The sequence below is a fragment of the Hemitrygon akajei genome, unplaced genomic scaffold (genome assembly GCF_048418815.1).
Source record: "Hemitrygon akajei unplaced genomic scaffold, sHemAka1.3 Scf000127, whole genome shotgun sequence".
In the NCBI taxonomy this organism is placed as follows: Eukaryota; Metazoa; Chordata; class Chondrichthyes; order Myliobatiformes; family Dasyatidae; genus Hemitrygon; species Hemitrygon akajei.
The window spans coordinates 266,641-338,729 of record NW_027332013.1 but is presented as its reverse complement, the minus strand read 5'-3'; the positions used below and the strand labels follow the sequence as shown (position 1 = coordinate 338,729).

The 72,089-nt window shown below is 46.6% G+C and overlaps 1 protein-coding gene across 1 annotated transcript; it reads left to right on the top strand.

Annotated features, from left to right (window-relative positions):
* The first annotated feature begins 30,165 nt into the window (after positions 1-30,165).
* LOC140723700 (zinc-binding protein A33-like) lies at positions 30,166-49,712 on the top strand. Its single transcript, XM_073038256.1, has 7 exons — positions 30,166-30,280; positions 30,422-30,576; positions 31,245-31,340; positions 32,773-33,006; positions 37,274-37,296; positions 37,384-37,502; positions 46,224-49,712. The coding sequence occupies exons 1-7, from the start codon at positions 30,166-30,168 to the stop codon at positions 46,775-46,777; spliced, it is 1,296 nt and encodes a 431-aa protein (XP_072894357.1). The 3' UTR covers positions 46,778-49,712.
* The last annotated feature ends 22,377 nt before the right edge of the window (positions 49,713-72,089 follow it).

Genomic DNA, 72,089 nt, shown 5'->3' with positions numbered 1-72,089 from the left:
AGAGTGGCATTAACGGAAGTTAGAGAAGTCAATGTTCATGCCAACAGGTTGGAGGCTACCCAGCCGGTATATAAGGTGTTGTTCCTCCAACCAGAGTGTGGATTCATTTTGACAGTAGAGGAGGCCATGGATAGACATATCGGAATGGGAATGGGAAGTGGAATTAAAATGTGTGGCCACTGGGAGATCCTGCTTTCTCTGGCGGACCGAGCGTAGGTGTTCAGCGAAACGGTCTCCCAGTCTGCGTCGGGTCTCACCAATATATAAAAGGCCACATCGGGAGCACCGGATGCAGTATACCACACCAGCCGACTCACAGGTGAAGTGTCGCCTCACCTGGAAGGACTGTCTGGGGCCCTGAATGGTGGTGAGGGAGGAAGTGTAAGGGCAGGTGTAGCAATTGTTCCACTTACAGGGATAAGTGCCAGGAGGGAGATCGGTGGGAAGGGATGGGCGGGGGAGGTGACGAGTGGACCAGGGAGCCGTGTAGGGAGCGATCCCTGCGGAAAGCAGAAAGAGGTGGGGGAGGGAAAGATGTGCTTGGTAGTGGGATCCCGTTGGAGGTGGCGGAAGTTACGGAGAATTATATGTTGGACCTGGAGGCTGGTGGGCTGGTAGGTGAGGACAAGGGGAACCCTATCCCGTGGGGTGGCGGGCGGATGGGGTGAGGGCAGAAGTACGGGAAATGGGAGAGATGCGTTTGAGAGCAGACTTGATGGTGGAATAAGGGAGGTCCCTTTGTTTAAAAAAGGAAGACATCTCCTTCGTCCTGGAATGAAAAGTCTCATCCTGAGAGCAGATGCGGCGGGGACGGAGGAATTGTGAGAAGGGGATAGCAGGCTGGGAAGAGTAATAGTCCAGATAGCTGTGAGAGTCTGTAGGCTTATAGTAGATATCAGTAGATAGGCCGTCTCCAGAGATGGAGACAGAAAGATCAAGAAAGAGGAGGGAGGTGTCGGAAATGGACCAGATAAATTTGAGGGAAGGGTGAAAGTTGGAGGCAAAGTTAATGAAGTCAACGAGCTCAGCATGCGTGCAGGAGGCAGCGCCAATGCAGTCGTCGATGTAGCGAAGGAAAAGAGGGGGACGGATACCCGTATAGACTTGGAACGTGGACTGTCCCACAAAGCCAACATATAGGCAGGCATAACTGGGACCCATGCGGGTGGCCATGGCTACACCCTTGGTTTGGAGGAAGTTGGAGGAACCAAAGGAGAAATTATTGAGAGTAAGAACTAATTCCGCTGGACGGAGGAGAGTGGTGGCAGAGGGGAATTGGTTAGGTCTGGAATCCAAAAAGACACGAAGAGCTCTGAGACCGTCCGGGTGGAGGATGGAGGTATATAGGGACTGGACGTCCATGGTGAAAATAAGGCGGTGGGGTCCAGGGAACTTAAAATCATTGAAAAAATTCAAAGCGTGAGAAGTGTCACGAACATAGGCGGGAAGAGATTGAACAAGGGGGGGAATAAGGCAATGTCTATGTATGCAGAGATGATTTCGATGGGGCAGGAACAAACTAAGACAATAGGTCTACCTGGACAGGCAGGTTTGTGGATCTTGGGTAGGAGGTAAAAACAGGAAGTGCGGGGTGTGGGAACTATGAGGTTGGTGGCAGTGGATGGCAGATCCCCAGAGCTGATAAGGTTGGTGATGGTATAGGAGACAGTAGCCTGGTGCTCGTTAGTGGGGTCATGATCAAGGGGTAAATAAGAGGAGGTATCAGAGAGTTGTCGCTGTACCTCGGCCAGGTAGAGGTCAGTACGCCAGACAACAGTGGCTCCCCCCTTATCAGAGGGTTTTATAGTGAGGTTGGGATTGGTGTGGAGGGAGCGGAGAGCAGAGCGTTCGGAAGGAGTGAGGTTGCAATTGGAACAGGGTGTGGTGAAGTCGAAACGGTTGATGTCCCTTCGGCAATTAGCAGTAAAGAGATCCAGAGCAGGCAGAAGACCAGAGCGGGGTGTCCATGAAGAGGAGGAGGGTTGAAGACGGGAGAAGGGTTCATCGGTGGGGGTAGGAGAGTCCTTGCCAAAGAAGTAAGCTCGGTGACGGAGCAGGCGGAAGATGAGTTCAGCGTCATGGCGTACACGGAACTCGCTGAGGTGTGGGCGAAGAGGGATAAAGCTGAGGCCCTTACTGAGGACCTCAGAGAGATGAAGGTCGGAGGGCAACGGTAAAGACCCGGCACGGATGAGAGATGGGATCAGAGGCGGGGGGAGGGAGGCTGGTAGTGTCAGTAGAGAGAGAAGGGTTGGAGTGAGAGGAAGATGGAGCCTCTGAGGGCCCAGGAGCTGACGATGGGATCTGAGAGAGAGGGGATTGCAGAGTGGTGGTGGGGGAAGGGGCGAACGGCCTTTAATAAAGCCCGTTTGATTCATAGAGATGATATTAGTTAAAATATTTTCAGGATAAAGTGATCGAAATGGCGGAGATGAACAACATTAAAGATAATCCGGGATTCCATAACGGGGGTAAAAAAAGAGAAAATAAAAACACCCAGATTACAAAGCCCAGAAAAAAAATGTCGATATCTATCGACGCAAGCCCACAGCATCGATGCTGTTATAGCTCCGCCTACGTGGATATAAAAAAGTAATCTCTGTCCCCCTCTACCGGACATAAATCTCATTACAGTCGACATATATGTCAGTATAGTTAACTTGAAAGGATAGTGTTTTTCCTATAAAACAAAACGACCTTCAATTTGAAAGTAACCTTCATAGTATTAGATAAGGGAAGAAAAACACATCCAAAACAATTCTTGAAATATTTGCACAAAAGAAAAACAATCGCCATCATTAAATTATCCAATGTCTTTAAAACACAAGAAAAGCCAAATAATTACTTAAAAGATCATCAATAAAGCATACAGAATAAAACAAAACAATTAATTCATTTAAATGCTGAAAAAGAAAAAAAGAGTTCTCGATAGTACAAACTTAGCTACAGCCTATCAACAGTTCTCCCACTATATCTTCTGAGGTTAAAACCGTCCAAACCAGTCTTTTTCAAAAGTAAAAATGAATTTTAAGCTAAAAACTTTCTGTGACCACCAGATCTTCCAGTGCTATCAATCTTTACACCGCGAGACACTCAAGCCAGTATAAATCATTAAAACTTCAGGCTTCAGACTCGTCGTGGGTGAAATATTTGCACAAAAAGAAATTCGATCACCATCTTAGAATTATCCAATCATTCTTTAAAACGTAAAGAAATCCAAACAATTACTTAACAAAAAAACTTTAAAAAAGCATACAGAACAAAAAAAAAGTTGGTTCATTTAAATGCTGCAGAGAAAAAAAACTAGATAGTTCAGAATTATCTAGAGTCTTTCAACAGTTCTCCCGATATATCTTCGAAGGTGAAAACCATCCGAACCAGTCTTTTTCGAAGCTAAGAATGCATTTTAAGGTAAAAACTTTCTATAACCATCAAATCTTCCAATTTCATCGCTTTACGCCACGGACAGTCAAATTATTATAAATTATTCAAACTTCAGATTCGACATCGGACTCGTCAGAGAAAGAGTTAATAAAACGCAATGCTTCGGATGGATCATCAAAAATACGAGCTCCAGAATTTTTAACAAAAAGCCTTAATTTGGCTGTCTATTGTAATAATTGAAAGAGCTTTTTTTGAAAAGCTAATTTCATAGAAGAGACAAATGCAGCACGTTTCTTAACAATTTCACGTGGAAAATCTTGAAAAAAACGAACTTCTGAACCTTGAAATTGAAATAATCTTTGTTTTCTTGCAAGCTTAATAATGCGGTCCTTGTCTCTAAGACGGAGAAAACGCATAACAACATGCCTGTTTTTACCTTCATCCAAAGATTTTAAAGCACCAGTTCTGTGAGCCGATTCAAGCTCCGGGGGTTGCGAACAAACCTCCGGAAAGAAAGACTGAAACATTTTAGCAAAATAATCCAGTGTGTCGGCAGATTTTGACTTCTCTTTATATCCAACAATTCGAATATTATTCCGACGCGTTCGAGCTTCCTAATCCACGATCCGTTGTTGAGCCTTTTCCAAACGAGAAGAAAGGTCAGCCGCATTTCGATTCACTTCTTTAAGATCGAGGCTCAGAGAGTCAATTTCTTCTTCAAATTTCTCTTTTAGTTGAGTTATTTCAGTGCAGATACCGGCGATTCGAGATTCCAATCTCTTGTCCCAAGGGGCTTCTTCCGAGAACTCGTCAGCTTTGTTTAGATTTTCCATTAGAGGGGTCGGGATTTCGTCTGGTGTTCTTCGAAGTAGCCATAATTATTACTATTGTGATGCAAATTTGACATAATACAGTTAAAATTTCGAAGGTTAAATCGGAAAAGGGAGATTAAAGGCGGACAATAAGCAACTGGGTCTTACATGTCCGTAGCGGGAGGCGGAGTCCGGAAGGGCTTTGGATTGAATTATGGAAAGGATGTTTCCCATGGTGGGAGAGTTTAGGATAAGAGGGCATAGCCTCAGGAGAGAGGGGCGCCGTTTCAAAACAGATATGTGGAGAAATTCTTTCAGACAAAGGGTGGTGAATTTGTGGAATTTCTTACCACATGCCGCTGCAGACCCCACGGCGTTGGGTGCATTTAAGGCAGACATTGATAGTTTCTTGATTGGACATGGCATCAAAGGTTCAGGGGAGAAGGCCGGTAGCTGGGGTTGAGGAGGACGGAAAGAAAGGATCAACCATGAGTGAATGGTGGAGCAGACTCGATGGGCCGGATGGCCTAACTCTGCTTCCATGTCTTATGGCTTTATGGAAATGAGGATCGAGCAGGAGACTGAGAGACTTTGTCTAAGTTTTATATTTGGACGGTCGGTGCTGGTACGGGTGGAAACCCACAACGCCGTATTTGTCACCCTTTATTATCTAATGTTATGATTAATGATATTCTCTCTGAGACAGGCACTGAGGTGTTTAAATCTCAATATGCAGATGATGGAGGTCTATGGTTTAGAGGCATAAATTGCAATTATACTGTATATTGGATCCAATTAGCAGCTAATAATTTTGAACAGTCGGCAAATATATGAGAATTTAAGCTTTCAGTCGCTAATGAACAAGTTCTGTGTTTTATAAATGTGATTAATATGCATGCAGTTGATTTGAAATTATATGATCAAACTCTTCAAGACGTGACAGCGGGAAGATTTCCAGGCATGTGGATGGATAATCAGCTGGCATGGAAGCGCCATATCAGAAAATAATAACATTAAATATTCTCAATTGTCTATATGGGTGTTCTGGGGAGCTACATGAATATCGTTGTGGACCATGTTCATTTGTTTCATTGGATGTGTTCTTGATTATGGCTGTGTGACTTGTAGATCAGCGTCATCTTCAATTTTAAAGTGTTCGGAAGTGTTCTGGAGCAATAAGGTAGTCCCCTGTTTCAGCTTTACTGGTTGAAATGAGCCAAGTTTATTTGCAGAGATTGCAAACTGGATTCATTAGACGGGACAAACAAATTATCATCCTGTTGAAGTTGTGTTCGAGGACGGTTGGTAACATCACATGAAGAGTGTTTTCAAGTTTAAGTGGCTGGGATCTTATCGCGATGGGAAGATGGGATTGTGGGATTACACAATGTTCCCCAATGTCACATTCTCTGAAACCCCATCTTGTTCTGCCTCTGACTAGCTGATTTTAGGTCACACAGTTTAATAAGTCTGAGAATTTTGCAATGTCCGAGAGTCTGTTGGTTCATCGGTATATTTTGGAAAACTATTATGATATATTAACTGTTGCAGAAGAATCAAAAGATAACAACTGAGATGTTCCTCTGGCTATTTCTGTGCCTTAATTACAGGTAACGACAAAGAAACAACTTACTAACCATTATATCAGTACATACAGAAGAATTTGTTGCCATCATTTTAAGCTTACACTGGGTGGAGGAAATTTGTCCGTGTAAAGCTCTGATTTATTCACATGCCTTTTCGGTTTTGATGATACTTAAAACAGTCTATTCTAGCGGTCGGTCAGATTTACTGTTGGAAACTCATTGGCCCACTTCTTATGAGTTTTATGGGTCATCTTATGGGTCTCACCCTGCACGGAGAGGTTGAGTTACAAAAGCTGATACAATTCCAGCGGTGGATAAAGACCTTCCACCCGGCAAAACAGAAGCTAGGGGGTTGGTGGAATTGAGAATTATTGAGATTGGGATTGTCCTGACGAAGGGTCTCGGCCCGAAACGTCGACAGCACTTCTCCCTATTGATGCTGCCTGGCATGCTGCGTTCCGCCAGCATTTTGTGTGTGTTGCTTATAGTAAGACTGTTGGGATAATGGGCATAAAGTAAACACCACTGCAAAATGCATAATTGAGAGCTTTATGGGGGAACTGGAGAAAAACAAGAAGGGAAATAATTTTATTCAAAAAAAGAAGCAGTGAAGGTTTTATTTTCTAATTACCTGCACCACACTCCAGTCCAGTTAGTGGCGGGTATCCGACTTTAATTTGATCTTTCAAACACCTTTTAACCAAACCCCGCCCCATTTCGTTACGTTAGCAAATCATTCAAGAGGAAGTCGGAGAGTAGTGTGATTAACATTGGATTAGACAACCAGCATTCGTCAAGATCCCCGCCGTTTTGTGTGCTGTAGGATTGATGGGCCGCAAAAGGAACAGACGGACATATGTACAGACCAATAGCTGGACAGCGTTCCGGTGTATGTCTTTGACTGACCTCTGGCAGGTGTAATGCGGTACTGAGTCTCCAGGACGGCGCTTTGCCCCTCACAAAACATACACTATCCTAATATCCCGGAACTGCCAGTCGATGCGACAACCTGCCGGGAATAACACCTGGGTGATCAGGGGGTGAATGTGAGGAGATGGAACCCTCACTGCAACCGCCTTTGGCTTGTGCTCAGGTCGCGGCTTTATTGATGAACTGAAGCATCGAAGTGACCGGATATTTCACCGCGCCAATAAGCTGCTCCCTGAATTTCGACTGAGTCACCGCGTAAATAAATGTGTTCGTGCAGCAGCTGAAATCCCTCAGAAAAACTCCGACGTAGTGAAAGATCCATTCGGAATAATTGAAATCATATCCTTTTCCTGCGACCTGATAATATATGACATTTACAACCATTGTCATCCACAGGAGGATGAAGCTGCCGGAGAGGGTGAAGAGTAAAACCACAGACCTCCTCCTGCTCTCCATCTCCGGGTCACTGCCGTTCTCTCCCTTGCTCTGACCCTTCAGCCCCTTACGGACCCGACTGGCCACTAAAATGTGCCTGACTGTCAGAGCGTTGAGCAGCAGTATCCCAGCGAAAGGGAGGAACGGAGTTAAAACCGTATCCAGCCAGTCATACCCTCTCCATCCAGGGTCAGTGAAATAACTGTCCATGGTTCTACAAAACCACGGTACATTGTCGATGATCACGCAGTGTTCAAACGTGAAGTATCGGGGAACGTTTTTCAGACAGAACAGTACGCCGGTTGTTGTCAGAACCACAGCCGCAGTTTTCCCGGTGCAATATTTTGTTTTCAGCTTCTGGCAACAAATGGCGACAAACCGATCAAAGGTGAAAGTGACGGTAAACCAGACAGAACAGTCTGAGGCTATGTACGCTAGTGATTCACGGACACTGCACACAGGGGTGATGTCCAGAAAATTCCACGGAAAGTAATACCAATTGATTTTAGACAAAATGACCACGGTGACAATTGTCAGTAGATCGGCCGCTGCCATGGCCACCAGGTAGCGAGTGGTGCAGGTAGAGAGGCCGCACTTTCCCCGGGACAGGATCACAATCGCTACTAAATTCACTGGAGAGAGAGAGAGAGAGAGAGAGAGAGAGAGAGAGAGAGAGAGAGAGAGAGAGAGAGAGAGAGAGAGAGAGAGAGAGAGAGAGAGAGAGAGAGAGAGAGACAGAGAGAGAGAGAGAGAGAGAGAGAGAGAGAGAGAGAGAGTGAGAGAGAGAGGTGGGGTGGGGTGGGGTGGAGAGAGGACAGACACTGGCATTACTGAACACATTCACTAAACACAGGACCGCGCTTCAGCTAAAAATCAGGAGAGCTAGAGCCTGTGAACGGCTGCTAATCTAACATCAGACACGGGTCACTCTGCCTTTGACCTGCCTTCTCCTCTGACGGATATCGGTGCAAAGATCATCAACTTGGAAGCTTGTCGGTTTAATCATAAACAGGTTCCCACCGGTTATCACACGGAAATACCAAACAAGAATCGCTCTGCTCACTCACCAGGAACTCCAATGACGGCAATGAACACGTACAATATTTTCTCCACACTGACATACCTATCTAACATTGCAGACATATTCTCTGCGCAGCAATGTGCCCCCCTGTGCCACAGGCGGTCTACTAGAATGAAATGTTGAAGCACCACATTCCTCGAGTTTATAAATACCATCTAGCGACTCCACAGGGACAGATTTCAACATGTTTTAAAAGAAAACTGCTTAACTTATATAGAAACCTATTACATCAAACAGGTGACATCCCCGCGGTCACAGATTGTGTTTACTTTAGTGAATTAATTTTTAGATCAGTTGTGTGAGTTGTTTTGTCCCAATAACCGTACCAGAACCTTCGAGGTGTCTTCTCAATAACATTTGCTTCCACTGTAAATATCTACTTCAGAGGAATCATTTATCAAATACAGAATATTGAAATAAAGTCTGTGAAATTGTATTGAATTGCCTATTGTTGCCATTCTCCTCAATGGTATCAACTCTTGATGTAGTTGGTGTTTTGCAGACTCTACCAAGAGGGCCCTTTGTAAGATGCTTGTGTGTGGCGACATGAATGAACACTTTCAAATACATGAAGCCCACCAACTTCTTCAGCGAATTAGTCACTGTGTGTGTGTGTGTGTGTGTGTGTGTGTGTGTGTGTGTGTGTGTGTGTGTGTGTGTGTGTGTGTGTGTGTGTGCTTTCAAGCGCTTTCAAATCTTGTGCATCCCCAAATCTGTACGTACCCAAAACGCTGCAACCCCCACATTCAAATTAGATTCTACAAGTAAGAGTAATGTCAAACCCTTCAAAAAATGGCTGCCTGACCCATAAAATATCAACAAAGGTCAAAATTCAAATCGCATTTATTGTTAATGATTGTACCAATGAAAGAAACCTTGAGATTCGTCACGGCTCCAAATCAGCAGGCACCCCCACACGCACATTGGATTATCCCAGATCTTCACGCACCCCAAATTCAGTGTGCACATCATATTCGCGGACATACTCCTGAATGTGGAGATCCTCAAATCTGTGGCACCCCTAAATTAACAGACACCCCAAAACGCCGACACCAAATCTGACACACCCCAAATTGGTGCACATCTCCAAGTCCTCCGGCAAAACCAAATGTGTGTGCAGCCTTCAATTTGCCAAAACCTGCAAATCTGCGCAATCTCGAGATTCGTGTACACTCCCATACTCGCCGACACACCACTAAATCAGTACACTTCAAAAAATCCGTGTTTATCTCCAAATCCACAGACACTGCCCAATCGGCTGGCATCACCAAATTAGGCTGTACCCCCAAATACTCCTAAACTTCACCAAATCTGCATGTACCGCTGAATTCATTTTCATTGGCATACTCTTAACATCCCCCTACATCAGAGCGCATCCCCAAATCCGTACGGACTGCTAAATCCGTGTGCACCCACAAATCAGTGCATGATCCCAAATCATTGTGAACCCCAATTCCGTGCGCAACCTAAATCCGATGACGCCAAAACATGCCCATCAATATCCCAGAGGAAGAATAATATCAAACAGCTAACAAAATAAATGTTTTTTCCTTAAAACAAATAGGAAGAAAAAAGTTCAAATTCAATGACATCCTAAATCTGTCGACACACCAAAATCTCACACAATCCTGAACTCCGTGTGTAATCCCATATTCTTTGACTCTGCCCTAATCAGTGCACATCACCAAATCCATGCGCAGTCCCTTAAAGTGCAAGACTCAGTTCAAAGTTAGGGACGCCCAAACCCAAGTGCACCCACGAATCTACCAATACACGCAAAACTGTGCACAACTGCAAATCGATGTGTACACCAAAATACCTATGCACTTGCATGGAACACCTAAAAGGATAAGACGTGAAAGAATAAGACCTATCAAGTGTGACGGTGGGAAAGTATGTATGGAACCAGAGGGATGTTAGGGATAAATTTGTTCCGATGAGGAAGATAAAGAATGGTAGGGTGAAGGAACCATGGGTGACAAGTAAGGTGGAAAATCTAGTCAGGTGGAAGAAAGCAGCATACATGATGTTTAGGAAACAAAGATCAGATGGGTCTATTAAGTAATATAGGGTAGCAAGAAAAGAGCTTAAGAAGGGTCTGATAAAAGCACAAAGGGGGCATGAGAAGGCCTTGGCGAGTAGGATAAAGGAAAACCCCCAAGGCATTCTTCAATTATGCGGAGAACAAAAGCATGACGGGAGTGAAGGTAGGACCGATTAGAGATAAAGGTGGGAAGATGTGCCTGGATGCTTTGAAAGTGAGCGACGTCCTCAGTGAATACTTCTCTTCGGTATTCACTGATGAGAGGGAACTTGATGACGGTGAGGACAATATGAGTGAGGTTGATGTTCTGGAGCATGTTGATATTAAGGGAGGAGAGGTGTTAGAGTTTTCAAAATGCATTAGGACGGATAAGTCCCCGGGGCCTGATGGAATATTCCTCAGACTGCTTCACAAGGCGAGAGAAAAGATTGCTGAGCCTCTGCCTAGGATCTTTACGTCCTCGTTGTCCAGGGGAATGGTACCGGAGGATTGGAGGAGGGCGAATGTTGTCCCCTTCTTCATAAAAGGTAGTAGGAATAGTCCAGGTAATTATAGATCAGTGAGCCTTACGTCTGTGGTGAGAAAGCTGTTGAAAAAGATTCTTAGAGTTAGAATTTATTGGCACTTAGAGAATTGGGGTCTGATCAGGGACAATCAGCATGGCTTTGTGAAGGGCAGATCGTGTCTAAAAAGCCTGATAGAGTTCTTTGAGGAGGTGACCAGGCATCTATATGAAGATAGTGCAGTGGATGTAATCTACATGGATTTTAGTAACGCATTTGACAAGGTAACACTTGGTAGGCTTATTCAGAAAGTCAGGAAGCATGGGATACAGGAAGGTTTGGCCAAGTGGATTCAGAATTGGCTTGCCTGCAGAACGCAGAGGGTCGTGGTGGAGAGAGTACATTCGGATTGAAAGGTTGTGACTAGTGGTGTCCCACAAGGATCGGTTCTGTGACCTCCTGTTTTCGTGATTTTTCTTAAAGACCTGGATGTGGGGGTAAGTTTGCAGACGACACAAAGGTTGGTGGTGTTGTAGATAGTGTAGAGGATTGTCAAAGATTTCAGAGAGACATTGATAGAATGCAGAAGTGGGCTGAGCAGTAGCAGATGGAGTTCAACCCAGAGAAGTGTGAGGTGGTACACTTTGGAAGGACAAACTCCAAGGCAGAGTACAAAGTAAATTACAGGATACTTGGAAGTTTGGAGGAGCAGAGGGATCTGTGGGTACATGTCCACAGATCCCTGAAAATTGCCTCACGGGTAGAAGGTTAGTTAAGAAAGCTTATGGAGTGTTAGCTTTCATAAGTCGAGGGACAGAGTTTGAGAGTCGCAGGGTAATGATGCAGCTCTATAAAACTCTGGTTGGGCCACACTTGGAGTACTGTGTCCAGGTCTGGTCGCCTCACTATAGGAAGGATGTGGAAGCATTGGAAAGGGTACAGAGGAGATTTACCAGGATGCTGCCTGGTTTTGACAGTATGCATTATGATCGGAGATTAAGGGAGCTCGGGCTTTACTCTTTGGAAAGAAGGAGGATGAGAGGAGACATGATAGAGGTATACAAGATATTAAGAGGAATAGATAGAGTGGACAGCCAGCGCCCCTTCCCCAGGGCACCACTGCTCAATACAAGTGGACATGGCTATAAGGTAATGGGTTTAAAGTTCAAGCGGGATATTAGAGGAAGGTTTTGTTTTACTCAGTGTGGTTGGTGCGTGGAATACACTGCCTGAGTCAGTGGTGGAGGCAGATACACTAGTGAAGTTTAAGAGACTACTAGACAGGTATATGGAAGAATTTAGGTTGGAGGGTTACATGGGAGGCAGGGTTTAGAGTCGGCACACATTGTGGGCCGAAGGGCCTGTACTGTGCTGTATTGTTCTATGTTTTATGTTAATACTCATGGTGAAGGGTGTCTGGAATAAATGCTGGGGTGGTGGTGGAGGCAGATGCAAAAGAGGCTGTTGGATACCACATGAATGTGTGGGGAGTGCAGGGATGTGGTCTTTGGGGAGGCAGAAGTGACTGGTCCAGTAAGGCCTGAAGTGACAAGTTCAATTGCATCAGAACAACAGAGTGAGCAGAAGTACCTGTTCCCTTGCTGTTCGATGTTGGTTAGAGCACAGCCGGAGTACTGTGGGTCTCTCTGGTCAGCCGCCTCTGGAAGGATTTACCTGAAAATGTGCAGCAAGGATTCAGGACTTCTTTTTTTAACCGGGACTGGAGGACACGAGTCAGAAGGAGACTGGATAGTAACTGTGTACTGATCCCAAAACTCAACGTGAGCAACACTGATTCTCCCCACCGCCACCACAGCTTCCGGCGGGTACCGCGCTCAAGGCAATTGCGGAACGGACGATCCGCCGGGCCTTCTGGGCGTTGTTATATATATATATATATATATATATATATCTTCCTCCATAGCTCACTTCCTGCAAAAACACTTTTTCTCAGCCACCACAAATATATCCGGAACGGACTCAACCAGGTGTCGGAGAACCACGCCTTTCCCAGCCGGAGACCACAGACAGCAGCAACGCACTGAACTCCGCCATGCCGATGGAGCGAAGAGGAGGGGCTCGGACTGATTTCCATCCGGCCTATTGTAGCTCAGACCCACCTCTGTCCCACGTTGTCATTGGCTGAAATGCCTGTTGGTCAAATAAAAACACACACTACGATTGGCTAGCATAGAAACACAGAAACATGGAAAGCCTACGGAACAATACAGGCCCCTCGGCGCACAATGCTCTCCGAACATGCCCTTACCATAGAAATTACGTATTGCCCATAGCGCTCAATTTTTCTAAGCTCCATGAACCTATCCAGGAGTCTTTTAAACGACCCTATCGTATCTGCCTCCACCACCGACCCCGGCAGCCCATTTCACGCACTCACCACTCTCCACGTAAAAGAAAACATACCCCTGAAATCTCCTGGGTTCCTATTTCCAAGCACCTTAAGACTGTGCCCTCTCATGTTAGCTATTTCTGCTGTGGGGAAAAGCCTCTAACTATCCACACGATCAATGCCTGCCATGATCTTATGCACCTCTATCAGGTCACCTGCCATCCTCTGTTGCTCCAAGGAGAAAAGGCCAAGTTCACTCAACCTATTCTCATTAGGCGTGCTCCCCAATCCACACAACATCCTTGTAAATCTCTTCTGCACCCTTTCTATGATTTCCACATCCTCCCTGCAGCGAGGCGACTGGAAGGCCGATGCACCGTATGCATTTTTAACCACAGAGTCAACCTGCACAGTTGCTTTGTGCTTACTATGGACTCCAACCCGAAGATCCCTCTGATCCTCCACACTGCCAGGAGCCTGACTATATTCTCCCCATCATATTTTGACCTACCAAAATGAAACACCTGACAGTTATCTGGGCTGAGCTCCATCTGCTACTTGCAGGCCAGTTTTCCATCCTATCACTGTCCCGTTATAACCTCTGACAGCCCTCCACATGATCCACAACACCCCAAACATTTGTGTCATCAGCAAATTTACTAACCTATCCCTCCATCTCCTCATCCAGGCCGTTTATAATAATGAGGAAGAGTAGGGGTCCCAGAACAGATCCCTGAGGCACACCACTGGTCACCGGCCTTCATGAAGAATATGGCCCGTGCACAACCACACATTGCCTTCTGTGGACAAGCCAATTCTGGATCCACAAAGCATTGTCCCTTTGGATCCCATCCCTCCTTAATTTCTCAAAAAGCCTGGGATAAATTATCAAATGGGGTACCTTATCAAGTGCCTTGCCTAAATCCATCTACATTACATCTGCTTCTCTACCTTCAACAGTGTGTTTAGTCACATCCAGAAAAAAAGAAGTTCTATCATTCTCAAAAGGCATGATCTGCCCTTAACAAAGCTATGCTGTCTATTCCTAATCATACTATGCCTCTCCAAATGTTCATAAGTCCTGCCTGTCAGGATCTTTTCCATGAACTTACCAAACACTGAAGCAAGACTCACTGGTCTATAATTTCCCGTGCTATCTCTACTCACTTTCTTGAATAAGGGAACAACATCCGCAACCTTCCAATCCTCCGGAACCTCTCACGTCCCCATTGATGATGCAAAGATCATTGCCAGAGGCTCAGCAATCTCTTCCCTTGTCTCCCAGAGTAGCCTGGGTTCCATCTCCTCCAGTCCCGGTGACTTATCTAAGTTGATGATTTCCAAAATCTCCAACACATGCTCTTTCTTAATGTCTATATGCTCAAACTTATCATTCCGCTGCAAGATCCCTTTCCGTAGTGAATACTGAAACAAAGTAGTCATTAAGTATCTCTGCTATCTCCTCCGGATCCATACACACTTTTCTACTGTCACAGTTGATAGGTTCTATTCTCTCAACTCTTATCCTCTTGCTCTTCAGACACTTGTAGAAAGCTTTTGGGTTTTCCTTAATCCTGTCCGACAATTCCTTCTCATGGCCCCTTCCGGCTTTTCTAATTTCCTTCTTAAACTCCTTCCTGCTAACCTTGTAATTTTCTAGATCTGTATCAGTACCTGGTTTTTTGAACTTTTAGTAAGCTTTTGTTTTCTTCTTGCCTAGATTTACAATTGCCTTTGTTCACCACGTTTCCTGTGACCTACCGTACATTCCCTGTCTCATTGGAACCTACCTATGCAGAACTCCACGCAAATATCCCCTGAACATTTCCCACATTTCTGCCGTACATTTCCCTGAGAACGTCTGTTCCAAATTTATGCTTCCAATTTGCTGCCTGATAGCCTCATATTTCACCCTGCTCAAATAAGTACGCAGAGAACCGTACTCTCTCCGGTCCTGTTCACCCTGTACACATCAGACTTCCAATATAACTCGGAGTCCTGCCATGTGCAGAAGTTCGCTGATGACACGGCCATAGTGGGGTGTGTCAGGAATGGATAGGAGGAGGAGTATAGGAAACTGATACAGGACTTTGTGATATGGTGCAACTCAAACTACCTGCGTCTCAATATTACCAAGACCAAGGAGGTGGTGGTGGACTTTAGGAGATCTAGGCCTCATATGGAGCCAGTGATCATTAATGGAGAATGTGTGGAGCAGGTTAAGACCTACAAGTATCTGGGAGTACAGTTAGACGAGAAGCTAGACTGGACTGCCAACACAGATGCCTTGTGCAGGAAGGCACAGAGTCGACTGTACTTCCTTAGAAGGTTGGCGTCATTCAATGTCTGCAGTGAGATGCTGAAGATGTTCTATAGGTCAGTTGTGGAGAGCGCCCTCTTCTTTGTGGTGGCGTGCTGGGGAGGAAGCATTAAGAAGAGGGACGCCTCACGTCTTAATAAGCTGGTAAGGAAGGCGGGCTCTGTCGTGGGCAAAGTACTGGAGAGTTTAACATCGGTAGCTGAGCGAAGGGCGCTGAGCAGGCTACGGTCAATTATGGAAAACCCTGAACATCCTCTACATAGCACCATCCAGAGACAGAGAAGCAGTTTCAGCCACAGGTGACTATCGATGCAATGCTCCTCAGACAGGATGAAGAGGTCAATACTCCCCAATGCCATTAGGCTTTACAATTCAACTGCCAGGACTTAAGAACTTTTTTTTAAAGCTATTATTAATGCTTTTTGAGTTAGTGATTTAGATGCATATCATATTATTACTGAGTTAAGTATTGTATGTAATTAGTTTTTTTGCTACAACAAGTGTATGGGACATTGGAAAAAAGGTTGAATTTCCCCATGGGGATGAATAAAGTATCTATCTATCTATCTATCTAAAACACTTTTCCGTCTGTTCCTATGCCTCTCCAATGCTATGGTAAAGGAGATAGAGCTCTGATCACTATCTCCAAAATGTTCTCCATCTGAGTTATCTGAGACCTGACCTGGTTCATTTTCCAATACCAGATCAGGTATAGCATCTACTCTTGTAGGCATATCTACATATTGTGTCCAGAACCCTTCTTGAGCACACCTAACAAACTCCATCCCTACTCAACCGCTTGGTCTAGGGAATTGCCAGTCAATATTTGGGAAATTCAAGTCAAATCATTTTTATTGCCATTTCGACCACAACCGCTGGTACAGTACACAGTAAAAACGAAAGATCATTTATTCAGGACCATGGTGCTACATTGAACAGTGCAAAAACTACCCTGAACTATGTAAAAGCAACACAGAAAAAAAGCTACACTAGACTACAGACCTACCCAGGACTATATAAAGTGCACAAAACAGTGCAGACATTACAATAAATAATAAACAAGACAATATGCACAGTAGAAGGTAGTGTCAGTCTGGGTATTGAGGAGTCTGATGGCTTGGGGGAAGTATCTGTTGCATAGTCTGGTCGTGAGAGCCCGAATGCTTCGGAGCCTTTTCCCAGACGGCAGGAGGGAGATGAGTTTGTATGAGGAGTGTGTTGGGTACTTTATAATGCTGTTTGCTTTGCGGATGCAGCCTGCAGTGTAAATGTCTGCAATGGCGGGAAGAGAGACCCCGATGATCTTCTCAGCTGACCCCACTATCCACTGCAGGGTCTTGCGATCCGAGATGGTGCAATTTCCGAACCAGGCAGTGATGCAGCTGCTCAGGATGCTCTCAATACAACCCCTGTAGAATGTGATGAGGATGGACGGTGGGAGATGGACTTTCCAGAACCTTCGCAGAAAGTAGAGACGCAACTTCCCATCACGACAACCCTGCTATTATTATTCATTTCCAGAATCTGTCTCCCTATCTGCTCCTGGATTCCCTGTCACTATTGGGTGGTCTATAAAAACACCCAGCAGAGTTATTGACCCCTTCCTGTTTCCACCGTCCACACACAGAGACTCAGTAGTCAATCCCTACATTACTTTTTCCTTTTCTGCAGCCGTGACACGGTCTCTAATCAACAGTGCCACGCCACCACCTCTTTTCCCTCTGTTGTGAGGCGACCTCTTTGGAGAATGCGCGTATTAACCCTTGGGACCTTATTTTCCCAAATAAAGGCGGTTATAGCTTGGTCGACTAATTTGAAAAAATAACTCCGGTAAGAAAACTGGCAAGCCCAACAAATAAAGAAATCTGGGAAGTTGGTCATTTTCACTGATTGAATTGTCCCAGCTACAGCAAGAGGTAAACTGCGCCATCTCTCAAAATCAGCCTTTATGTGGCAAAACTGAGGCCTGTAGTTAGCTTCAAACAGAGAAGTAAAAGAGCAAGTAACGTGCATTCCTTGGTATGCAAAACCATCTTGAGATAAAGGGAAAGGAAAAGATTCCTGTCCGATCTATAGAGCCAAATTATTAATGGGAAAGCATTTGCTTTTTTGAGGTTCAATTTATAGCCAGTGAAGGCTGCAAATTGACCTAATAATGACACAATAGCAGGACTACTACCTGCATAAAATAAGAGGTCATCAGCATACAGGGATACATGGTGTACCATGTCCCCACTCCTAACACCTTGGAATAATGTAGTTGACTTAAGTGCAATAGAAAGAGGTTCAATTGCAATTGCAAAAAGAAGAGGGGACAATGGGCAGCCTCGGCACGTGCCACGTGTTAATGGGAAATACTCAGATCGAAAATAATTCGTCTGTATACACGCTAAAGGCGAGTGACATAATAAATAAACCCAAATCCACATTTCTTCAAACCACTGAACAAGTATACCCACTCCACTCTATCAAACTGCTTCTCCGCGTTCAAGGAGATAACATCCTCCGTACTCGGAGAATCACTGGGTGAGTAAACCACATCAGCCAGTTGACGGATATTAAAAAACGAATGGCGATTTTTAATGAAGCCTGTTTCGATCATCTGAGATTATCTTGGGAAGTGGGTATTCTAATCGGCACGCAAGCACTTTAGCCAACATTTTCACATCCATACTCAAAAGTGAGGTGGGGCGCTGCGATCCACATGGAGTCGGGTCCTTGTCCTTTTTAAGAAGAAGTGAAATAGATTCCTGTGAAAGAATAGGGGTTCAGGAACCGTTCCCTAAATATTCCTGAAACACCTCCAGAAGGACCGGTATGAGCTCACCCTTAAATTTCTTATATATTCTATCGGAATACCATCAGGACCTGAGGACTTACCACTCTGCATAGCCATAATGGCATTATTAACATCTTCCTGCCCAAGAGCCCGACCTAAATTCTCCACCTTCTCTGGTTGAAGAGTTGGTATTTCCAAATTATCTAAAAAACGTTCCATACTTGTTATATCTGGGGGAAACTCTGAGATATACAGAGGGGAATAAGTCGTGATGCAGCTTGACGCTGCAACTGATGAGCCATAAGCCGGCTCGCCTTGTCACCATATTCATAATAGAGGCCACGTGTCTTAAGAATTAATTGTTCTGACAGGTTTGTAGATAGAAGATTAAACTTCGCTTGCAAATCAGCCCGGCTTTTATATAATTCCGCACTGGGTGCCTCAGAATATTGCCTATCTAGATCCAAAATAGTTTGTGATAACACTTGCATTTCCTTCCTACTGTGGCGACCCACTTCCTAGCGCACTCGAACCGGCTCACAAATAGCCAGCGCGCAGGCACAAAGGCCAGGTCCGCAACAAAGGGAAAAAGCCTGCGGGGGTTTGTGAGTACGTGTCTCTTACAGCATCGGAGCCCGGGGAGGGCGGGATGAGGGAGGCTTAAAAGCAAGACTGTGAAGTTCGAATAAAATCATCTTTAATTGCAGTTTACCGACTCCGTGTCGTTATTTTAGCGCTGCGTGTAGCACACCGCTACAATTGGTGGCCCCGACGGTCCAAACGATTTTTGGACCGGAGATGACCGACGCCACATCTGTTCATGCGGTTTCGTTGAAATTGCCAAGCTTCTGGACGCTGCGACCTCATCTATGGTTCCAGCAAGCAGAAGCCCAATTCCACGTTCGGCAGATAACCTCAGAGGATACACGTTACTACTACGTGGTGAGCTCCCTCGACCAGGAGACAGCTGCCCAGGTTGCGGAGTTCGTACAGTCTCCCCCGGCGGACGGCAAGTACACGGAATTCAAAGCCCTGCTCATAGGGACTTTCGGGCTCTTCCGCCGCGAACGGGCTGCCCGTTTACTCCACCTGGATGGCTTGGGAGACAGGGCTCCATCGGCATTAATGAATGAGATGTTGTCTTTGGCCGGCGGGACACACACCCTGCCTCATGTTTGAGCAGGCATTCCTGGAGCAGCTGTCCGAGGACATACGCCTGCTGCTGTCCGACGCGGATTTCAGCGACCCCCGGAAGGTGGCAACCCGGGCGGACTTGCTGTAGAACGCCAAGAAGGTGAGTGGGGCGTCCATCTCACTGATCACCAGGCCACGCTCCCAGCAGCGAACCAGTCCAGGCCCGGCAGCAGAGCCCACTAACCCCAGAGGCAAGGGTGTGGAGCCCAACGAACAATGGTGTTTCTACCACCAGCGGTGGGGCGCAGAAGCCCGCCGTTGTCGCCCGCCCTGCCAGTTCCCGGGAAACGCCAGAGCCAGCCGCCGCTGATGGCTACGACGGCTGGCCATCGGGATAGCCTCCTGTATGCGTGGGACAAGAGGTCGGGACGCCGTTTTTTGGTCGACACCGGTGCCGAGATCAGCGTCGTACCTCCGACGAGTTACGACACCCGCAACAGGGCACCGGGTCCCCCCCCCCCGAGGGACGTGAACAGCAGCACGGTAAGGACCTACGGCACCCGTACGGTGCAGCTACAGTTCGGTTCCAGCCAGTTTACGTGGGACTTCACACTGGCCGCCGTAGCCCAACAGCTTCTGGGCGCGGATTTTTTGCGGGCTCACAGCCTGCTGGTCGACCTGCAGAGGCAGAGACTGGTCCACGCCGAGACCTTTCAGACGTTCTCCCTGGGAGAAGCCCAGTTGCCAGCCCCACAACTCGGCTCCATCACGCTGTCCGACAACGACTTCACCAGGGTCTTGGCGGATTTCCCATCGGTTCTGACACCGCAGTTCACGGCAGCCATTCACCAACACGGCGTACAGCACCACATCCCGGCCCAGGGACCACCCCTCCACGCCCGTGCTCGGCGGCTTCCCCCGGACAAGCTCCGACTGGCGAAGGAGGAGTTCAATAGGATGGAGGAATTGGGGATCATCCGGCGGTCCGACAGCCCATGGGCCTCCCCCCTGCACATGGTGCCCAAAGCGACAGGGGGCTGGAGACCGTGCGGCGACTACCGCAGGCAGAACGAGGCTACCACAACGGACCGCTACCCTGTGCCGCACATTCAGGACTTTGCAGCAAACCTGCACGGCGCACGGATCTTCTCCAAGGTAGACCTCGTCCGAGGATACCATCAAATCCCGATGCATCCGGACGATGTCCCCAAAACGGCTCTCATCACCCCGTTCGGCCTTTTCGAGTTCTTCCGCATGCCGTTCGGCCTGAAGAATGCCGCACAGACGTTCCAGCGGTTAATGGACGCGGTGGGACGCGACCTGGACTTCGATTTCATCGATTCCAGCCCAAGATCTTAAAGCACAAACTAACGGAGATGGGAGTAGACTCTCACATGGTGGATTGGATAGTGGACTACTTGACAGATAGACCTCAGTATGTGCGGTTGGGAGACTGTAGGTCTGACACGGTGGTCAGTAGCACAGGAGCGCCACAGGGAACCGTACTCTCTCCGGTCCTGTTCACCCTGTACACATCAGACTTCCAATATAACTCGGAGTCCTGCCATGTGCAGAAGTTCGCTGATGACACGGCCATAGTGGGGTGTGTCAGGAATGGACAGGAGGAGGAGTATAGGAAACTGATACAGGACTTTGTGATATGGTGCAACTCAAACTACCTGCGTCTCAATATCACCAAGACCAAGGAGATGTTGGTGGACTTTAGGAGATCTAGGCCTCATATGGAGCCAGTGATCATTAATGGAGAATGTGTGGAGCAGGTTAAGACCTACAAGTATCTGGGAGTACAGTTAGACGAGAAGCTAGACAGGACTGCCAACACAGATGCCTTGTGCAGGAAGGCACAGAGTCGACTGTACTTCCTTAGAAGGTTGGCGTCATTCAATGTCTGCAGTGAGATGCTGAAGATGTTCTATAGGTCAGTTGTTGAGAGCGCCCTCTTCTTTGTGGTGGCGTGTTGGGGAGGAAGTATTAAGAAGAAGGACGCCTCACGTCTTAATAAGCTGGTAAGGAGGGCGGGCTCTGTCGTGGGCAAAGTACTGGAGAGTTTAACATCGGTAGCTGAGCGAAGGGCGCTGAGTAGGCTAAGGTCAATTATGGAAAACCCTGAACACCCTCTACATAGCACCATCCAGAGACAGAGAAGCAGTTTCAGTGACAGGTTACTGTCGATGCAATGCTCCTCAGACAGGATGAAGAGGTCAATACTCCCCAATGCCATTAGGCTTTACAATTCAACTGCCAGGACTTAAGGACTTTTTTTTAAAGCTATTATTAATGCTTTTTGAGTTAGTGATTTAGATGCATATCATATTATTACTGAGTTAAGTATTGTATGTAATGAGTTTTTTTTGCTACAACAAGTGTATGGGACATTGGAAAAAGATGTTGAATTTCCCCATGGGGATGAATAAAGTATCTATCTATCTATCTATCTATCTATTTGGACGACATCCTCATAGCCAGCAGCAGTCGTCAGGAGCATCTGTCCCACCTCCGTCATCTCTACGCCCGGCTGAGTGACTACGGTCTAACGATCAACCCGGCCAAATGCCAGTTCAGGCTCGACACCATTGACTTCCTGGGCCACAGGATTACTAAAGACTTGGCAACCCCTCTGCCCGCTAAGGTAGATGCGGTCCGCCATTTTCCCCGAACCACCACTGTCAAAGGCCTTCAGGAGAACGTAGGTATGGTCAATTTCTACCACCGCTTCCTCCCTTCAGCTGCCCGAATCATGCGCCCCCTGTTCTCCCTGCTGTCGGGTCCGGGCAAGGACATTGCGTGGGACGAGGAGTCCGCCGCCGCTTTCATTCAAACGAAGGAAGCCTTGGCGAACGCCGCGATGATAGTGCACCCCAGAATGGACATCCCTACCGCCCTCACAGTGGACGCATCTAACACGGCAGTTGGTGGGATAATGGAACAACTCATCGAGGGTCGCTGGCAACCACTGGCGTTTTTCAGCAAACACCTGCGACCACCCGAGCTCAAATACAGTGCTTTCGACCGGGAACTGTTGGCGCAATACCTGGCAGTCTAGCGTTTCAGGTACTTCTTAGAAGGTAGGCCCTTCACCGCGTTCACGGACCACAAACCGCTTACCTTTACGGTCGCGATGGTGTCCGATCCCTGGTCGTCCCGCCAGCAGCGCCATCTGTCCTCCATCTCTAAATACACGACGGATGTCCGGCACGTCTCGGGTAAGGACAATGTTGTGGCGGACGCGCTCTCTCGCCCTAACATTCATGCCCTTTCACAAAGGGGTAGACTTTGAGGCGCTGGCGGAGGCGCAGCAGGCAGACGAGGAGATCCCTAGTTACAGAACCGCAGTCTCCGGTTTTGCAGCTCCAGGACCTCCCCGTAGGCCCAGGTGGGAGGACCCTACTCTGTGACGTCACCACCGGCCAATCCCGCCCTGTCGTCCAGGCAGCCTGGCGGCGGCGCATTTTCTACTCCATTCATTACTTAGCGCACCCCTCCATCAGGACAACCGTCCGGATGGTCTCCAACAGGTTCGTTTGGCACAGACTCCGCAAGCAAGTCCGTGAATGGGCCAGAACATGCATGCACTGCCAGACGGCCAAGGTGCAGCGACACACCAAGGCCCCGCCGCAGCAGTTCCACCCCACCCACCGGCGTTTCCACCACATTCATGTGGATATCGTGGGCCCCCTGCCAGTGTCGCGTGGAGCGCGGCACCTCCTGACTATCGTGGACCGGTTCACAACATGGCCAGAGGCGATCCCGCTCACCGACACCACCACCGAATCTTGCGCCCGGGCACTGATCGCCACCTGGGTGTCCCGCTTTGGTGTACCGGCCCACATTACCTCCGACAGAGGCGCCCAGTTCACCTCCAGCCTGTGGTCAGCGATGGCCAGCCTGTTGGGGACTCAGCTGCACCACACAACTCCCTACCACCCACAGTCGAACGGACTGGTGGAGCGTTTCCACCGTCACCTGACGTCGGCCCTCATGGCCCGCCTGCGAGGAGCTAACTGGGCGGACGAGCTTCCCTGGGACCTACTCGGCATCCGCACGGCGCCCAAAGACGATCTGCAAGCCTCGTCGGCCGAGTTGGTGTATTGCGCACCCCTGGTTGTCCCCGGGGAGTTCATACCAGCCCCAAGGGGGCAAAAGGAAGAACCCGCAGCAGTCCTGGGCAGGCTACGCGAGAGGCTCGGTGACCTGGCCCCCATACCCACTTCGCAGCATGTGCAGAACCCGACTTGCGTACCCAAAGACCTGCAGAACTCTAAGTTTGTGTTTGTACGACGGGGCGGGCTTCGGCCACAGCTGCAAAGGCCCTACGAGGGGCCGTTTACGGTGCTCAGGAACAACGGGTCCACGTTCGTGCTGGACGTTGGGGAGAGAGAGGAGGTTTTCACGGTGGACCGACTCAAACCGGCCCATGTTGACCTGGCGCAACCGGTCGAGTTTCCGGCACCGCGGCGCAGAGGCCGACCTCCCAAACAGAGTCCGGACCAGACTGTGGACATTGGGGGGTGTATCGCCGGTTCTGGGGCGGGGGTTATGCGGCGACCCACTTCCTAGCGCACTCGAACCGGCTCACAAATAGCCAGCGCGCAGGCACAAAGGCCAGGTCCGCAACAAAGGGAAAAAGCCTGCGGGGGTTTGTGAGTACGTGTCCCTTACAGCATCGGCGCCCGGGGAGGGCGGGATGAGGGAGGCTTAAAAGCAAGACTGTGAAGTTCGAATAAAATCATCTTTAATTGCAGTTTACCGACTCCGTGTCGTTATTTTAGCGTTGCGTGTAGCACACCGCTACAATTGGTGACCCCGATTGGCATGTGAAGTATACTATATTATTTGACCCCTCAAGTAAGTTTTAAAGTTTCCCTAAGTAAAGAGTACGATACCGACTCAGTTTTGTTAGTCTCGAAGAATTTGTTAATGTTAGCCGATGTATAACTACAAAATTTCTCATTCTAAAGTAAAATGGGATTAAGTCTCCACAGAGGCCGTTCTCTAATATGTAAAGGAAAACATAGGTTCGGTTTCACGGGCGAGTGATCAGATATAACTATAGCAGTGCACTCAATTTGTCCAATCGTTGGTATCAAACGGCTATCTATAAAGAAATAATCTAGCCTGGAATAGGAGTGGTGAACATGAGAAAAGAAAGGCCGAACTGATGGGTTCAAAAATCTGCAAGGATCCATATAACCATTTTGTTACATAAACATCGAGAAGGCCTTTGCCAAACCAGAAGATGTTCCCCACGAGTCAGACCGATCCATCAATGGGTCAATAGCACAGTTCAAATCTCCTGAAAAGATTAGCTGGTCTGTTTACCTTATTTGCAAAGTGGACGTCGTCCCAATTATGGGCTTAAACATTTACCAAAATTACAGGTATCTGAAAGAGAGATCCAGAGACTACAATAAAGCGACCATTACGGGCACTGATTACATCAGAAGGTGCAAACTGCGTTCTTTTGGTGATTAATATTGCCACTCCCCTGGACCTACTATAAAAGCCGGAATGAAAAATCAGATTAATCCATGCTTTACGGAGTCTATTATAGTCTTCCACTCTTAAATGTGTCTCTTGTAGAAATAGTATATCTGCTTTTAATTGTTTCAGATGAGAGAAAACTTTAGCCCTTTTAACAGGACCATATTGAACTTTACATTCCAAGAATTAAGCCTCACAGGGGGGCCTCCATCAGCAGCACTCGTATTAACACAGGACCCACAATCCAGAACGGTGCGAGGGCACAAGCTGCACACGGTAACGAACAATGAAAAGAAAGTCTGGCCAATCCGTAACACACAAAAGAATAAGCTGCCATGGTAATCCCCCAAAATACTCCCCTCACTCCTTTACACAAACAAAAAAAAAATACAATTAACCCTCGAAAACTAGATTTACCTCCCCAACTGAGAATGATCGCAGGCATTACCAAACAAAAAACTTCCAGAGCGTTCCACATACAATCAAAACTTTCAACCTAATCTAGGGTGACTCCCCTTCTTAAAATGTATACCTTCACTTATTCTACCTGTAATATATATAGGCTAACGATAACACAGGTCAAGCAAAGCAATAAAAAAAAAATAAACCCAGAGATACAAATCCCAAATAGTTACATTTTGCTGGTTGAAAGTGTTTGTTAATCAGATTTTGCATCATAGCAGTTCAACCCGCTGGCTTTTCACAAATTAAACTGGAAAAAAATGAACAAAGAAGTGGATTGCGAAAATTCAAGCAACACACACAAAATGCTGGTGGAACACAGCAGGCCAGGCAATATCTATAGAAAGAAGCACTGTCGAACTTTCGGGCCGAGACCCTTCGACATGACTAACTAAAAGAAAAGACAGTAAGAGATTTAAAAGTAGGAGGGGGAGAAGGAAAACCGAAATGATAGGAGAAGACCTGAGGGGGTGGGGTGAAGCCAAGAGCTGGAAAGTTGGTTGGCAAAAGGGATACAGAGCTGGAAAAGGGAAAGGATCATGGGACGGGAGGCCTAGGGAGAAAGAAAGGTGGAGGGAGGCACCAGAGGGAGATGGAAAACAGGCAGAGTGATGGTTAGAGAGATAAAAAAGGGGAGCGGGAAATAAATAAATCAGGGATGGGGTAAGAAGGGGAGCAGGGGCATTAACGGAAGTTAGAGGTCAATGTTCATGCCATCAGGTTCGAGGCTACCCAGATGGAATATAAAGTGTTGTTCCTCCAACCTGAGTTTGGATTCATCTTGACAGTAGAGGAGACCATGGATAGACATATCAGAATGGGAATGGGAAGTGGAATTAAAATGTGTAGCCACTGGTAGATCCTGCTTTCTCTGGCGGACAAAGCGTAGGTGTTCAGCGAGACGGTCTACCAGTCTGCGTCGGGTCTCACCAATATTTAAAAGGCCACACCGGGAGCACCAGACGCAGTATACCACACCAGCCGACTCAGAGGTGAAGTGTCGCCTCACCTGGAAGGACTGTCTGGGGTCCTGAATGGTGGTGAGGGAGGAAGTGTAAGGACAGGTGTAGCACTTGATCCGCTTGCAAGGAGAAGTGCCGGGAGGGAGATCGGTGGGAAGGGATGGGGCGGGGGAACGAATGGGCAAGGGAGTTGCGTAGGGAGCGATCCCTGCGGAAAGCAGAAAGAGGTGGGAAGGGATGTGGCGGGGGAACGAATGGGCAAGGGAGTTGCGTAGGGAGCGATCCCTGCGGAAAGCAGAAAGAGGTGGGAAGGGAAAGTGGATTGCGAAAATTAGTTGTTTGCCTCGGCAGGAGGCCCCTTCAATGCTGCATGAATAAATAACCTAAAAAGAGTCATTGCCCTTCTCGTTCTTCTCCTCCCCAGCGCGAATGGTAAAACTCTTTGGCCGCCTCTGGTGTACCGGAATAATGCTCTTTACTTTCATGCATGACCCGGAGCCGGGCAGGATACAAGAGGCCGAACCTGACACCTTTGCCGTAAAGCAGGGATTTCAACGCCTTGAACGCTGCTGGTTTATTACTCTAGCTACGCACTAAACTCTTCATGATAAAACAGGCGATTTCCGCGGAAGTACAGCTCCAGCTGTGATGATACGTTGCTTATCTTGAAACGAGTGAAAGAGAACCAGGAACGTTGTTGGTCTCGTTTGCTTGGCTTCAGAGACACCGGATGGTTTAGGCCCGACTCGCGAAAGTACGAGAGGCCATGGGAAGAAATTTGTCCACAGCACTTCGTCAAAAAAACTCTGTCCTAAATTTAACAGGGTCCGAACCTTCCAAGTTTTCAGGAATGCCGACCACTCTCAAATTGGATCTCCGCAACCTATTTTCGAGGTCATCTAACTTTACCTTCAGAAATGCGTTTTCGCTCTGTAGCGCTGCAGTGGCGGCTTCGGCGCCGGCCAGTCAGTCACTGTAATCATTCAGGTCATCTTCAACCTCACGAATGCTTTGGTCGTGCGACTCGTAATAAGACATAACAGACAGACAGACAGACAGACAGACATACTTTATTGATCCAGAGGGAAATTGGGTTTCGTTACAGCCACGCCAACCAAGTAGAGTGTAGAAATATAACAATATAAAACCATAAATAATTAAATATTAATAAGTTAATCATGCCAAGTGGAAATAAGTCCAGGACATGCCTATTGGCTCAGGGTGTCTGACACTCCGAGGGTGGAGTTGTAAAGTTTGATGGCCATAGGCAGGCCATGGTAATTTTTATCATAATCTGTGCCATGGTAGCATTCACTGGTGACAAAGCATCTTCACGTTCTCTTTCTTAGGGCAAAATGCAAAGCTTACGTCATGTCAGTAAGAAGTACTAAGCGAAGCCTCTCCAAGTCATCGGGTAGCGCAGGTCCAGGTCCAGCAGTGTGCAGCGGCGACATTACCGTAACATCAGCTTTCTTGCACGATGCTTCGCTATGTTTTTCCCCAGTTTTACTTTGAAGGTGCATTTCATTCGCCATTTCACTGTCCAGCAACGTCCCGGGTTGTTCACGGTGTTAAATATTCAGTTATCTTGAGCATACGGCAAAGATAAACAGGGAGATTTTCAATAAAAATCGGGAGCCACACTCACACAAACGTACTCACTTCGTCTGTTCCTTATTTTTTAGAGCACGAGTTGACCTTTGCGTCTTGCTCTCCCTTGGCCTTCAGCCTGTCAGACTGCACAGGAGAGCGGTGAGAGCTCCAGAGATCGGACGGCAGCCGCTGCGGGGTAGTTCCCTTCTCCCAGCAACAGGAGTCGGGTCACATAACAGACCCCGATCTACGGCGGGGAAATGTCAAGTTCCCTCTGTGTGGCTGAAACATCTCGCGGCATCTCCGCCCGTCTCTTCATCTCTGTCATCGGAAGGATTGAAGACCCCGGTCCGTGTTGCAGCCTTGACCCGAGATGTAACTTCGATCTCCGGCCTCCCCCCGGGCCAACTCGCTCCCGTTTCCAAACTCCGGTCAGATTCGAGCGCTCAGCATCCCGCCCACTGACACTCCTCAGCCAATGGACGCAGGCTTCTCACAGCGCTGGTCGCTGATTGTGTGTGTGTGTGTGTGTGTGTGTGTGTGTGTGTGTGTGTGTGTGTGTGTGTGTGTGTGTGTGTGTGTGTGTGTGTGTGTGTGTGTGTGTGTGTGTGTGTGTGTGTGTGTGTGTGTGTGTGTGTGTGTGGGAGTTCACCTAAACTCAAAAGTTCAAAGTATTACCAGAGTACAGATAAATCACCAAATTGACCACCGAGATTTATTTTCCTGCGAAAATACACAGAAAATCTACAGAATAGTAACTATAACCAGGATCAGTGAAATATCAGCCAGAGTGCAGAAGACAACAATCTGTGCAAATGCAAATATAAATAAATAGCAATAAATAAGGAAACATGAAATAACCGCAGCGGCTGCTGATGGATCTCCGGAGCTCTCACCGCTCCCCTGTGCAATCCGACAGGCTGAAGGCCAAGAGAGAACAAGGCACAAAGGTCAACACGTGTGTCACAAAACAATATACTGCAGCAGGGGTGGCGATTCGGCCCCCTGGGCTGTTCCGCCCCTCACTCAGAACATGCCCGATCTTTGCGCTCAGCGCCACTTTCCAGCAACGCTCCCAGCATCGCGGAGCCCCTAAATTTGCTCTTTGAATTCAGAAACCTTGCGGAGAAAATCCCAAAGATTCACTGTACTCTGGGTGGGAATCTTGGATTTTGAGTCTGTTCGACTCCGCAGCCAGGGGAGTGACCATTCCTCCCGCTACCCTGTAAGTACCCTGTGAGAATGTGTCTGTCCCAGTCAGACCACCTCTTATTTCTCTAATTCTGAGACTGGCCCAGTGCGATAATTGGTTGCGGGAGCATCTCAATGGATGGGCAAGCGAAAGCATGTCTCCTGAACTGTTCCAGAGCCTGGTGGCTGAGGTGTAGTAACTGTTCCTGAACCTGGTGCGAGTCCTGAGGCTCTTGTACATTCTATCTGATTGGGGCAACGAGAAAAGAGCCTGGCCTGGGTGGTGAGCATCTCTGACGATGGGTGTTGCTTCGCTCCGACAGCGTTTCATGTAGACGTGGTCAGTGGTTGGGAGGGCTCCACCTTGTATCTGTTCATCAACGGGACGATGAACTACTTTGTTCATCGCGATCCATGTGAACCTTTCAGACCAGCAGCTTTGACCACAAGAACACCAGACAGTGGTCAGCACGGAATGCCCTGCAGTTACTGCAGGAGAAGGACTGGATGGACACAGTGAAACATCTCTGGCATGTTGTTTCCTACTCGAGATTCCAGCATCTGCAGTCTCTTGTGCCTCTCTTTTCAGAACTTGTCCCTTTCAGTCCTGCCTCAGACTGAACCAGGCTCTTCTCTCCGGCTTCATTTCTGTTCTGCTTCTTCTTTAGCCCAACACGCCTACCGAGACACAGGCGGCCAACAGCAGCTCACTGAGGGTTGCTCAGCCCTGTGGCCTCTGCTTTCATCACACGACTTCAATCGTCTTCCGATCCCAGGGATGAAGCCTTAAGAGATGTAGTTGATGTTTTTGTCGCACTCGGTTTTTACGGGAAGGGGTTGTTAGCCCCATGCCCGACCCTCCTCCGTCTGCAGCCGGGCTTGGCAGTCCATGGCCGAGTTTTCATTTCTGTTCCGACCTGCTTAATCTGTTTCTGATCCCTCCCTGATATGGATACATCAATTCCTTCCCACAGACAGCAACACAATGTTCACTCCTCGAGTCTGCAGCGCGTGTAGTGGACAATCGCGGTACTGCAGGGGATCAGCAGCTCCCCGAAAGTGAAAGCATTCTGAATCAGGAAGTGCCGCCGGTTAATATGGCTTCGAAAGGACAGATCGAGAGTTTAACCGAGGAGGCAATTTGTTCCATCTGCCTGGATTTCTTTGCCGATCCGGTTATACTAGAGTGTGGGCACAACTTCTGTCGCTTTTGTATCACACGGTATTGGGAAAGGGAGAAGAGAAACACCTGCCCGGAATGTAGAGAGGTGTCTGCTGACCGCACCCTCAGGGTGAATCGGGCCTTAGCAAATCTGGCTGAAAAAGCTCGAAATCTAAACCTGAATCCGAAAGGGAAGGAAAGTAAACGTCACTGCGAGGAACATGAGGAAGAACTGAAGCTGTTTTGTGAAACGGACAAGACACTGATCTGTCTGATCTGTAGAGATGCGCAGGAACATAGAGAGCACCGTTTCACGCCGATTAAAGAAGCAGTTAAAATCTGCAAGGTAAAACTAACGTTACTTTGCTACTCAACCGATTTTCTCTTGTCCTACATACCCTCACATGTGCCTCTGCAACTTCCGCCATATACAACGGATTCTACCATCTATCGCTCCCACAGCCCACCTCCACACCCCACAACTCGCCGCTCTCTGTAGGAATCGCTCCCCGGACAGTTACACACTTATCCACTCGCTCCTCCCCACTGATCTCTGTCCTGGCACCGACACCCGTAAGTGGGACAAGCGGTACATCTGACTCCTACACCTCCTCCATCGTCACCATTCACGGCTCCAAGCAGTCCCAATTCCCCATTTCTTCCATGGTCGATTGTTCTCTCGTATTAGATTCCTTCTTCTCCGGCCCTTTACCTCTTCCACCTGTCCCCTCTCAGCTTCTCACTTCATCACCCTCCCCCACGTTCCCCCTCATGTTGTCTCACCCGTCACCTGTCAGCTGGTTCTCATCCCCAACCTTTTTATTCTGGTTTCTGTCCCATTCCTTCCCAGTCCTAATGAAGGGTCTCATCCCGGAACACCGACTGTTTATTTCCCCTGAATAGATGCTGCCTGACTCACTGAGTTCCTCCGGCATTTTGTGTGATAATCGGGTTTGATCACCTGTTTCTTTTGATACACCTTTGTCTCTATTTCTTTCTCTCTCTGACTTCCAGGATCAGCTAAAATCTTCCCTAGACTCTCTCACAAAAAAGAAATCAGACTTCCAGGAAAAGGAGCAGCAACAGAAAGAGAAGATTTCCGGAGTTCGGGTGAGGATTCCTGAGCGGAATTTCTGATATTACTGTCGAGATTTGCTCCATTTAATGCAGAATAGCCGAGTATCGCAGCTCCAGTGACCTGGGTTCGATCCTGACCTCTGGTGCTGTCTGTGTGGAGTTTGCATGCTCTCCCTGTTGCTATGACAGTTTTAGACACATCCCAAGGACATCCTGGATGAATGGTTAATTACAATTACCCTTTGCAGGTCGAGGTGGGTGATTATGAATCAGGTGGGTAGTAATGGGTCAATAGGCGAGAATGGCTTTCAGGAAAACGTGAGGGGATGGTGTTGATAGGAATGCTCTCGGAAGTAGCATGGACTTTAATGGACCGAATGATCACCCGAAATATATCTGAACTAATGCGTTGACGTGACTGCTCTGAGAACTTGCATGGATTATAATGGACCGAATGGCATAAGGAAATTTCGTGATTTTTATTAACGACCTGGATATGGCGGCAGAAGGGAGGTTGGCAAGTTTGCTGACAACACAAAGGTTGCTGGTGTTGTGGACAGTGTAGCGGATTGTCAAAGATTGCAGAGAGACATTGATAGGATGCAGAAGTGCGCTGAGAAGTGGCAGATGGAGTTCAACCCGGAAAAGATTGAGATAGTACACTTAGGAGGGACAAACTCCAAGACAGAGTACAATGGCAGGGTACTTGGTAGTGTGGAGGAGCAGAGGGATCTGGGGGTACATGTACACAGATCCCTGAAAGTTGCCTCACAGGTAGATAGGGTAGTTAAGTAAGCTTATGGTGTGTTAGCTTTCATAAATCGAGGGATAGAGTTTAAGAGACCCGATGTAATGATGCAGCTCAAGAAACTTTGGTTAGACCACAGCTGGATTACTGTCTGCAGTTCTGGTCGCCTCACTATAGGAAGGATGTGGAAGCATTGGAAAAGGTACAGAGGAGATTTACCAGGATGCTGTTTTGTTCAGAGAATATGGATTAAGACCAGAGATTAAGAGAGCAAGGGCTTTACTCTTTGGAGAGAATGAGGATGAGAGGAGACATGATAGATGTGTACAAGATATTAAGAGGAATAGATAGAGTGGATAGCCAGCTCCTCTTCCCCAGGGCACCACTGCTCAGTTGCTCAGTACGAGCGGGCGTGGCTTTAAGGTAAGGGGAGGGTAGTTCAAGGGCGATATTAGAGGAAGGTTCTTTACTCAGAGAGTGTTTGGTGCGTGGAACGCACTGTCTGTGTCAGCGGTGGAGGCAGATACACTAGTGAAGTTTAAGAGACTACTAGACAGGTATATGGAGGAAATTAAGGTGGGGGTTATATGGGAGGCAGGATTTGAGGGTTGGCACAACATTGTGGGTCGAAGGGCCTATAATGTGCTGTACTATTCTAAGTTCTATGAAATACAACTCAGCAATTCAGTAAATCAATTTTCACCTTTCATTCGACAGGAACAGTCACACAGCGTTCACACCCACATCACATCCCAGTTTGCTGAACTGCGCCAGATTATCACTGAGAAAGAGCAGAGCTTACTCAGGGATCTCAGGAAGGAAGAGGAGAGCATTCTCAACCCAATGCAGAAAAATCTTCGAGATATTCAAGAGAATATAATGTTTATTCAGGAGGAAATCTCAAAGATAAAGGAACAGATGGATCAAAAAGACAGTGTGATATTTCTCAAGGTGAGGTATTGTATTGCAATTTGTTTCTGTCAAAGGGCACTAACTGAACAGTGGTATATTTGAAATAAACACAGCACAGCGGCCAATTCTAACAAATCAATTGCCGCTGCTGGTGACCCCGCACAGATCGTTATACTTGCCCTCCAATCACTCCAATAAAGACGTTCGAAAATGTCGAAAATATATACTTGAGCCTGTAGAAGGTACAGATAATCTTTACGCGATGAAATTTTAGTGTAATTAAACATAAAGTAAGCTGCATCCCCAGCTCAAAACTACCCAGAACAATGTACAATTACGCAGACATCCCACCATGCAAAAACCCATTCCAGGGAGGTAGTACCATCAATTTGCGGGAGACTCCCGGAACTTCCAGGAGAGTTGGATGTCTGCAATAGAGTCCCTGCTTAGCAGCTAACCAGCTAGTTCAAATAAAGTTAGCTATGCTAATGACCCTGTTAAACTCAGCTTAACATGTCTTTTGCATTTTAACCCACCATGGGCAATAGATAAGTCACTGTTGCAAACTGTCGTTATTTCTGATCTTTCTCTCTCTCCCCCTCACTCGCTCTAAAAAAGCGATTTACGGGATATTGTATAAAATTTGCAGGCGTCGGGGAGCCGCTATCAATATGCGGGAGACTCCCGGAACTTCCGGGAGAGGTGGTATGTCTGAAATACGTAACTTATTCCCTTCGCTTTTACCACGCCTCCACTCACATGACTCATCATAGACAATAGACGAGAGACAAACAAGCTGGATCAACTCAGCAGGTCGGGCAACATCCGTTGAAATGAGCAGTCAACGTTTTGGGCCGAGACCCTTCGTCAGGACTGAAGCAGGGATCAGGGCCCCCATAAAGAAGGTGGGGGGATGGTGGAAGATGCCAGGTGAAAAAACAATCAGAGGAAAGATCAAGGGTTGGGGGAGGGGAAGCAGGGAGGGGATAGGCCGGAGAGGTGAAGAAGGAATATAATGGGAAAGCTCTATGGGTAGTAGAAGAAGGCAGAATCATGAGAGAGGTGATAGGCAGCTAGAACAGGAGGCAGAGTGATATTGGCATATTCATTATATATATTATTCATATATATTCATTATTGATTATTCATCATATTCCATTTGGATATGTCCATACATGGCCTACTCTACTGCCATGATGAGGCCAAACTCAGGTTGGAACAGCAACACCTCATTTACCGTCTGGGTAGTCTCCAGCCCCTTGGTATGAACATCGAATTCTCCAACTTCCGGTAATTCCTTTCCTCTCCCTTTCACTTTCACTCTTCTTCCTCTTCGAGCTGCCTATCACCTCTGTCATGATTCTGCTTTCTTCTACTACCCATAGTGCTTTCTTCTTATACCTTCTTCACCTCTACGGCCTATCCCCTCCCTGCATCCCCTCCCCCACCCCTTCATCTTTCCTCTGATTTGTTTTTCACCTGGTACCTTCCACCCTCCCCCCATCTTCTTTATAGGGCCCCTGCCCCCTCCTTCTTCAGTCCTGACGAAGGGTCTCGGCCCGAAATGTTGACTGCTCGTTTCCACGGATGCTGCCCGACCTGCGGAGTTGATTCAGATTGTTTGAACGTGTTGATTTGATCACAGCATCTGCAGTGTACTTTTTGTAGACAATAGACAATAGGTGTAGGAGTAGGCCATTCGGCATTTCGAGCCAGCACCGCTATTCACTGTAATCATGGATGATCATACACAATCGTTATACCCCGTTCTTGCCTTCTTCCTATATCCCTTGACTCCGCGATCTTTAAGAGTTCTATCTAACTCTCTCTTGAAAGCATCCAGAGACTTGGCCTCCACTGCCTTCTGGGGCAGAGCATTTCACATATCCACCACTCTCTGGGTAAAAAAGATTTTCCGCTTCTCTATTCTAAATGGCCTACCCCTTATTCTTAAACTGTAGCCTCTAGTTCTGGACTCACCCATCAGAGGGAACATGCTTCCTGCCTCCAGCGTGCCAAATCCCTTAATAATCTTATATGTTTCAATCAGATCCACTCTCATCTTTCTGAATTCCAGTGTATACTAGCCCAGTTGCTCCAATCTTTCAACATATGACAGTCCCGCCATTACGGAAATTAACCTCGTGAACCTACGCTGCAATCCGTCAATAGCAAGAATGTCCTTCCCCAAATTTGGAGACCAGAACTGCACACAATACTCCAGGTGTGGTCTCACCAGGGCCCTGTAAAATTGCAGAAGGACCTCTTTTCTTCTATACTACACTCATCTTGCTATGAAGGCCAACATGCCATTAACTTTCTTCACTGCCTGCTGTACTTGCATGCTTACTTTCAGTGACTGATGAATAAGGTCACCTGGATCTCGTTGTACTTTCCCTTTACCTAACTTGACATCATTCAGATAGTAATCTGCCTTCCTATTCTTCCCACCAAAGTGGATAACCCCGCATTTATCCACAGAAAACTGCATCTGCTATGCATCTGCCCACTCGCCCAACCTGTCCAAGTCGCCCTGCATTCTCATAACATCCTCCTCACGTTTCACACTGCCATCTAGCTTTGTGTCATCTACAAATTTTTATCTGCGAATTTGCAAATTTTTATTTAATCTGCAAATATGCAAACTTTTATTCCGTTCATCTAAATCATTAATTACATTGTAAATAGCTGCGGTCCCAGCACCGAGCCTTGTGGTACCCCACTAGTCACTGCCTGCCATTCTGAAAGGGACCCATTAATCGCTACACTTTGTTTCCTGTCTTCCAACCAATTTTCTATTCATGTCAGTACCCTACCCCAATACCATGTCCTGTAATTTTGCCCACTAATCTCCTCTGTGTGACCTTATTAAAGGCTTTCTGATGTACGCTACATCAACTGGCTCTCCCTTGTCCATTCTCCTAGTTTCCTCAAGAAATTCCAGTGGATTCGTCAAGCATGATTTCCCCTTCGTAAATCTATGCTGACTCGGAGAGATCCTTTTTACTGCTATCCAAATGTGCAACACCCAACACAGAAAACAATGCAGGCGGAAAACAGATGCGTTGCTCCTTCACATAGCATTTACAAATAGCAATAAACTGTTTTTCTCGAGAGAATTGATACAACTATTCAGGGTTGTTGTTGTCCCTAAACTGGACTTCCGCAACTTCTGTACATCCCAGGACAGAATGCAATCTTCTCTGAAATGATTTACTCTGATCTTAACACAGAGCTGCTGTTTGTGTCCTTAATTACCTGTTAAATATACTCTAAAACTCCCATTAACACCCAGTTCCAGTCACAGGCTGTGAGTGTGTCTGGTGCAGTGGGTGTGAGGGTCCCTCTGTCAATCAGTGAGAACAAAAAATGTGACCCACACATCAGACTTATCTTCCATATCCGGTTTCAATCAGATTAGGGAATCTTTCACGATATCTTTAATAGGCTATTCGGTCCATCTTCTCCTAGCAATTTCCCTGCTTCACTATCCTCCTCCCACCCGCTCGCCGCACCCAGCAACAGCGCCCGAACTCCATGGTCACGTGTGTGTTTATCCAGTTTCCCATTACATTCAGTCTCTGCTGTTCCGCTGCAACCACTCCTGTGGCACTGAGTTCCTCATCCTCTTCACTAAATTTATTGTGAGATTTATTAAAAAAAACACCCGGCATTTTATCTTTGACTGAAGGTCCCCATAAATAGAAACATACAAAACCTACAGTACGATACAGGCCCTTCCGCCCACAATGCTGTACCGCACTTATATTTACATTGGAAATTACCTCGAGTTACCCATCGCTCTATTTTTCTAAGTCCCATGTACCTATGAAGGAGTCTCTTAAAAGACTCTATCGTATCCGCCTTACACCACCGTCACCGGCAGCCCATTACATGCACCCATCACTCTCTACGTAAAAAAACTTACCCCTGACATCTCCTCTGTAACTACTTCCAAGCACCTTAATATTGTGTCCTCTCATGTTTGCCATGAATCGAGATACTTTCTCCATCTGCACGCAATCAAATCCATCACTAATTTGAAATTGTTCTATTTTATCATTCTGACATCTTATCCAGATTAAAATGCACAACCTTATCCTCACTTTCCTGTACGTTTCATCCTCTCAGTAATGGTCTAGCTCTCAGACACTTTCCCTGTAATTTACCCCGTGGTTCTGTATTGTCCGTGTGTGTGAGTGTCTGTGCGAGTGGGAATTTTCAACATCTTGTAATGATTTGGATGGAATTCAGGATATGGACAGTAAGTCCAAGTCTAATCGGATTTGTGATTTATTTATTTCAGGAGGAAGCTCGTCGGAACAGGAGGTAGGACATGCTCTTTACTGAAACCCTTTATGGATTTGTAAAATAGTTAAAATTTCCAGTTTATCAACAGCAGTTTAATATTTACAGAATTAGTGACGCTGTCCAGGAATTGGCAGTGACAGATGAGGCCCTACCGGTTGAAAAATTCGATCACCCCTATTTGTTGAAAACAGTGCTGAGTGAAACACTTGATGCCATTAATCGAGGTAAAACTTACAAAGATTCATTTCTTCTTCTTTATGAAACACAACTGTAATAATTTAAGGATTGGCTGTAATAATGGACTGAAGGGGAACTGCAGTTTATTCCACCTCAACCCCACCGACTGGGGGAATATCACTGTCACATGGTCAGCTGAAGATGTCAGACCCCTGAACATACCAGCACAGGGTCACAATACATCCAATACACGGGACTGGTAGATGAACCACTGTGTCCTGATCCCAGGCACACTGCACTAATACGCCAAGACATGAGTTTGAATGCTACCTCAAGAGCTGGGAAATTAACACTGACATGATGATATCGTAGGGATTGAAAGCGGGTATTAGTGTGGTGGCCAGGATTGTCAGAAAAATACACAAGTTTTGCGCTGAGTTCAGACTCTGATTGACGCAGGTCTTCCCACTTCTGGATCCACAACTCTCACGGGTGTTAGCTGATGCAACAGTTTGCTTTGATGCTAAGTTTGCAGATGATATGAAGATTAGTGGAGGGGCTGGTAGTGCAGAGGAAACAGGTAGGCTGCACAAGGACTTGGATGAGGAGAATGGGCAAGAAAGTGGCAAATGATGTACAATGCTGGAAAATTCATGGTCATGAACTTTGGTCGTAGACGTAATATTCAGATTGTTTTAAATGGAGAAAAAATCCAAAAATCTGAAATGCAAATGGACCTGGGAGTCCTTCTGCAGAACACCCTAAAGTTTAACTTGCAGGTAGAGTCAATTGTGAGGAAGGTAAATGCAATGTTATCATTCAGTTCAAGGGGTTTAGTATACAACCACAGGGATGTAATGCTGACGATTTATAAAGCACTGGTGAGGCCTTACCTTGAGTATGGTGAACAGTTTTGGGCTCCTCATCAAGAAAAGAGACAGACAAACAGACAGACAGACATACTTTATTGATCCCGAGGGAAAAGCTGTGCTGGTATTGGATGGGGCTCAGAGGAGGCTCACAAGGATGATTCCGGGAATGAAAGGGTTATCATACGTTGAACGTTTGATAGCTCTGTGCCTGTACTCGCTGGAATTTAGAAAGATGAGGGGATGTCTCATTGAAGCCTTCGAACGTTGAAAGGCCAAGGCAGAGTAGATGTGAGAAGGATGCTTCCCATGGCGGGGGAGCCTAGGACAAGAGAGCACAGTCTCAAGGTAGAGGGGCGTCAATTTTAAAAGCAGAGATGCAGAGAAATTTCTTTACCCACAGGGTGGAGAATATGCAGAACTTTTTACCACAGGAAGCCAGGTCGTTCTGTGCATTTAAGGCAGAGCTTGATAGGTTCTAGATTGGACACAGCATCAAAGTTACGAGGAGAAGGCCAGGTAGCGGGGCTGAGGAGGGAAAAAAAGGATCAGCCATGATTAAATGGCGCAGCAGACTCGATAGGAAAATGGCCTAATTCTGCTCCTATGTCTTATGGTTATCAGACCACTACATTGAAGCATTGTGAGAATGAGCTCGGACACACCAACAAGCATTGACATGGGTCAAGATTTCATCTCGGGAGAAGCACACACAGCATAACCGGCCTGGCAAAGCTCCCTCACACACATACACAGGAAGGACTGGCAGATTGTAGTCAGAGCCTCAGCAATGTACGTTGTTATTTCCCTCAGTAACCTGGAAACCAATCTCTTCAGAGACAGTCATTTATTCATTTAAACAACTCAATCACGTGTTACACATTGTCAACACACACCAGACATGTGATGACACACTGTAACATACAAATTCCTCAATGCGCACACTCTCCTTCAATGTGTATACACACCACACGGATATTTACCACAATCAACACACACACACACACACACACACACACACACACACACACACACACACACACACACACACACACACACACACGCGCACACACACACACACACACACACACACACACACACACTCACACACACACACACACACGGATATACTATCAGAGTGTGACACACGGCCACAGAAATAGGCACAAATTCCCATTTCGGATTGAAATCTGCCGTCCTTACCCAGTCTGTCTGTTCTGTGGCACTGAGCTGCCCTCTGACGTGACGTCACATCAACACTTCACAGACAGACTCCGGGGTGAGATTCCTCAGGAGGATGATCTGGGAGGGTTTGATGGATGTTGAACTCACGGCCCACTTCATCAATCTGCAAGACTAAGATGTCTTCTTGAGCATGGCCCATTTGTGTGTGTTTGCCCCCCCCCCCCATCCCTCTAACCATTTCCCATCTGTGTACCTGCCCAAATTTATTTTAAAATATTTTATTTTTACTTGTTTCTACAGCGTCTGAGGGCAAATTCCATTTACCAACCTCCCTCTCTTTGAGAATATTACCCGATAGACCACTCAGAAAAATTTCCCGTCTCACTTTCAATCTGAGGCCTCTGGTTCTGTACTCCCATTTCTTGGAAAAAGAAACGTTATTTAAGCTCTTAGAATTATTTATCTTGATAAGGGGTCATACCTGAACATCCGACACTACAGCTGAATAGCCCAAGCTTACCCACTCTTTGCTTTTAACCCAAGCCTCCAGTCCTGGTAACATTCTCATGAAGCCTCCTGTCAAGTGTAATGGCATCCTCCCCTCGGAGCCTAGGACAAGAGAGCACAGATAGAGGGGCGTCTATTTTAAAAGCAGAGCTGCAGAGAATGATGTCTTCTTGAGCATGTCCCATTTGTGTGTGTTTGCCCCATATTGCCTCTAACCATTTCCTATTTACATAGGTAAGGGAAGTTCAAGGGGAATATTAGAGGAAGGTTTTATACTCAGAGAGTGGTTGGTGCGTGGAATGCTCTGCCTGAGTCACTGGTGGAGGCAGATACACTAGTGAAGTTTAAGAGACGACTAGACAGGTATATGTAGGAACTTAAGATGGTGAGTTATAAGGGAGGCAGGGTTCGAGGGTCGGCAAGACATTATGGGCCGAAGGGCCAGTAATGTGCTGTACTATTCTATGTTCTATACCTGCCCAAATCTATTTTAAAATATGTTAATTTTACCGGTTTCTACAGCATCTGACAGTAAATTACAGCTGTCCACCTCCCTCTCTGTGAGAATGTTACCCCACAGATGCCTCATAAAAGTTTTCCCTCTTACTTTCACTCTGAGTCCTCTGGTTCTGTACTACCAATTCTCGGATCTAAGTCCTTTATGCATGTATTTACCTCGATAAGTGGTAATTCCTTGTATACAAGCGCTTGTATACACTATAATTTAGAAGGATGAGAGGTGATCTGATTGAAACATATAAGATTATTAAGGGATTGGACACGCTGGAGGCAGGAAGCATGTTCCTGCTAATGGATGAGTCCACAACTAGAGGCCACAGTTTAAGAATAAGGGGTTGGCCATTTAGAACAGAGATGCGGAAAAACGTGTTCACCGAGAGAGTGGTGGATATGTGGAATGCTCTGCTCCAGAAGGCAGTGGAGGCCAAGACTCTGGATGCTTTCAAGAGAGAGTTAGATAGAGCTCTTATAGATAGCTGGGTCAAGGGATATGGGAAGAGGGCAGGAACGGGGTACTGATTGTGTATGATCAGCAATGATCACAGTGAATGGCGGTACTGGCTAGAAGGGACGAATGGCCTACTCCTGCGCCTACTGCCTATTGTCTATTCCTCAACATCCTACACTACGCTAAATAGCCCAAGCTTATCCACTTACTGATTTTGATCCAAGCCTGGAAGCATCATCCTGAACATTTCTGTCCAGTGTAATGACATCGTACGCAGGTTGACTCTGTAGTTAAGAAGGAATACGGTGCCTTCATTAATCGTGAAATTGAGTTTAAGAGCCGAGAAGTAATATTGTAATATTGACGCTGGAGAGACCCCACTTGGTGCACTGTGCGCACTTCTGGTCATCTCACTACAGGAAGGACGTGGAAGCCATAAAAGGGTGCAGAGGATATTTACAAGGATGTTTCCTAGATTGGGGAGAATTCCTTATGAGAGTAGGTTGAGTGAACTCGGCCGTTTCTCCTTGGAGCGACGGAGGGTGAGAGGTGACCTGATAGAGGTGTATAAGATAATAAGAGGCATTTATCAGGTGGATAGTCATAAGCTTTTCCCCAGGGCTGAACTGGCTAGTACGAGAGGGCATAGATTAAGGTGCTTGGAAGTAGGTACAGAGGAGACTTCAGGGGTAATTTTTTTACCCAGAGAATGGTGAGTGCATGGAATGGTCTGCCAGCAGTGGTGGCGCAGGCGGAATCGATAGGGTATTTTAAGAGACTCCTGAATGGCTACATGAAGCTTAGAAAAATAGAGGGCCATTGGTAAAGCCTAGGTAGTTCTAAGGTAGGGACATGTTCGGAACAGATTTGTGGGCCAAAGGGCCTGTGTTGTGCTGTAGGTTTTCTATGCTTCCCCATAATTCTGGGAACCAGAAATGCAGACAATACCCCAAGTGTGGTCTATCATCGATATCAAAGACCTGACTTCAGTTCATGTGGACGTGTCGAATAGGCTGATGAATACAGGACTGAAGGTGTTATATTTGAATGCACCAGTATACGAAATAAGGTTGATAATGTTGTGGCACAGGTAGAGATTGGCAGGGACAACGTTGTTGGCATCACAGAGTTGTGGCTGAAAGGAGATCCTGGCTTCAAGTCTACCATCAAAGGATACACCTCGTTCTCAAAGGACAGGCAGGTAGGCAGAAGGGCTGGGGAGGGTCTGTTGGTAAAAAATGAAATGAAATCCTTCGAGAGAGGTGACATAGTATTGGAAGATGTCGAGTCATTGTGGGTAGAGTTAAGAAACTGCAAGGGTAAAATACCCTGATTGTAATTATATACAGGCCTCCAAATAGAGGCCAGGATGGAAATGGGATACAAATTACACCATGAGATGGAATAAATGGCAAGGTGACAGTCGGAATGGGGGGTTTCAACATGCAGGTAGATTTGGAAAATCATGTTGGTGCTTCATCCCAAAAGAACGAATTTGTACATGACTCCAAGAATGCTGTTGAGAACCGCCTGTGGTAGATTCCAATGGGAGCAAGACAATTCTCGAGTGGGATTTGTGTACTGAAGCAGATATGATTTGGGAGACTAAAGGAAAGAACGTTTAAGAATCAGTGATCATAAAATGTTGGAATTCACCCCAGAATTTGAGAGGTAGATAAAGACAGTTGTATCAGTATTAGAGTGGAGTAACGTTGATTACAGAGGCATGAGGGAGGAGTTGACCAAAGTAGATTAGAATGGGACACGAGCCGGGATGAATGCAGAACAACAAAGAGTGATGTTCCAGGGGCAATTGAGATAGATAAATCTCAAAGATGAAGAAGTATCATACAGGGAGGAGGAGGTAACCGTGTTTGACAAGGGAAATCAAAGACAGCATGAAATTAGCAGGATGTTGGACTATCGAGAAGATTTTGATCATCAACAGAAGTGAATTACAAAGCCATAAGGAGAGAAAATGAGATTTGAGAGAAAGCTTGCCTACAATACTCAAGAGGACACAAAAATATAAAGAGTAAAAGAGAGGTGAGAGTGGATATTGGACCCCTTGAAAATGCCACTGGAGAGGAGAAATGTGACGAAAGACATGGCAGACATAATTAATATTCTATGTGAATCCTCACTGTTGAAGATACCAGCTGTATGTCAGAAATCCGAGAGTGTTAGGGGACAGAAATCGGTGTTGTTGCTGTTACTGAGGAGAAAGTGCGTGGAACGATTGAAGGACTGAAGGTACCTGGACCAGATGGACTACACCCCAGTGTTTGAAAAGAATTAGCTGAAGGAAATATCGGGACATTAGTAATGATCTTTCAAGAATCACTAGATACTTGGTCATTCAAGACGACTGGAAATTGCAAAGGTCACTCCACTCTTTAAGAAGGGATAGCTGCTAGGGAAATGAAATTTTAGGTGAGTTAGTCTGGATGTGGAGTGCTTGGGAAAATGTTGGAGTCCAGTATTAAGGACGAGCTTTTGGGTACATGGAGGCACATGATAAAATAGGGCAAAGACAGCATGCCTTCCCTTAAGGGGAGATCTTGCCTGACAAATCTGTTGGAATTCTTCGAGGAACACAAAGCCAAGATAGACAGAAGGATGATTTGGATGACAGAATTGTTGCCTTTGTGGCCGAGCTTGCAGACGATATGAAGATAGGTGAAGGGGCAAGTAGTGTTGCAGAAGCTCGGAATCTGGGGAAGGACAGAGACAGATCAGGAAATGGGAAAATAACTGATAGATGGATTATCGGGTAGGGAAGTCGTTCATCCACTTTGGTAGAAGGAATAAAGACAGACAATTTTGTAAACGGAGAAAATTCAAAAATCAGAGGTGCAAAGAGACATGGAGCTTCTGGTGCAGGATTCCCGGAAGGTTAACTTGCAGTTTATGTCAACGGTAGGATCAGCAAACTCAATGTTAGCTTTCATTTAGAGAGGGTTCGAATGGGATGTATTGCTGAGGCTTTATAAGGCGTTGGTCAGACTACACTTGGAGTATTGTGAGCAGTTTTGGGTCCCTTATATCAGAAAATCAATGCTGACATTGGAGAGGGTGCAGGTGGTTCGCAAGAATGATTCCGGGAATGAAGGAGTTAACATAGAGGCGCTTTCCCAGCGCTGGAATGGTTACCAGAAGAGGTCACAGGTTTAAGGTGCTGGGGAGTAGGTACAGAAGAGATGTCAGGGGTAAGTTTTTTCACTCAGAGTGTGGTGAGTGGGTGGAATGGGCTGCCGGCAACGGTGGTGGAGGCGAATATGATAGGGTCTTTTAAGAGACATCTGGATAGGTACATGAAGCTTAGAAAGATAGAGGGCTGTGTTTTATCCTCGTAATTTCTAAGGTAGGGACATGTTTGGCACAACTTTGTGGGCCGAAGGGCCTGTATTGCGCGGTAGGTTTTCTATGCTTCTGTGTTTCCATATGAGGTGTGTTTACACTAGATTTCTAGAGTTCTTCTGGAACTCTTCTGGTTCTAGAAGAATGGCTGATTTATTATCCCCCTAACCCTGTTCTCCTGCCTCCTCCCCATAACTTTTGATGCTGTGACTAATCAAGAAGTTTACCAATTAGCTTCCGCTTTAAATATCAAACACAAGAAAATCTGCAGTTGTTGGTAATAAAACCAATACAGGTCATGATGAAAGGTATCGCCTGATCTCTCTGAAACCTGTCTGGAGAGAGGATGATTCTATAGTGGGTGGATCGAGGACCAGATGGCGCAGCCTCCGACTGGAGGATGACTATTTAGAACAGCGAGGAGGAGGAATTCCTTTAGCCGCAGGATAGTGAATCTGCCGCAGGCTGCTGTGGAGACCAAATAATTGAAAAAATTTAAAGCGGAGCCAACATACAAAACGCAGGAGGAAATCAGCAGGTCAGGAAGCATCAATGGAAAAGAGTAAACAGTCGACGGTTCAGAATGAAACACTTCATCAGGACCTGTGTTGCTTAAGGGTCCCTGCAAATTCATCCCCTTTCCTCATGAGGGGCAGCAGGTGACGGGGTTGTGGGACATGGAACAAAGGGACTCTCAACTCCCATCTTTGCCCCCTCCAGCTTCTCATTACGTCTACACACGCAGTTCACCCACAGGCTTTCCACCCCTCCCCCTCCTGGTTCAATCTGCCATTCATCTCTCCCCTACTGGTTCCCATTATCACCTCCTTCACTGTCTCAAACCTTCACACTGCCCACTTCACACTTCACACTCAATGAATATTAACATTTAATGAAGGGCCTCATCTTGTGCTGTACTGTTCTATGTTCTGTGTTCCCTGTTTAGAAGAATGAGAGCAGATCTCAGGGAAACACAAAATTCTTTCAGGGGTCAACAGGCAGGATACAGGGAGGATGTTTTCCCTGTCTGAGCAGTCAAGGGTCAGGGGTCGCTCTGTTTGGAATTCTCCGCACATGTGGGGGGAGGGGTTTGGGGGTTCTTACCCATTCAGTTCACAGAGTCATCGCCGTACAGCATAGAAATGTACACTTCGACCCATCACCTCTGTACTGTCCTATTTGCCCATCTACATTCATGCCATTGGTGGGCATTAGGTCAGTCTCCCTCTGTGCCTTGCCTTTTGAAGTGCCTGTACAAGTATACTCAGAACTGGAGACCTGTGACCTGCAGAGGTCGGTTCTGGGGCCGAGTTGTTTTTCATTCATATTAATGATTTTTATGAACCACTGCGACCTCCTCTTTAAATCCATTCACTCACCCACTTCCCATTTTAATCCACCCCTTTCCATCACTCGTTTCTGTTGTCAATCTCCCCTATTTATTTCAGTTCTTGAGAGAAGATGTCGACCTGAAAAGTAGGCTGTTCATCTCTCTCCACACGTACTGCCTGACCCGCTCGGTTCCTCCAGCAATTTCTGTCTGTTTGATTGGGAAATCTCTGCTCTCCACGGGGACATTTTAGTTGACTATTCGCTTTCGTTGGGTCAAACTACGAGAAAGGTTCGTGTCGGCCACCCGACTGCGCCTGCGGCCCAACGGCCTTTCCACCGGTTCCAGGCCCGTGCTTCCCGAGTCTGCCCCGATCCTTGGGGCGGCGCTGCTCGAGCCTTCCCCCGGCCCCCGGGGCCGCGCTGCTCGGGTCTCCCCCCGATCCCCGGGGCCGCGCTGCCCGAGTCTCCCCCCGATCCCCGGGGCCGTGCTGCCCGAGACACCCCCCCGATCCCCGGGGACTCTCTAATTCTCTGCTTCTACGCCCCAGACTCTGTCACCCTGGATGTCGAAACGGCGCATCCGTCTCTCGAGGTGTCTGAGAATCGGAAGAGTGTGAGATGGACCGGGATCCGGAAGACTCTCCCTGACACCGGGAAGAGATTCACAAACCTGCCTTGTGTGCTGGGATCGGAGGGATTCACATTGGGGAGACGTTACTGGGAGGTGGAGGTGACGGGGAATCGGCTCTGGTGTCTGGGAGTCGCCGCGGAGTCTGGGGAGAGGAAGGGATGGTTCAGTCTGAGTCCGGAGACCGGATTCTGGGTCATCGGGCGGGTTGGTGACGTGTTACATCGGGATTGTGACGTGTTCGCTGTTCTCCCCTCCCCCAACTCCCGTCTCGTAGCCAGTCCCATCCCCGGGAGGGTGGGAGTTTATCTCAGTTACGAGTCCGGGGCAGTTTCATTTTACAACGCGGAGACCAAGTCCCATCTCCATACCTTCACTGTGAGTAAATTCACGGGGAAACTTTATCCTCTCTTCGCGACTTGGTACGGAAATCAGTGGCTGAGAATCTGCTCCGGTTCCGCTCCGGGTCTGTAAACGGTTCGGGTCCGGGGACCGGGGTCAGTAGTAAAGTCCCTGTAAATATATATGCGCGGAGAGTGCAGCTAAATACGTGACTAAGGAGGTGGTGCAGGAGGGAGGGCTTCATGTTTCTGGACAATTGGGCTTTGTTCCCGGGAAGGTGGGACCTGTTCCGACGGGACAGTTTGCCCCTGAACTGGAGGGGAACTAACATCCTTGCGGGTAGATTTACTAGTGCTGCTCCGGGGGATTTAATCTAGATTTGCTGAGGGCGGGGAACCACAGTGTTAGAGCAGATAGTGAGGTGGAAGAGGATAAGCATCATGCAAGGACTGCATGTATAGACAAATCAAAAGTTTATACCTGATAGAAATATTCTCAGGTGCATCTATTTCAATGCATGGATTATCGTTGGTGAGGCAGAGTTTAGGGCGCGGATTGGCACATGGGATTACGACATTATTGCTATTAGTGAGACTTGGTTTCAGAAGGGGCAGAACTGGCAGCTGAATGTGAAACGCAAAGTACACTGCAGATGCTGTGGTGAAATCAACACGTACAAACAAGCTGGATGAACTCAGCAGGTCGGGCAGCATCCGTTCAAATGAGCAGTCAACGTTTCGGGCCGAGACCCTTCGTCAGGACTGATGAAGGAGGGTGCAGGGCCCTATAAAGAAGGTGGGGGAAGGGTGGAATGTTCCAGGTGAAAAACCAATCAGAGGAAAGTTCAAGGGGTTTGCGAGGGGATAGGCAGGAGAGGTGAAGAAGGAATGTAAGGGGAAAGCACTATGGGTAGGATTAGAAGGCAGAATCATGAAAGAGGTGATAAGCAGCTAGAAGAGGAGAGAGTGAAAGTGGGATGGGGGAAGGGAGAGGGAGGACATTACTGGAAGTTGGAGAATTCGATGTTCATACCAAGGGGCTGGAGACTACCCAGACGGTATATGAGGTGTTGTTCCTCCAACCTGAGTTTGGCCTTATCATGGCAGTAGAGGAGGCCATGTATGGACATATCCGAATGTGAATGTGAAGCAGAGTTGAAGTGGGTGGCAATCGGGAGATCCTGTCTGTTTTGAAGGCCGGAGCGGAGGTGTTCCACGAACCGGTCCCCCAATCTGCGTCGGGTCTCGCCGATGCAGAGGAGGCCGCACCGGGAGCACCAGTGGTTAATGTTCCGTGGTTCCGTTGTTTCTGACGTGATAGAGGGGGAGGGATGAAACGGGGAGGATAGACATTACTAGTCAGGGAAAATATCACAGCTGTGCATAGAAATGAGGGTTTGACTACAGAGGCCATATGGGTGGAGTTGAGGAACGGGAAAGGTATGACCACACTAATAGAGTTGTATTATAGACCGCCCAATAGTCAAAGAGAATTGGAGGAGCGAATCTGTAGAGAGATAGTAGACCGATGTAAGAAACAGAAAGTTGTAATAGCAGGGGTTTTAACTTCCCACATATTGACTGGGACTCCCACGCTGTAAAAGGGCTAGATGACTTGGAGTTTGTCAAATGTATTCAGGAAAATTTTCTAAATCAACATATCGAGGTACCTACGAGAGAGGATGCAATACTTGATCTCCTATTAGGAAACCAGACAGGTCAGGTGACAGAAGTATGTGTGGATGAACATTTTGGGTCCAGTGACAATAATGTCATCATTTTCAAGTTAATTATGGATAAGGATGGGTCTGGTCCTCGAGTTGAGGTTCTAAATTGGAGAAGGGCCAATTTTGTGGAAATGAAAAAGGAACTAGGAAGAGTGGATTGGGATAAGGTTTCTTTTCTGGCAAGGATGTGCTTAATAAGTGGAAGGCTTTCAGAGGCGTAATTTTGAGAATGCAGAGTTTGCATGTTCCTGCCAGGATTAAACGCAAAGTTAACAGCCATAGGGAACCTTGGTTTTCAAGGGATATTGGCGATCTGGATAAGAAAAAGAGAGACGTGTATAGCAGGTAAAGGCAACAAAGAAGAGATGAGGTACTTGAAGAGCATAGAAAATGTAAGAAAATACTAAAGAAGGAAATCAGGAAGGAAAAAAAGAAGACATGAGGTGGCTTTGGCAGATAATGTGAAGGAAAACCTGAAGGGTTTCTACAAGTATATTAAGAGTAAAAGGATAGTAAGGGACAAAATTGGTCCCCGAGAAGATCAGAGTGGTCGTCTATGTGTGGAGCCTTACGAGATGGGGGAGATCTTAAACAGTTTTTTTTTTGCATCAGTATTTACTCAGGAAACTGGCATAGTGTATATGGAAGGAAGGGAAACAAGCAGAGTTGTCATGGGACATTTAGAGATTAAAGGGGAGGAGGTGCTTGCTGCCTTACAGCGAATAAAGATCGATAAATCCCCCGGGCCTGACTTGACATTTCGTAGGACCTTGAGAGAGACTAGAGTAGAAATTGCAGGGGCCCTTGCAGAAATATTGAAAATGTCCTGAGCCACGGGTGCAGTGCCGGAGGATTGGAGAGACATGCCTGTCCTGCGCCTTGTAAACTATTCCCAGATACTTCAGCCACGTCTGTTCAGCCGTCACCCCCGCAGTATCCTCCTCCAATTCACTCGGGCAAGTTCCTCCCTGATGCCTCTGTAATTCCCTTTATTCCGTTGCGAGACTGATACATGTGACTTAGGCTTCGCCCTCTCAAATTGCAGTATGAATTCAATTATATTATGATCACTGCCTCTTATGAGTTTTTTTTTTAATTTTAAGCTCCCGAATAAGATCAGGGTTATTACACAACACCCAATCTAAAATAACCTTTTCCTCAGTAGGCCCAAACACAAGCTGTTCTGAAAAGCCGTTTCGTAGGCATTCAACAAATGCGCTCTTGAGATCAGACAACAACCAAACTTTCCCAATCCTCTTGCGTATTGAAGTCCCCCGATACAATTGTGACATTGCCATTATTACATGCCTTTTCCAGCTCGAACTGTGAATTAATTTAAAGTCAGTTCCATAATTTAATAAAGTTTTTATCTGAAAACTATCTACACTCCCAAAGATTGTACTGAAGACTGCATTTGATTTTTCTTCAGCCTTATACGCTTCACATTGAAATAGTATATGTTTCAACAGTTTCATAATGACAAAATGTACATGACACAGCATGAAGTTTTCCAATTAGATACAAGGCATAATTAAGATTAGTGAGGGCATTTCTAAGTCGTGTTAATATCATTCCTTCCCTTGTTTTAAGCCCTTCTTCTATAAACCCAGCAGGTTTATGTATTCTGTAAAGGTGTCTGTCCTTATGTCCATTATCTTACAAGTCTTGCCGTAAGCCCTGAATTCTTAACACTACCAGGCCTTTAGCTTCTGATTTGCTAAGTGGAAGGTCTATATCCACAGCTTAACATTTAACAGCTTTTTCTGCTAAACAATCAAGCCCATCATTTCCCTCAACAGTGTGATATGCAGGGCCCATAATGTGCAGACATATAAATCAAACTTTATATATGAAATACCGTTTGTCGAGTTTCCAACAGTCAATCTGACCTACTGCCAGAATGATCTGTTTAAGACTCATCAAAACCGAAATGCATTCTGAACAAATTATAAGGACCAATTTCCTCCACCCACTGTAAGCCTAAACTGTTGCCAACGTATTCTACGTTCTCTGCTGATAAATGGCTGTAAGTCATTTCTTTATCATTACCTGCAATTCAGTCACACAAAAACAGGAAAAGCCAACATCCCCAGTTAAATTATCTTTTGATTCATCTGTAATAATGTTCACCGTATGATAAATAACTTTCAATTATATACTGAAAGTAGATAGCCTAACCTCCAAGCATGATTCAGAAATTTAATATTTCCACAAAACAGAATTATATACAATTACAATTACATATCTCACCCTTTCCTGGGACACCTGTCCTGCATTATTAATAGACTTCTCAAATTCATACAAATAAAACGCTACATCAGTGATACTATCATTGCTACAGCTGACTTCCAGCACATCAGGGTATTCACTGAAAAACATATCCCTACATTGTTTAACTTCTTCACTTAAATTATCCTGATAGTGAGTCTCAGTAAATGACCCAGCCAGTAACACAACCTTCCCTGTTTTAGAAACAATCATTTTCCCCTCATTAATCAACACCGGAATATTATGAACCCCACAAAACCACCTCCCCCCCCCCCCCTTTTTCTAAATCATATCCCAAACATCTCCAAGTTTAATATCCCTTCCAATGTTACCTCCATATAACCGCCAGTAAATCACCACCTTCCTCACCACGGCCTGTGCCCTTTTATTCTTAATAATGTCACTCGGAGACTGATGCACCATCACATAAAAACTCACATTTCTCCCAATTTGCTCCTTGTCCCCGAGATAAATGCAAACTCAAGCTCAGAAAGACAGGAAGGCTGACTGAGGTTCATATAAACTAATCACCGTCTGAGTTCCAATTTGACCGACAGGCCCGACAGCCAATGATAGTAGGGCTCAGCGTTGGGTCTGAGCCTCGAGAGGCTGGTGGAAATCTGCCCCATGTTCAGCCCCTTCTCTTCCGCTCCATCCCCATGGCGGAGTTCAGCGAGTCGTTTCTGTCGGTGGTCGCAGGCCACAGCTTCCATAAGGACGGGTGTGAATCCCCTTCGCGCCACGGTGAGGCTGTTTCGGCGATGTCTGTGGTGGCTGAGAAAAAATGCTTTTGCAGGGAGCGAGAGAGGAGGCGAGGACCAATGACTACAACTCCCAGAATGCCCTGCTGATGACACAAAAGTTGGGGTGTTGTTCAGGGGGAAGATTTAAAAGCAAAATGGAAGAAAATGTAATGCATTCCGTATCCTGTATTGTGTCATTCCTTCAATAAAAAAAAAATAAAAAGAGACGACAGCGGGGAATAGATACGAGGCAGAACTGGGCTGAGAAGTGGCAGATGTAGTTCAACCCAAATACGTGTGAAGTGGTTCATTTCGACAGGTCAAATTTGAACACAGAATATAATATTAATGGTAAGACGCTTGGCAGTGTGAAGGGTCAGACAGATCTTGGGGTCCGTGTCCATACGGCACTCACAGCTGCCGTGCAGCTTGCAGAGTTTTTAATAAGGCGTCTGGTGTGATGGCCTTCATCAACCATGGGATTCAGTTCAGAGCTGTGAGATGATGCTGAAGCTATATTTCTCCTAACCTGTAAATAAGTAATTGTACCCCAACACAGCTGGACTGTGGACTTAGTTGGACCCCACTTGGGAGTCCTGTGTTCAGTTCTGGTGGCCTCACTACAGGAAGGACGTGGATACTATAGAGAGTGTAGAGTAGATTTACAAGGATGTTGCTCTTGGATTGGAGAGCATGCCTTATGAGAATAGATTGAGTGAACTTGGCCTTTCCTTCTTGGAGCGACGGAGGATGAGAGAGGTGTATAAGATGATGAGAGGCTTTGACCATGTGGATAGCCAGAGGCATTTTCCCAGGCTTGAAGTGACTAACACGAGGGGATGTAGTTTTAAGCTGCTTGTAAGTCGGTACAGAGGGAATGTCAGTGGTAAGTTTCTTACACAGAGAGTGGTGGGTGCATGCAATGGGCTGCCGGCACCGACGGTGGAGGTGGATACAATAGGATATTTTAAGAGACTCTTAGATAGGTACATGGAGCTTAGAAACATAGAGGGTTATACTTTGGAGAAACCCTAGACAGTTTCTGGAGCAGGTTAAATGATCGATACAACATTGTGGGCCAAAGAGCCTGTAATGTGCTGTAAATTTCTATGTTCTATATAAAAGGCAGGCAGAGGGATTAGTTTAAATGGACACCGGGAGAGCATGGAAAGGTTGTGCCGAAAGTTCTACGTCAGTGTTGTAAGGGAGGGGTTCTGTCCCAAACATCCACTCTATTCCCCTAAATAGATGTTCCTGACTTGCCAAAGTTCTTGAAAAGCTACATTCAGTTCTGCTAAGCATTCTATACTCAGGATGTATTGTGATAGAAGACGGCAGAGGAGATTCATCATGACTGAGCGGGCTTGTGACCAGAGACCTTCAGTGATAGGAACAAACTCAGCCCATTCAGCCCATCGAGACTGCGGCCTTTCCATCATGGCTGATCCCGGATCGCACTCAACCCCATACACCTGACCTCTCCCCATATCCTTTGATGCCCTGACCGATCAGAAACCGATCAAATTCCGCCTTGAATATACACATTTGGCCTCTACCGCAGTCTGAGGCAGAGCATTCCACAGATCCAACACTCCCTGGCTAATAAAAAAAATATATCCTGCTTACCTCTGTTTGAAAAGGTGGCCCCTCAGCTTTGTAGCTGTGCCCCACCGCAGGAAATACCTTCTCCACATCCACCTTATCCAGTCCTTTCAACATTCGGTAGGTTTCAATGAGATACCCCCGCATTTTTCTGAGTTCCAATGAGCACAGGGTCAACGCTGTCAAGTGCTCCTCATATTTAACCCCTTCATTCCCAAAATCATCCTAGTGAACCTCCTCTGGACTCTCTCCAATGACAACACATCCTGAATGAGATACGGGGCCCAACACTGTTGACAATATCTGACAGACATTTACAGGAATGGGAGGGGCACAGACAGAGTGGACAGCCGGGATTTTGTTCTCTAAGGAGGAAATGTCCAATGCCAGTGGGCATGCACTTCAGGAGAAAGGGGGAACGCATCCTCATTGGACCTTTTTGCACTATTTAAGTATTTTGTAATTTAGTGTAATTTGTATCTGTTCTCTGCATAGCTGAGAAAAGTCAATGATGTTAAAAACCTGACTCAGAATGTTTAAAGGAGATTTGCGTTTCAAGTTTTGTTTTTCATTCCCATAGTGGTGGGTGTCTGGAGTGAATATCGGGTGGTGGTGGAGACAGATGCGAAAGAGGCCATTAGATACCACGTGGATGTGAGGAGAATGGAGGGATGTGTTCCTTGTGTAGGCTGAAGGGATTGGTTTAGTAAGGCATGAAAAGTACAGTTCAAGTGGTTTGGAACAACACAGTGAGCAGAAGGGCCTGTTCAAGGACAAGTACAGCAAGCAGATCAGGTAAACTGGATACTCGATATTCATGATCAAAGTGAGGCGATCAGAACCAGGGATTTTAAAGCTGTTGAAGAGCAGCCGACAAAGACACCCACATGTACACACACACACACACACACACACACACACACACACACACACACACACACACACACACACACACACGCACGCACGCACGCACGCACGCACGCACGCACGCACACACACACACACACACACACACACACACACACACACACACACACACACACACATTCACACACAATCTTCCCATTGCCCTTTTCCCCGCTTCCCAATAATTGCTCGGTCCTCCTCTTTGCCTTAAACTCTCCACAATCTCCTGCCCCCATTTTCACCTCTTTCCACTCTCTCCACCTCCTCTTCATCGTTCCCTCATCGTCTCTTTCTCTCCATCTCTTGTCTCCCACTCCATCATCCTTCCTCTTCCTCCACTCCCCTCGCCTATTTTCCTCTCTTCCACTCTCTCTCTTTCTCTCTTCTCTCTTCATCCGTTCCCTTCCCCAGTGCCACACTCTTTCCTCCACACAGTCTACTCTACCCTACCCCCTCACTCCCCTTCTTCTTTCCCTTATTGTCTTTTTTCTCCCTTTCTACCCAACGCTTCGCCTGCATCTCACCTTCACCCCTAATTCCAACTTTACTGCAGCTCGTTTTCCCCGCCACCCACCCGTCCCCACGTCCCCCACCCCGCACTGTGATGACGGTTGACTCGCACAGTGAATTGTCTGATGTTGTGCAATTCTTCGTTGTTTGGACAGTGACGTGTTTTCTCGGAAGATGAAGGGTTGTGGTTTCCGGGAGAGGCCAGTTTGTTCCTTTTTTATGTGCTACAGAGCAGGCAGGGAAGGAGGGTGTGGAGGAGGGAAGAGAGAAAGAGTGGGTGGGGGGGGGGAGAGAGAGAGAGAGAGAGAGAGAGAGAGAGAGAGAGAGAGAGAGAGAGAGAGAGAGAGAGAGAGAGAGAGAGAGAGAGAGAGAGACTAAATATATATACCTTGAAACTCTTTGTCCTCTATCCATTCTCTTCCCCACTGTCTCACTCTTTCCTCCACACATTCCTCCCTAACCTACCCACTCAGTGCTCTTTTTCTCTATCTTATTGTCTCTTTCTCCTGTTCTGCCGAACGCTTCACCTGCCGCTCGCCTTCTCCCCAATTCCCCCTTTTATGTTGCCGGCTTTCGCCGTCACCCTCCCGTCCCCACATCCCCCACCCCGCACTGTGATGACGGTTGACTTGCACAGTGAATTATAGATGTTGTGTAATTCTTCATTGTTTGGAAAGCAACAATGTTCTCTCAGAGATGAAGGCTTGTGGTTTCCGGGAGAGGCCAGTTTGTTCCCTTTCTGCGTGCGACAGAATAGGCGGGGGAGGGGATGTGGAGTAGACGGTATAGCCATGTGTTCTCTGTAACTATGCCGTCACCACACACACACACACACACACACACACACACACACACACACACACACACACACACACACACACACACACACACACACACACACACACACACACACACGCACACACTCCCTCCATATTCCCATTGCCCTTCACCCCGCGTCCCAAAAATCCCTCGTTCCTCCTCTTTGCCTCAAACTCTCCCATTCTCCTGCCCCCATGTTCACCTCTTCCCATTCCCTCCACCTCCTCTTCCTCGTTCCTTCACCGTCTCTTTCTCTCCATCTTTTGTCTCCCACTCCCTCATACTTTCTCTTCCTCCTCTCCCCTCACCTATATTCCTCTCTTCCACACTCTCTCTTTCTCTCTCCTCTCTTTATCGGTTCCCCTCCCCACTGTCACACCCTTGTGCTCCAAACATTCCTCCCTACCCTACCGACTCACTCCCCTTCTTCTTTCCTTTTTTGTCTCTTTCTCCCTTTCTACCCAATACTTAGCCTGCCTCTCACTTTGACTCCGATTCCTCTTGTATTGCAGCTCGTTTTCCCGGCCACCCCCCCGTCCCCACATCCCCCTCCCCGCACTGTGATGACGGTTGACTCGCACAGTGAATTGTCTGATATTGTGCAATTCTTCGTTTTTTGGACAGTGACAATGTTTTCTCGGAAGATGAAGGCTTGTGGTTTCCCGGAGAGGCCAGTTTGTTCCCTTTTTATGTGCTACAGAATAGGCGGGGGAGGGGAGTGTGGAGGAGAGAGGAGAGAAAGAGAGAGAGAGAGGGACTAAATATATATAGCCTCAATCTCTTTCTCTCTGTCCTCCTCTCTTCATCCGTTCTCATCCCCACTGCCCCACTCATCCCTCCACACATTCCACCCTAACCTTCCCCCTTTACGGTCGCCCGCTTTCCCGGCCACCCTCCCGTCCCCACATCCCCCACCCCGCACTGTGATGACGGTTGACACGCACAGTGAGTTATAGATTTTGTGTAATTCTTCATTGTTTGGAAAGTAGCAAACAGAAGTAGACCATTCGGCCCTTCGAGCCTGCACGGCCATTCTGAGATCATGGCTGATCATCTACTATCAATACCCGGTTCCTGCCTTGTCCCCATATCGCTTGATTCCTCTATCCATAAGATACCTGTCTAGCTCCTTCTTGAAAGCATCCAGAAAATTGGCCTCCAATGCTTTCCGATGCAGTGCATTCCAGACCCCCACAACTCTCTGGGAGAAGTTTTTCCTTAACTCTGTCCTAAATGAACTACCCCTTATTCTTAAACAATGCCCTCTGGTACTGGAATCTCCCATCATCTGGACCATATTTCCTGCCTCTATCTTGTCCAATCCCTTAATAATCTTATATGTTGCAATCAGATCCCATCTCAATCTCCTTAATTCGACCGTGTACAAGCCCAGTCTCTCTGACCTCTCTGCGTAAGACAGTCCTGACATCCCAGGAATTAACCTTGTGAATCTACGCTGCACTTCCTCTACGGCCAGGATGTCCTTCCTTAACCCTGGAGACCAAAACTGTACACAATACTCCAGGCGTGATCTCACCAGGGCCCTGTACAAATGCAAAAGGATTTCCTTGCTCTTGTACTCAATTCCCTTGGTAATAAAGGCCAACATTCCATTAGCCTTCTTCACTGCCTGCTGCACTTGCTCATTCACCTTCAGTGACTGATTAAAAAGGACTCCTAGATCTCTTTGTATTTCTCCCTTACCTAACTCTACACCGTTCAGATAAAAATCTGCCTTCCTGTTCTTAGTCCCAAAGTGGATAACCTCACACTTATTCACATTAAACGTCATCAGCCAAGTGTCTGCTCACTCACCCAGCCTATCCAAGTCACCCTGAATTCTCCTAACATCCTCATCACATGTCACACTGCCACCCAGCTTAGTATCATCAGCAAACTTTCTGATGTTATTCTCAATGTCTTCATCTAAATCGTTGATGTAAATTGTAAACAGCTGTGGTCCCAATACCGAGCCCTGTGGCACCCCACTAGTTACCACCTGCCATTCCGAGAAACACCCATTCACCGCTACCCTTTGCTTTCTAACTGCCAACCAGTTTTCTATCCATGTCAATATCTTGCCCCCAATGCCATGAGCTCTGACTTTACCCACCAATCTCCTATGTGGAACCTTATCAAATGCCTTCTGAAAATCGAGGTACACTACATCCACTGGATCTCCCCCGTCTAACTTCCTGGTTACATCCTCGAAAAACTCCAACAGATTAGTTAAGCATGATTTACCCTTGGTAAATCCATGCTGGCTCGGCCCAATCCTATCACTACTATCTGAATATGCCACTATTCCATCTTTAATAATGGACTCTAGCATCTTCCCCACTACGGATGTTCGGCTGACAGGACGATAGTTCTCTGTTTTCACCCTCCCTCCTTTCTTAAAAAGTGGGATAACATTAGCCATTCTCCAATCCTCAGGCACTGATCCTGAATCTAAGGAATATTGGAAAATGATTACCAATGCATCCGCAATTTCCAGGGCCACCTCCTTTAGTACCATAGGATGCAGACCATCTGGACCTGGGGATTTGTCAGCCGTCAGTCCCATCAGTCTACTCATCACCGTTTCCTTCCTAATGTCAATCTGTTTCATTTGCTCTGTTACCCTATGTCCTTGGCCCATCCATGCATCTGGGAGATTGCTTGTGTCTTCCCTAGTGAAGACACATCTAAAGTACTTATTAATTTCTTCTGCCATTTCTCTGTTCCCCATAACAATTTCACCCAATTCATTCTTCAAGGGCCCAACATTGTTCTTAACTATTTTCTTTCTCTTCACATACCTAAAAAATGCTTTTGCTATCCTCCTTTATATTCCTGGCCAGCTTGCGTTCGTACCTCATTTTTTCTCCCTGTATTGCCTTTTTAGTTAAGTTCTGTTGTTCCTTAAAAATTTCCCAATCATCTGTCTTCCCACTCACCTTAGCTCTGTAATACTTCTTTTTTTAATGCTATGGAATCTCTGACTTCCTTTGTCAACCACTGTGGCCCCTTTCCCCCCTTTGAATCCTTCCTTCTTCGGGGTCTGAACTGATTTTGCACCTTATGCATTATTCCTAAGAATGCCTGCCATTGCTGTTCCACTGTCTTTTCTGCTAGGATATCCGGCCATTTAACTTTGGTCAGCTCCTCCCTCATGGCTCCATAGTCTCCTTTGTTCAACTGCAACACTGACACCTCCGATCTGCCCTTATCCTTCTCAAATTGCAGATAAAAACTTATCATATTATGGTCACTACCTCCTAATGGCACCTTTACTTCAAGATGGCTTATCAAATCCTGTTTATTACACAACTCTAAATCCAGAATAGCCTTGTCCCTGATCGGCTCTCGTACAAGCTGTTCCAAGAATGCATCCCGTAGGCACTCTACAAACTCCCTATCCTGGGGTCCGGCACCAACATGATTCTCCCAGTTCACCTGCAAGTTGAAATCCCTCATAACTACTGCGACATTACCTTTACCACATGCCAAAGTTAACTCCCTATTCAACTTGCACCCAATATCCATGCTACTGTTTGGGGGCCTGTAGACAACACCCATAAGGGTCCTTTTGCCCTTACTGTTCCTCAGTTCTATCCACACAGACTCTATTTCTCCTGATCCTATGTCCCCCCTTGCAAAGGACTGAATCTCATTCCTCACCAACAGGGCCACCCCACCCCCTTTGCCCACAATTCTGTCCCTAAGATAGCACGTATACCCTTGTACATTCATTTCCCAGGTCTGATCTCCCTGCAGCCATGTCTCCGTTGTCCCAACAACATCATAGTTACCCATTCGCACCTGAGCTTCAAGCTCATCCGCCTTATTTCTGAAACTTCGTGCATTCAGATATAGAATTTTTAGCCCATTTCTCCTCTCTCTGTTTAAATCGCTGCCTATTGTGCTTAACCCAGCTCCCCGAACTCCCATCGGGTTATACACCCCTTGACTATTGTTGTCCTTCCTAAATTTACTTATTCCTTCTGCACATTTAACTGCATGTTCCGCCAGACCATCCCTCTGTACATGTGTCCTCCTTATCACTTGTTTCGCCTCACCTTTCTCTACTACACACTTAATATTCCGGAACCGTGTAGTCCCCACCTGTCCTTTATTCTTCATCTCGCTATCCTCTCTCACATGCTGGATCCCTGCCCCCGGCAAATTTAGTTTAACCCCCCCCCCCCCACCCCCGAGCAGCACTAGCAAACTTTCCTGCAAGAATGTTAGTACCGCTCCAGTTCAGGTGTAAACCGTCCCGTCGGAACAGATCCCACCTTCCCTGGAACAAAGCCCAATTATTTAAAAACCTGAAGCCCTCCCTCCTGCACCATCCTCTCAGCGACGTATTCATCAGTATAATCCTTCTGTTCCTTGCCTCACTCGCACGTGGCACAGGTAGCAATCCTGAGATTGTTACCCTGGAGGTCCTGCCCTTCAGCTTCGCACCTAACTCCCTGAACTCACTACGCAGGACCCCCTCACTCATCCTACCCACGTCGTTTGTCCCTACATCGACCACAACATCTGGGTTCTTGCCCTCCCTCTCGAGAATAACCTGCACCCGATCTGAGATGTCCCGGACCCCGGCACCAGGGAGGCAACATACCATCCGAGACTCCCGACCTTCCCCACAAAATCTCCTATCTGCCCCCCTGACTATAGAATCCCGTATCACTACCGCTCTCTTCTCTTCCCTCCTCCCCTTCCTAGACGAGGGTCCAACCTCAGTGCCAGAGACAGGACCACTGCAACTTGTTCCTGGTAGGTCATCCCCACCAACAGTATCCAAAACGTTATACTTATTGTTGATGGGAACGGCCACAGGGGTGCTCTGATCTCTCTGTCTGCTCCCCCTGCCTCTCTTGACTGTCACCCATTTGCCTACCTCCTGTCTTTTCGGTGTGACTACCTCCCGATAACTCTTATCTATCTCTGCCTCTGCCTCCCGAATGATCCGTAGTTCATCCAGCTCCTGCTCCAATTCCCTAACTCGGTCTGATAGGAGCTGCAGCTGGATGCACCTTTTGCAGGTGTAATCATCAGGGACAACTGTGTTGACTCTGACCTCCCACATACTGCATATGGAGCACACCACTGCTCTAACTGTCTCCCCCATTACCTGATCCCAGATTAGTCAGAATAAATGAAAAAGGTACCTACAGACCTTACCCTTTTTGGGGATGCACACGGATTTGGGGATACACACGGATTTGGGGATGTACACGGATTTTGGGATGCATACGGATATCGGGATGTACACGGATTTGGGGATGTACACGGATTTGGGTGCCTCGGTGGATTTGGGGATGCACACGGATTTGGGAAGTTCTTGGATTTAGGGGTGTAATGAATCTCAAGGCTGTGTCATTTATATACTTAAAATGCAAACGCACTTTGAAATTTGAACTTAGTTCTTGCTATTTATTTTGAGTTGGAGGCAGCTATTTTATGAAGTGTTTGAAATCGTTCTTGCTTTGTGATAATCTAATGCGCAAGTGGGGATGTTCGCGGGTTTGAAGTGCGCACAGATCTGGGTATGTGGGTGGATTTGGGAATGTCGGCAGGTTTGGGGTGCGCATGGATTTGTCGATGCACACTGATTTGGGGGTGAACACTGAGTTGGAGTTTGCGGAAGTGCACAGATTTGTAGATATATGAATCCCGTTGGATTTTGAAGTGCTTTGAATCTCGAGGTTGTTTCATAGTTTATACATAGTTTAATAATAAATGCAACCTGAACTTTGACCTCTGTTCTCGTTTTTTTTAAGTTGGAAGCAGAAATTTTGAGAACTGGTTGAAATAAATGATTCTTGCTCTGGGAGAATCTGTTGATTTGGAGCTGTGACGAGTCTCAGGGCTGATTTACAGTGGAAGCATATTCAATTGATCAGTCACCTTTGTTGAGACAACCTAACTCCCACAAATGGTCTAAATATTAACTCATTAATGTAATCACAATCTGTCACCGTGGGGATTGTGCCGGTCAGACGTTATCAGGTGATGAGCGCGGTGAAAGATCGGGTCATCTCGGACCTTCAGTTCATTAATAAAGCCGCGTCCTGAGCACACGGCAGAGGCGGCCGCAGTTTCTCCGGTCCGGGCTCCAGCTCCTCACATTCACTGCCTCATCTCCCAGGTGTTTTTCCCGGGCGGATTGTTCCTTTGACCAGCAGCGCCAGGACATTAGGATACTGTGTGCGGGGGGAGGGGGTTTGGGGGTAAGAGTGTAAATGCACTGTCCTGGAGAGTCGATACTTCACTAGACCCGTCAGATATCAGTCAAACAACTACTCCGGATGCCCCCCGCCCATTAATCTGCAGATATGTCCATCGATTCACATTCTCGACCACCGAACTCACTGCGCGACGTTCCCACAAAATAATGACGGTCTAGTTGGATGCTGGTTGGTTAACCCACTGTCAATCACACCCGTCTCCGCCTTCCACTTGAATGACTGGCTAACGTGAATAAAGAGGGCGGGGTTTGTATTAAAGACGGTGGGCACTCCAAATTAAAGCCGCAATCTGGCCACAGACTGGATTGGATTGTGGTGTAGAGAATTGGGACATAGAACCCCCAATGCTTCCTTTTTCAAATGAAACCTAAATTACCCCCCAAAATTCCTATAGATTGTACGTAACGAAACACAATACCTTGAATTAAATTAAATTTCCTGTCACTACTTAAGAAGGCTTTTAAATGAAAACTACACGACACAGAATAATATTTCCCAACAGGAAAGAAGGAATAACGAAGCATAGTGTGCCAAATTCTAAGCCGTGTCAATTTGATTCCTTCTCTTCTTTTTTTACCCCCCAATCTCCCATAAACCCAACAGGTATGTAATCTGTACAGGTGTCTCCTTTGATGGCCTTTATCCCACCAGTCTCGATATAATTATTAACCCACCAACCCCTTAGCTTCTGATGTGCTGGGTGAAATTTTAACAGCTTTTGTAACTGACCCGCTGTGTGCAGGGACCCATAAGAAGTGGAAATATAAACCAGTACTCTGTGTATGAAATAATGTTTGATGAGCTTCCGACAGTAAATCTATCCTACTGCAAGAATTACCTGTTTTAAGACTCATCAAAACCGAGCAGGCATCTGAACAAATGACAACTTGACATGAGCAAATTTCCAACACCCACTGTAAGCCTAAAATGATGGAAACAATTCTACTATATATACTGATAAATGGTTGGTAGGTTGTTTCTTTATCGTTACCTGTAATTCATGCACAAAAAACAACCACACCATCACCCCAGGTAAGTTATCTTTTGATTCTTCTGCAGCAATGTTTAACATCATAATAATTTTCCACATTATACTGACGAATCGACATTCTCAAGCAGAAGAGAATCCTTAGACTTCAGTTAATTGTGTATCCTAAGATCAACTAAAGGCATTGAGAAAATCAATGTGGGGTTACCAAGAACGTGACAGTGGGACATATTGCATAATCCAACAAACCCATATTCCCAGCGTGATTAGAACCCAGTCCCTGGACAACAAGCTGTGTGAACTGACAGCCAGAATCTCTCACCAGCGGGAAACAAAATAATGTAAACTTTTGTGCTTCGTGGATCCCTGTTTGACGGAGGAGACACCGGACCACGCCGTTGAACCCTCTGGGTTCTCTCTGTTCCCTGGGGACAGGTGGAAGCCCCTCACTGGGAAGAGTAAAGGAGGTGGGGTATGCTTCATGGTCAACAATGCTTGGTGCAACCCCCAGAATATGCATGTGCTCCAATCCTTTGTTGCCCAGATGTGGAGCAGCTGTTTAGACCCTACTGGCTGCCCAGGGAGTTCACGGTGTTATCATCACAGCAGTGTACATTCCGCCCCAGGCTGATACTGACCTGGCTCTCAAGGAACTGTACGAAACCCTCAACACGCTGAAGACTGCCCACCCAGAGGCTGCCTTCATTGTCGCCGTGACTTTAATCCAGCATCGCTGACTGAAGTCCCTCCGAAGTGTTGTCAGCACATCCAGGTGAGCGCTCGGGGAGCTGGCACACTCGACCTTTCCATAACGCTTACAAAGTGCTCCTCCGACCACACTTCACCAATCAGATCACACTCTGATCCGGCTTCTGCCGATGTACAGGCAAAAGCTGAAACAAGAGGCGGCCATAGGTGATCCGTCCACTGCTGGTCCGACCAATCGGTCTTCATGCTACAGGACCGCTTGGATGACATCAATTGGATTGTCTTCCATGATGAGGATGTGACCAAGTTCACGATGGGGTCACGTGCTTCATCTGAAAGTGCATCGAGAATGTTCTTCTCCTGAAATCGGTCAATGTCGTTTTGTTATCGTTACCTATAATTTGGGCACAAAAACAGCCACACCAACAATGCCAGTTAAATTATATTTTGATCCTTCTGTAAAATGGTTAACATATCACAATAAATTTCCTTAATATACCAATGAACTAACAGATTCTCAGGCATAACAAAATCCTGAGACTTTACTAAATCGGGTACCACAAAATCAATAAAGGCATTTACAAAAACAAGCTGGGGTTACTGAGAATGCCACGATGGAATATATTGCATAATTCAACGAACCCACATTCCCAGCGTAATAAGAACCCAAGCACCCAAAACTATAACACTCTTCTTGTGATGTTCCCAACAGTCCTCCAACACATCTCTAACAGGATGATCATTTCTTTGCTCCTTCAAATTAAACCAGTACGTTAACATTAAATTCAACCTCCGCAAAATCAATCAGTAAACCTGAAACAGGAGACGACCTTACTGCACCACAACAGAATCTTAAAGCCTGTGCTTGTATCACAGCCAAACATTTGAAAGTTGGAGATGAAGCTGATCCATGAGCCACAGAATCAAGACAAGATCTAATGAAACAAATTTAAATGGTCAGCAGAGATTTTCATGTCGCTCGCGAAGAATATCCACAGAGACACCGAGAATATTTATTGCTCTTTTATATTTATCAATTATTTTACTGACACGGTGCTTCCATGTCAGCTCATTGTGCATCCACCTGTCTGGGAATCTCACCACTGACACGCCTTCAAGAGTTTGATCAGATGATTTCAAATCAAGCGCAGGTCTATTAATCCTGTTTATAAAACACGTGACTTGTGTTTTTTGCCGCTGAAAGCTTAAGTCCCATCGATTTGCCAACTGATTAATTGCTAATGGTATCCTATATACAGTTAACTTGAACTACCTCTAATCCATAAACCTCCATCATCTGCAAATAGTGATTTACCCACCCCTGTTCCTATCTCAGAGAAAATATTATTAATTATAATAAGAAATAATAAATACAGCCTTGTGGGATCCCAATCTCTATCTCAGAAACCCGTGTATAACTTGCCCACCGGCACCTGCACAAGGCGTCTAAATTTAAAAAAAATCTCATAACATTTTATAGTCGAACATCCAAAAATTAATCAAAAGGCCTGTGTAAAAGCTAAGAAAATGGCATATAAGTAGCAAAAGTGAGTGGGATGTTGGATCATCGGGATGTTTTTAAAGTTCAACAAAAGGGAACTAAGAAGCCATAAGAATGGTAAAGATGAAACACGAGAACAAACTAGCCAATAATATAAAACAGGATACTATTTTTTCAGCTACATAAGGAGTGAAAGGGAGATGAGAGCTGATATTGGACAACCGGAAAATGATGCTGGTGAGGTAGTAATGGGGAACAACAATGGCAGATAAACTTAATGAATACTTTGCATCATTCTTCACTGTGGCAGACACAGAAGGAGTGAGTGCCTTCGCTATTACAAAGGAAAAAGCGTGTGACTAACTCAAAGGTCTGAAGGTGGACAAGTCACCTGGAACAGATGGACGACAACCCAGAGTCCTGAGAAAAGCTGTTGAAGAGATACAGATGCATTGGTCACGGTCTTTCAAGGATCACTTGATTCTGGCATGGTCCCGGAGGATCGGAAAGTAGAAAATTACACTTTTTACGAAGGGAGGAAGGCAAAAGAAAGGAACTCCTAGGCCAGACAGCCTGACCTCAGTGGTTGCGAATGTATTGTAATCATTTAACGAGGATGAGTTTCCGAGGTACTTGGAGACTGATGATAAAACAAGTTAATGTCAGCATGGTTTCTGTAAAAGGAAATCGTGCCGGACAAACCTGTTAGAGGCCAGTGAGGAAGTGAAAAGGAGGATGGACAAATGAGAGGCAGTTGATATCATTTACTTCGATTTTCAGAAGGCCTTTGATAATGTACCACACATGAAGTTGCCGAGAAAGATAAAATCCTATGTTGTTACGGGAAAGATACTGGCATGGACAGAGGAATGTCTGACAGGCCGGAGGCAGTAGGTGGGAATAAAAAGAGCCTTTTCAGGCTGGCTGCCAGTGACTAGTGTTCCTCAGGGGTCAGTATTGGGACAGCTAATCTTCACATTGTGTGTGAGTGATTTAGATAATGGAATTGACGGCTTTGTGGCAAAGTTTGCGGATGATACAAAGATAGGTGGAGGGGAAGGTCGTGCTGAGGAAGCAATGCGATTGCAGCAGGACTTAGACAAATTGGAAGAATAGGCAAAAAAGAGTGACAGATTGAATACGGTGTTGGGAAATGTATGATAATTAATTTTGGTCAAAGGAATAATAGTGCCGGCTATTATTTAAATGGGGAAAAAATTCAAACATCAGAGGTGCGGGGGGGGGGGGGGGCGTGTTCTCGTGCAAGAGTCCGAGGGGGTTATTTCACAGGTTGAGTCTGTGGTAAAGAATCAAAATACAATGCTGGCTTTTTTTTTTCAAAGGAAATAGAATATTTTAATTAGGAAAATAATCCTGAGACTTTATAGGACACAAGTCAGGTTGTATTTGGAGTTTTGTCAACATTTTGGGTCCCATACCTCAGAAAGGAAGGGGGATCTCATTGAAACCTACCGAGTGTTGAAGTGACGAGATAGGGTGATGTGGAGAGGTTGTTTCATATGGTGGTGCATCCAGACTAGAGGGAACAGCCTCAACATTGACGGGAGATGTTTTTGAACAGAGGTAAGCAGGAATATTTTTAGCCAGAGAGTAGTGAACCAGTGGAATACCCTGCCACGGGCTGCGGTGGAAGCTGTCTGTGGGTATGTTTATGGCGGAAGCTGATCATTTCCTGATCGATCAGGCCATCAAAGGATATGGCGAGAAGGCAGGTGTATGGGGTTGAGTGGGATCCGGGATCAGACATAATGGAATGGCGGAGCAGAATCGATTGGCTGAACGGCCAAATTCTGCTTTTCTGTCTTACGGTCTTTCCAAGATTCAACTTGACCTCTCTTTTCCAGTCAGTACCGCCCTCACTTCTCCCCTTTGAACTGTCTCAGTGCGGGTGGACTTTAGGATCCGGGGCAGCTCAGGACCGAATTCATGGTGTTTCTGTTCCGTTGATGGACGTGGTGAGCGAGATAAAATTACTGGATCGATAATTCTCATCTCGTGTTTATTTCACTCTCCGCACATTTATATTTACAGGGACATTACTCCTGACATTGGTCCTGGGACCTAGCCTGTTTACAGAACCGGAGTGGAACCGGAGCAGATTCTCAGACACTTGTTTTCATCTCAAGTCCAGAAGACAGGATAACGTTTTTCCGTGAATTTATTCTGAGTGAAGTTGTGGAGTTGGGACTTGGTCTCCGCGTTGTAAAATTAATCTGTCCCGGACTCCTAACTCAGAGAAACTCCCACCCTCCCGGGGATGGGACCGACAGGGAGACGGGGATCAGGGGAGGTGGCAACACTGAACAAGTCATAATTCCGCCTGACTACGTCATAACCCTGTCGGATGACCCAGATCAGCGAGATCCTGGCGTCTGTGTCCACAGGACACTCGAAGCTGCTGCGTAGGTTGACAGTGTTGTTAAGAAGGCGTATGGCGTAATGGGCTTCATCAACTGTGGGATTGATTTCATGAGCTGTGAGGTGATGTTACAGAGAAACAACGCCTTAGTTAGACCCCGCTTGGAGTACTGTGCCCAATTCTGGTTATCTCACTACGGGAAGGATGTGGATACTATAGAGAGAGTGCAGAGGAGATTTATAAGGTTGGTGCTTGGATTGGAGAGCATGGATTATGATAATAGGTTGAGTGAACTTGTCCTTTACTCCTTGGAGCGCCGGAGGGTGAGAGGTGACCTGATACACGTGTATAAAATGATGAGAGGCACTGATTGTGTGGATTGCCAGAGGCTATTTCCCAGGGCTGAAATGGCTAACACGAGGGGGCACAGTTTTAAGGTGCTTGGAAGTAGGTACAAAGGGGGTGTCAGAGGTAAGTGTTTCACACAGAAAGTGGTGGGGCATGGAATGCATTGCGAAGATGGCAGACGTGGATAGAATAGGGTCTTTTAAGAGAGTTAGGTACATGGAGCTGAGAAAAACAGAGAGCTATACGGTAGGGAAGTTCTTGGCAGTTTCCAGAGTATGTTACATGGTCAGCACAACATTGTGGGCCGAAAGGCCTATAATGCGCTGCACACTCCATGTTCACTGCTAACGGCAAGATGCCGAACAGTGTTGCGGATTAGAGAGATCGTGAGATGCAAGTTCACAGCTCGTTGGATGTGGCTAAAAGGGTCGATTAGGTGGTGAAGGAGGCTTATAGAATACCGGCTTTTATTCGTGAAGCGCTGAGTTCAAAAGCCAGGAGGTTATGTTGTAATTTATAACACTCTGGTCAGACCATGTCCGGAGTATTTATCTGAGGCTTCTGTGGTGCATATCTGGACAGTTCGGACGCAACATCCATGGTCGACCCTCTCCGACGGAGGCCTCACACACTCACCTAGGCCTCATATGGAGCCAGTGATCATTAATGGAGAATGTGTGGAGCAGGTTAAGACCTACAAGTATCTGGGAGTACAGTTAGACGAGGAGCTAGACTGGACTGCCAACACAGATGCCTTGTGCAGGAAGGCACAGAGTCGACTATACTTCCTAAGAAGGTTGGCGTCATTCAATGTCTGTAGTGAGTTGCTGAAGATGTTCTATAGGTCAGTTGTGGAGAGCGCCCTCTTCTTTGTGGTGGCGTGTTGGGGAGGAAGCATTAAGAAGAGGGACGCCTCACGTCTTAATAAGCTGGTAAGGAAGGCGGGCTCTGTCGTGGGCAAAGTACTGGAGAGTTTAACATCGGTAGCTGAGCGAAGGGCGCTGAGTAGGCTACGGTCAATTATGGATAACTCTGAACATCCTCTACATAGCACCATCCAGAGACAGAGAAGCAGTTTCAGTGACAGGTTACTATCGATGCAATGCTCCTCAGACAGGATGAAGAGGTCAATACTCCCCAATGCCATTAGGCTTTACAATTCTACCGCCAGGACTTAAGAACTTTTTAAAAGCTATTATTAATGCTTTTTGAGATAGTGATTTAGATGCATATCATATTTTTTTACTGAGTTAAGTATTGTATGTAATTAGTTTTGCTACAACAAGTGTATGGGACATTGGAAAAAAAAGTTGAATTTCCCCATGGGGATGAATAAAGTATCTATCTATCTATCTATCTATCTATCTATCTATCTATCTATCTATCTATCTATCTATCTATCTATCTATCACCTTGAGAAATATACAAATAACCAATGTCCCAGCACCCGACCCTGCGGTACACCACTTGTTCCAAACTTCCCTCAGAACAGAGATGAGGAGGAATTTATTCGGAGTGGGCTGGTGAATGTGAGGCATTAATTGCCCTAATTCCTGCAGTCGCTGGTTGCCGGCCTCTGCCTCCACAACGACAGGCGTGGTTCTCCTCCGACGTCACGGTGAATCTGTTCCAACAGATGTTTTGTGATGGCTGAGGAATAGTGTTGAAGCAGGGAGCGAGTGAGAAGGTGAGATTTTGGACTACAACTGCCAGATGGCCCCGCGGCCCATCATGTTCGGTCGCTGATGCTGACTGAGCGCCGTGCTCGATGGGAAATGTAGTTCCTATGGAAAGTGGGTGACAATAGGGCCTGTGGTGGAGGAGGGTAGAATCGGTGGTGCATCATGCTCAGTTTTGGGATCAGTGCACAGTCACAATCGAGTCTCCTTCTGACTCCCGTCCTCCCCGGCCGGTAACAAAACTCGTGAATATTTACTGCGAATTCCAGGTTAATCACGTCGTTTCTGAGGCGGCCGGCCAGAGTTGCACAGTTCTCCAGCCGTGGTCTCACCGACATAGAACAATGACAGCAGGGGAACAGGCCCTTCTGCTCACTGTGTTGTTCTGAACCAATTGAACCGGTCATTTTATGTCTCACTAAACCAGTCCCCTCTGCCTACACAAGGTGCACATCCCTCCATTCTCCAACCATTCACGTGGTTTCTAATAGCCTCTACCACAGCTGCCTCCAACACCACCCCTGACATTCCGTCCAGACACCATCACTATGAGCCCAAAAAAAAACAAAAGTTGCAACACACATCTACTTAAACATTACAGTTTAACATTACAGTCTATTATAAGGTGTTAGCTTTACAACAGCAGTGTCGTGAAAAGAGAGGAAAATTACACTAAATTACAAAATACACAAACATCGCAAAAAGGACCAGTGAAGTACTGTTCCCCGTTTCTGCTGAAGTGCGTGTCGTCTGGTAGTAGAGATTTCCTACTTAGAGACACAATACCGGCTGTCCGCTCTGTCTGTGCTTCTCAGGTACCCATAAACTTCTGTAGGGCTTCCCACAGCCTCACCCGTACAGAGCAAATTCCCCCGGATTGTCCAGTCTTACTTTATCCAGGCAGCATCTTGTTAAGCGTCTTCTAATTACCATCCAAAGCTTCTGCATTATTCCAACATTAAAATGCAATTCTCCAGATGCGGTTAAAATGGAGATTTATAGAGTTGCAACACAACTGCCTGACACTGGAACCACTATCTGGGAGTTATGAACTCGGATTCCCTCTGTAGATCAGCCCATGAATACAGAAGCAAAGGGGTAGCGTTGAGCCTTTATCAGGCACTAGTCATGCTGTACTTGGAGTATCGTCAACATTTTTGTGCCCTGTATCTCAGAAAAAAGTGTTGTCCTCGGAGAGAGTTCAGAGGAATTTCACCAAGATGATTCCGGGAATGAACGGGTTAACATACGGGAAGCATTTGGCGGCATTGCGCCTGTACTTACTGGAATTCAGAAGAATGCGGGGCGATCTCATTGAAACCTACCGAGTGTTGAATGGACTAGATAGGGTTGATGTGGAGGGGATGTTTCCTCTGGTGAGCGTATCCAGCACTAGAGGGCGCAGTCTCAAAATTGAGGCGCAACCTTTCAGTATTTTCCTTGTTTTTACTGACTCTGTCTCAGGAGACAGCTTATCCACTGATGTCTACTGCAAACCCACGGACTCTCAAAGCTGCCAGGGTTATAACTATTCCCATCCTGTTATCTGTAAAATCGCGATGCATTTCTCTCAGTTCCGCCGTCCCCAGCACATCTGATCTCAGGATGAGTCTTTTTATTCAAGAGCGAAGGAGATGTCCTCCTTTTTCAGGAAAGAGGCTTCCCTTCCTCCACCATCAACGCTGCCCTCAACCGCATCTCTTCCATATCGTGCACGTCTGCTCTGACGCCATCCTCCCGCCACCCTACCCGGGATAGGTTTCACCATCCCAACATCCTCCCGCCACCCTACCCGGGATAGGTTTCTCCACCCCAACAGCCTTCGCCACCAGCACATAAATCAGACCCTCTCACTGATCTCCCTCCTGGGGCTTATCCACGGAAGCAGAACAAATGCAACACCCGCCCCGAAATCTCCACCCTCTTTACCATTCAGGACCACAAACAGTCCTTCCAGGTGAGGCGACACTTCAATGGTGAGGCTGTAGGGATGGTGTACTGTGTCCGGTGCTCCTGCTGTTCCTCCTGTTTAACGCTGAGACCCGACGGAGGTTGGGAGACCGCTTCGCCGAGCACCTGTGCTCCGTCCACCAGAAGATCCTCTACTATCGCGATGAGGCCCCATTCAAGTTACAGGAACAAGACCTTATATTCCGCCTGGGTTGCTTCCAACCTGATGTCATGAACATCGATTTCTGGAACTTCTGGTAATGCTCCCCCCCCCCCCCCCCCCGCACCTTCACCAGTCTTCATCCCATTTTCCCTCTCTTACCTTACCTGCCCATCGCCTCCCACTTTTTCTTTCTTCCATGGCCGACTATCCCCACCAATCAGACCACCCTCCCTTCTCTAGCCCTCTATCACCTTCACCAATCAACTTCCCAGCTATTTATTTCATTATTCCCTACCCTCGGTTTCATCAATCACCTTGTCTTTCTCTCGCCCCTTCCTCACCTTTTAAAACCACTCCACATCGTTTTTTTCCCGAAATGTCGACTGTACTTTTCTCCACTGACGCTGGCTGGCCTGCTAAGTTCCTTCAGCATTTTTTGTGTCGCCTGGATTCCATAATCGGCAGATTTTCTCTTGTTTGTGAGAGGAAAGGAGGAATTTTGTAGCACAAGAGTAGTGAACCTGCGGAATGCTCTTCCACACACTGCGGCGGGGGCTGAGTCTGTGGGTGTATTTAAGACAGAAGTTGACCAGAGCATCGAAGGATGTGGAGAGAATGCAGGTGTTTGAGGTTGAGTGTGATCTGGGATCAGCCATGACGGAAAGCGTAACAGGTGGTTTGGATAACTAATTCTGCTCCGATGTCTCATGGTTGTATGGACGCAGGCCCGCACAATCATGATGAATCTCCTCTGCAGCACAAAACATCCTTTGTATAGAATGCTGAGCAGAACTGAATGCAACTTCTCAAGAAACTTGGCCAGTCAGGCAGCATCTATTGAGAGGAATAGAGTCAATGTTTGAACGAGACCCCTCCTTTACAGCGTGGACACCGACCCTTCGACCCAACCT

Bases quoted from the DNA above. Each gene is read 5' to 3' on its own strand.
- LOC140723700 (XM_073038256.1), top strand. From the start codon at position 30,166: ATGGCTTCGAAAGGACAGATCGAGAGTTTAACCGAGGAGGCAATTTGT. The intron at 31,341-32,772 runs GTGAGGATTCCT...TTCATTCGACAG, and splicing joins AGAAGATTTCCGGAGTTCGG to GAACAGTCACACAGCGTTCA. The intron at 37,503-46,223 runs GTAAAACTTACA...TCTACGCCCCAG, and splicing joins ACTTGATGCCATTAATCGAG to ACTCTGTCACCCTGGATGTC.